A 72,089-nucleotide genomic window follows, 5' to 3' on the forward strand; every position below is an offset into this window, starting at 1 on the left:
AGCTTGTCTCTTATTTTGGTAGCGCGAAGCGAGCCCATGAGCAATGAACAACAAAAATTCACAATTTCTTTGTACTCGTCAGCGCCTCCGTAGTCACAGCGTGACAAAATGTAAATAAATGGTCTATGTAGCAAGAGTCTTCAGCAGCTGGCTTTGCCACCTCCGAAAGTGTCAGCAAAAAAAAAAATGAGATAGCACCATCAAACTACCGGTGCATTCGTAATGTGATCACTCTTGTAGCGTGATATTGTTCACAGCGCAACAAGAACGGGAAAAACGAAAGACGAAAGAGTAACACAAACAAGCGCTGTTTTTTCCCGTTCTTGTTGCGCTGTGAACAATATCATGAATACTTACCAACTCGCCCAAATTTCTGCCTTGCTGAACTCTTGTAGCGCGCACTCCAGTTCTTAAAATACCGCCATAACGACTTGTTTTCAACTTTATTGAGATTGCAGTATTTATCACAAGGTAAACGCCAGCCTCAAGCAGCCTTGTGCACTTAGATGAAAGCGAGGACTCGGCCGAGACAGGCGCAACCTAGACACATATGTTACTGATCGCTACACTAGATCTTCCAGAATAACGTTGTAGGCAAGTTGCGGTAAAAATGAATGCGAAGGCTGGACCAATGTACAAAAATCGCTTTTTTTGTGAAAAGCAACGAGAGAAAGTAAGCGCGTTAATTGTTTGCCAGAAAACAGCCCCTAACAAGGTTCACTAGTGGCCGTCCTCGATCGCAGAGGGCTTTTAGTGTCTCGACGTTGCAGCCAAGCTTTCAGGTGATAACCGGTAAAGTAGCGTGCATCTTAAGCCCGAATACCGATGCCCAGAAAGCACGACTACCAAGCGAATATGAGCCTTTTGGCCGGAAAACAGCCGCTGCGAGCAGGACTCGCGCAGCGATTCATGCCCCCTCGCCAACAGCCGCATCACTAGCGGCGCGCGCTGTCCCTATATGAAACTTTGGCCTGAGTTTCGTGACCAGAAAAAACATTGAAGGACTATGCTTGCAGTGAACGTTGATTCGCTCGTGCCTGTCATATCGGCGCTTGTTCATTAAGTTCGGATATCCCGCCTGCGCTTCCATCACCTCGAGATTTCCTAATGTACACTGTGTTAATGAGACAGCAATGTAGCACGTCCAGATGTGTAGTATTAGAAATGGTAATTTATGCATTTAGTCAAAATAACCTGTATGGTGGAATTTCAATAACCAACACGAGACAACTAATGTCATTTCCGGCGTTGATCTCGGCTTTTCTCGCTGCCAGTAGCGGCGCGCACACGACCATGAGGCCGTATGCTGTTCGAAAAAAAATTCAGACTATCTCGTCCTAGAGCATGAAATGCAATGCTGGAAAGGCGGACCATATTCTAGGGCTGTCCATAGATACTGATAGCCGCACTCAAGTCCTGGGGAGCGTCCATCATCGTGCATTTTTCTTTCCTTAGCTTTTTAGAGTCAGAGCTCTACTTCTCGGGGTACAACTTCCGATTTCGATGCGGATGAGACAATGACCTTCAATGCCTCACAAGGTCAAACCGAATTTAACTGCGTGGTGGTTTAGGCCAAGCTACGGCAGTATGACGACGTATGGCAGTATCCCGGCCGCGGCGGTCGAAATTCGATGGAGGCGAAATTCTAGAGGCCCGTGTGCTGTGCGATGTCAGTGCACGTTAAAGAACCCCAGGTGGTCGAAATTTCTGGAGCGCTCCACTACGGCGTCCCTCACAGCCTGAGTCGTTTTGGGACGTTGTGTGCAGTGTGCTGCGCGCGTTTTCCTTTCTTAAAGCGAAAGCATTGTATGTCCCGTTAGCACGAAAGCCAGAGTCCGTCGCCGACTATGGTACAAAATTCCAAAGTAACGACACTATTATCTTACATGACGTCATCAGTATACCATAAAATAGGACATCTAAAGCAAAGAAGAAAAAGTTAAATTTGTTCCGAAGGTGCCGGTAGTTAAGCAAAGGACCTTTATAAACTGCGAGGCGAGCAGGCAACGCATATGCCTAAAAACCGCGTTACTTCCTAGCAAATAAAGGTGAAAGTAGTGTATGCTTTTCCTCACTAGTCCATGCTAAAGAGTAACGGAGTCATTAGGAAGGAATCTTTAATGTACGTACCTCGCAACACAGCTCACGAGGAGACAATGTTACGACCCGCCGCGGTGGCTCAGTGGTTACGGCGCTCGGCTGCTGACCCGAAAGACGCGGGTTCGATCCTGGCCGCGGTGACCGAATTTCGATGGAGGCGAAATTCCAGAGGCCCGTGTACCGTGACATCAGTGCACGCTTAAGAACCCCAGGTGGCTGAAATTTCCGGAGCCCTTCACTACGGCGTCCCTCATAGCCTGAGTCGCTTTAGGACGTTAAACCCCAATAAACTAATAAACCAATTCAAAGCACGTAAGCAGTGTTTTTTTCATGCCAGGAACGGCGCACACGCGGCTGGTAATAGCTCGCGCGTGTGTGCGTGTGCGTGTGCGTGTGCGTGTGCGTGTGCGTGTGCGCGCGCGCGCAGTGCGAATCTGAAGCTTATTTCCGGCAGGATACTATTTCCGGGCAATGGGACGCTACTTCCTCCGGACGCTATGGGAGGAAATGGCTGTGACGTCTGGATTGCCGCGACAATGGTGATAGAAGTTTCCTACCCCTGGCTGCGTTATTCAGTTTTATACTTGATATAAATGCGTGTTGTTTAAATTTTTTTTGGACAGAAGCGCTTTGTCGCTGCAGTTGTCTCGACCGTGACTTTGTTTTGTTGTTCTTGTTATCGTCGTCGTCGCTATTGTTGTTGCTTTTCAATCATAAATTCAGACAGGAAGGGTGGTGAAGACAAGCGGATGGATCCGCTTGGACGACTGGGTCAGAGCTGCCCATCAGTGTCTCCCACTGCTCCACATTTTCTACACTGTTTTGTCTTTTATTGCGAAAGCAATACAGTCGAACCCCGCAATAACGAAACCGCCGAGGAAGGAAAACCTTTTCGTTGTCGTGAGAATTTCGCTGTCGCGAAAATGGACAAACAAGCACACCCATTACCTTCCAGAACCAAAATTTAATGAAAAAAGTCGCTTATTTTGCTCTGCCTGACACTGCTGTGCAGGAGCTTGACGACTCTGGCTTCTCAGCTTGATAAGCTATGCATAGCTTCGTCGTCGTCGTGGTCGCCGAGAAAAGTCCGGATAACATCGAAAGCATCAAGCACATCACGCGAGCTTACTTGCGTAACTTTCCTGCATCCAGGACGATGCTGCTTCAGCGTCGACGCGCGCACACTCCCCTGACAACACTTTGGCGACGATGCAGTGCCGCGCTTTAAATCGACTTAGCCATCCGGCGCTCGCCTTAAAGTTTTCGTGCCCCAGAATGCACGCGAAGTCAATCGCCTTTTGCTGCAGAAGGCTTCCAGACAAAGCCACCTTGTTCGCTCTCTTGTTCAGGAACCGCTGAAATACGGCTTTGTCCACGCCTTCGTAGACCGGCGTTGCCAAAGTCTTGTTCAGAGCGCGCGCGCCGTTCTGGAGTGCCGCCATGATGCCATTCTTTGATTTCAGAATCGTAGAAAGTCAGCTGCACGGGATGCTGAACTCCTCCGCAATGTCCGTCTTCTTTCTGCCTTTTTCAGCTTCGGCGATGATAACAGCCTTTTCCTGCAGCGTCAAAAACGTGCGCTTCTTTACAGGAGGCAGCATGTTTCCGACAGTCGAAAAACAACAAAAAACGCTGTACACAAGCAAGTCGCGGGCGAATTCGGCTCAAGGCGGACGGCGAGATCGGCGAGATAGCGTGGTCGGCGCACTAGAGAAAAGAAAAAAAAAAGGGTTCCTTGCTCTTCCCCGGTCGGCCGGCGGTGTAGTCCCGTGAAACGTCACGTGCGTGCGTAGTCGCCAACAGACGGGCTAGCAAAAAGCCGCTTTGAGCGGGCAAAAAAAGAAATTGCTTTGCTATCATCATTACCGAACCAACCAAAAGTAAACAAAAATGGCTGCGCCAGTGCTTGTTGGCAGGTGAAATGAATGGGCCCGACTTGTCGGATGAGTGTGCTGCTGCAGTTTTGCCCATTCTATGTTCCCGACTGGCTGATGTGCCGAAAAAATGTTGCAGATCACTACCTCAAACTTTCGTTAATGAGGGACTGCTTTTTAAAAACCCTTCGCTGTTGAGAGGGGACAAATGCATTGAACCCTATGGGAGTTCACCGGGGGCGCCAGAATTTTTCGTTGCCGCGAGAATTTCGTTCTTGAGGGCTTTCGTTATTGAGGTGTTCAACTGTACTACTCCCAAGAAGGACCTTTCGAGTAACGGCGGCCACTTGGCACGTTTGACCTTTAGAATGACCCCTGACGTCATATCATGCCTAGTGACGTCACAAGGTGACGTCATATCAGGAGCGAGAGACGGGCTACCAACCAACACCACCTTTTTAAGGCCTCTGCGCTGAGAGCTGACGTCACAGCAACGTCACAAGGATGAGGCCGGTGTCGCGACGCGGCTCTGCTCCTCTAGAGCGGGCGCGCATCGAGGCACCCTAGCCGTGGAAGTCGCGACGGGGCGCGAGAAACCGGTCTGCCCCAAGCATGCCTTCCTTGAATTCCTAGACGGGAATCGGGAAGCCACTGCACGTGGCTCCGGCAGGAGCGGTCAGTCGCCTTTCGTGCCCGATGGTGTGTTCACGGCTTATTTGGCTGCCGTCTATTTCTTCTGTGCGCGAGTGCTGTGATGACGCTTCGACATTAACGCAAAAATGCCAAACAAATGTTGTGTGCCTCAGTGCCGAGGTAACTATAAAACGGGACCAAAGGTTCATGTGTTTAAGTTCCCGCAAGATAAAGCGTTGCAGCAATCATGGATACGTGCCATTCCACGGAAAAACTTCGTCCCTTCTGAGCATTCCAGGGTAAGAGATGAATAATTTTTTCCATTCGTCCTCTTTTGTAGCTTTTAATTGTAGCACCGCCAAACTTGCAAAACGTTTTGGGTACCTTCTAAATGTGTATTTAATATTTGATCACGGGTTCTTATTTGTAGCAGGCTGTTACTTATATTACAAGAACCCGTGATCAAATAAATACAATGCTACGATGCTACAGGTCGACGATGCTACAGGTCGAGTGACGACAGCAGAGTTATCGCATCTGCGCCTTCGGTCAGGTGCAATTCCATCATTATTTCCAGGCTGCCCTAGTTACCTGTCAAGCACAAAGACTTTAAGAGAGGAGCCAGAGGCGAAGCGAACACGCCTGGAAGCTGCTTCAATGCGAAGAGGAATTTCTGAGTCAATTCAGACATTTCGCAATGCCGAGGAAGCGGACAAAATCACCACCTTAAGGGACCTTGCTAGCGAAGTCAGAAGCCATAAGTCACAGTTCTGGCATGTAATTGAGGCCAGTGAGCGTCTCATGTTGGTGCACATCATAGAGGACGAAGCTCCATAGATTAAATATTCAATTGTAATAAAATCAGACCTCAGTATCACATTGTTCTTTGTGAAGAAGCCGCTCACAAGACTGGGCCCTAACTTGCCTATTCCGAGTGCAGCCAGAAGCAAAAGAGAAATAATAGAACTCTTCCAAAACGTTGAGAATTGGGACAAGGGCTTAAATTCAAATTCTGGCGATGCAAACGAAGACATCGGCGTCACTATTCGTCTGCTGCTGAACAAGTTTTCCACGACACCAGCCGACGACAAAGCCAAAGCAATAGAATTCCTGAGCGAGCAGCTGAACCTGCTTTTTTTGAAGAAGGAGCGGAGACGGTACTCCGTTGAATTCATGGTTTATTGCTGCATTATTTTTACGGTATCACCGCACGCATAAAAATACATCCGCAGCTATGGATATGTCACCCTGCCCCACCCTATGACCATTCGGTCGATATGTTCGTCATTTGGTATGAACCCAAGACTGGAACATCATGGTCCGACGTTCCTGAATTATGTTACAAAGAGGATCTCGGAACTCGATGATCGCCAGCGCTTCGTTACCTTGATGGTCGATGAAGTCCATATTAAACCTTAGTTTGATTACAAAGGGGGCAATATAACTGGTGCAGCACTGAATTCATCGGAAGTCGCTACCAGTGCTTTCGTCTTCATGATACAGAGCGTCGCATGCCCTTTCAAGGAAGTGGCCCACATTGTGCCAGAGCACAAAGCCGATGGGGAGTTTCTGCACAATTTACTGAAAGATGTGATATGTGGGCTAGAAAACATTGGCTACAGAGTTTTATGTGTAGTCAGTGACAATCATTCTGTGAACAGAAAGGCAATGTCTTAGTTTACAACGCCGCCAACAAATGCAATTTTATATCCGCACCCCTCTGACCCATCGAGACCTCTCTTTTTTGTAATTGATCCAGTGCATATACTCAAATGCATCCGAAATAATTGGCTCAACCAAGAAAACGACCAACTATGCTTTTATTTTCCTGACTTCAATGAAAATTCCAACCAGCCTCCACGCATGCGCACAGCATCGTTTGCTACAATCAGAGAAGCTTACAAGCTGGAGAGTGATCAGCTTTTGAGGTACGGTTACTCGCTCTCTAGAAAAGCCTTGTACCCGTCTAGCCTTGAGCGGCAGAATGTGAAGTTCGCCTTGCAGATTTTTAATGACTCCCTGCCACCAGCGCTTCGTTCTCTTGGAGAAAAACACAGCTTACTCTTTCCTGAAGATACAGCGAGTTTCATTGAAGTTATAGCGAAGTGGTGGAAGTTTGTGAATGTTAAAACCCCATTTAAAGGAAAACGACTTAATGACCGATTTCAAGAGCCAGTTTTTCCTTCGGAGGATGACATGAAGGTGGCTTTCCTCTACAAAATTTTGGACTGGCTTGATTCTTGGAAAGAGAAGAATCTGGACAGAGGGGTGCTCACAAAGGAAACCCATGCTTCTCTGCATCAAACAACCCATGCACTGGTTGAAGTCAGCAGGTATTGCTTCGATGAACTGCAGCTTTCATACGTCCTGCTCGGCAAGTTCCAGACGGACAGCTTAGAGGACCGCTTCGGGAAATACAGGCAACTTGCTGGCTACCAATATCATGTTTCTATTAGGCAAGTTTACGAGAGCGAAACTAAATTACGGCTGCAAAATACTTTGCCCACAATCGCAAGTGCTTGCGGAACGAATAGCTGCTTCGATGAGCAATGGGAAGATCTGCGAAAGCAGATAGAAACACCGCATCCTAACTGCAACGTTGTAGTTACGAGAGAGGCCTTGTAAAAAATACAAGACATTATCCCCGTCCTGGTGTACGTGGCAGGATATGCAGTCTACGCGACTCTTAAGAAATTAAACTGCATGAAATGTCGGGCAGCATTGACAGTCGGCAAGACTATCACTGTCTCTGCAGCTCAAAAGTACTATCACTTGGTGAAAGATATAGACCGAGGTGGCCTCATTTTCCCAGCGTTGTTTGCTGTAAATGCTGTAACCCACAACTATGTTGTTGTTGAACAAGTGTCCAAGAAAGCGGAGTTCTTGAGGAGCCCGAACCAGCGCCGTCTAGTCACCGAACTCACATTACCGCTGCTTGCAGATCAAGAGTCATCAGATTTTGACACCTGCGAAGATGGACACACAGTTGAGCTTCTGTTGAAGCATGTGTTGTGGAGCAGTACTAGCATTCTGCTCAAAAACTTCTGCCGCAAGCTCAACGATGATGTAGCCGATGCAAAAGCTGCAACGCTTTCAAGGAAGTGAAAAGTTGTTTGTTTGTTTGTTGCTGGTGACTTTTAAATGTATATATTATTCCGCATCAAGAACAGTGTTACAATAATCGAAATGTAAATAAATGTTTTGTACCTGTAAATCTCTCCACTGATGTCTCAACTTGAGTAAAAACAATCTTTTGCAGCCAACTGTGCTGCCGCCTCATATCCTCGCGCAGTAAAAAAGAAACATGCATGCTCCTCGGAAAAACCGGTGAGGCCATAGAGCTAATATACCAACTGTGACCCATCCCTGTGACGTCACTGGAGGAGCACTGAGGCCTAAGTTCGTCTAGGTGGTGTTGGCTCGGCGCGCCGCGCCCCTCCCGCTAGAGGCGCTAGTGACGTTATGGCGTGACATCATACCAGGAGCGAGAGACGAGCTACCAACTCCGCTCGTCGGGTAACGGCGGCCGCTTGGCTCGGCGCGCCGCGCTCCTCCCGCTAGAGGCGCTAGTGACGTTATGGCGTGACGTCATACCAGGAGCGAGAGACGAGCTACCAACTCCGCTCGTCGGGTAACGGCGGCCGCTTGGCACGGCGCGCCGCGCTCTTCCCACTAGAGGCGCTGCATATGCAGTATAAAACCGTATAAAACAGTAGGTAAAGATGGTGGCGATTCTTAATGAGAATTGCCAACACAGTAAACAAAAAAAAAAATAAAGAAGAAAAGCTGAGCATGGTGGCATTTGCCAGCATCCCGTTTCAAAGGGGGCGCTCCTATCCATCCATCCATCCATCCATCCAAAACACCTGCTTTAGCTTCCTACCAGGTTTAACCAAAGCTAAGCCCCCGCCAATTTTTTTGCGACCGTGACTTCTTTAGTGTTCTGCTCGATGCTCCATGTCAACGAGATCGACCTCCCTGAAATTGAACGGACGCCCAGGAAGCTCAACGCTCATTCGTAAACAACTGTGAGGGTTACAGACGGCGCACGAGGTAACAGACATACCTTTTGTGCTGGAATGGATCACCCGTTTCCTTCGCACTTGGTTACAGAATCAGGGTATGTTATAGGTTTAGGTTTATGAGGATTTAACGTCCCCAAGCCACTCAGGCTATAAGGGACGCCGTAGTGGAAGGCTCCGGAAATTTTGACCACCTGGGGTTCTTTAACGTGCACTGACATCGCACAGTACGCGGGCCTCTAGAACTTCGCCTGCACCGAAATTAGACCTCCGCGGCCGGGATCCAACCGGAATCAGGGTATCACGCTGAAAATTGTTGTAAAACATCCAGAATGTTTCTGTTCCAGCGATATCTGCGTGAATGACTTTGTGTCGTTTGTTGACGTAGTACATCAGAGTGAAACACTAGAGTATTTTGCTGTTTCATCCAGGGGCTCTCGAAAATGAGGGCCTCTTGGGAGGAGAGCTGTTAAGAAACATGCGCAAATGAAACGCGAACAAGCCGCCGCGGTAGTTCAGTGCTTATGGTGCTCAGCTGCTTACCCGAAAGACGCGGGCTCGATCCCGGCCGCGGCCATCGCATTTCGATGGAGGCGAAATTCTAGATGCCCGTGTGCTGTACGATGTCAGTGCACATCATAGAGTTTCTTACTACTACCTAGAGGGAAAGCTGGCGGCGCTGCACTTCAGCCAACATGGACGCTCAAAGCATCATGGGGCGGTGAGCTACTTGTTGCGGCACAGTCGTAGTTTTTCGGGAACACAGAGTGGCAGTACTAAGACGTTTCATTCCGAAAACGTAGTTCGTGTGTGCGCAGACGACTTTCGCGCGAACGCAGTGTGCAAAAGCCATAGTAGTGAAGACGCGACGACACACGACGCCAATAAAAGGTTTTACTCTTCCGAAATGCCATTAAAAACCTCTTAAAGTATCTAAACAACAACATTTTTTTTGAAAACATATTTACTTTTAAAAGTTCGCCTGTTAATTACGAAATATTAGTTTTTTTAGTGTTCATCACTTGGCCAATAGGAAAGCTAGTCATCTCTTATTTTAGGCAAACTTTGCACTTAAATGCTTTTCTGCTCGTTTGTTGCAATCATTAGACAAGATATTGAATGTTAGGACGTTTGTAGCTATCAAACAGCTTTATTTTTTATTATTTTTTGGCCAAAAGTTACAGTTCCGCAACAAGTAGCTCACCGCCCCATGATGCTTTGAGCGCCCATGGTGGCTGAGGTGGTCACGTGGGGTCTCCATGCAAACTCCCATAGACGGCTTGCCAGCTTTCCCTCTAGGTAATAGTAAGAAACTCTATGGTGCACATGGTCCACATTTCCGGCGCTCTCCACTGCGGTGTCCCTCATAGCCTTTGTTGCGTTGGGAAGTTAAACCCCATAAAACAAAAGCAAACGTGTACATAGTTTGAAGGGGATTGGATACTACATCAGCTAATTTCTACTTCAAAACCGATATGATGGATTCCCTGAAAAGACAACAGAAACCGCCCGCACCTATTATTTTCATTCGTAGATAGCTTTTTGTTTATCTTCTTGATATTCATATCACGTTAACAGTCATTACTTTTTCCGCATCAAAAACTTGCAGGGCATACGCGATGGCGAATTTAGAAATGGTTTGGTTTGGTTTATGAGGTTTAACGTCCCAAAGCGACTGAGGCTATGAGGGAAGCCGTAGGGCAGGGCTCCGGGTAATTTCGACCAACCGGGGTTCTTTAACGTGCACCGACATCGCACAGTGCGCGGGCGCCTGGCATTTCGCCTCAATCGAAATGCGACTGCCGCGGCCGGGATCGAACCCGCGTCTTTCGGGTCAGTAGCCTAGTACCAAAACCACTGAGCCACCACGGTGGCGCTAATGCAGAAATAATTTGCCGCAGATCGTTCTTCCCCTTCCTAGTCTAATTGCTGCAATAGTACAAGTCTTAACACGCGAAATCGAAGGCATCATTGCAGTTCAGAATGAAGCATTGTGTGCCTGCAGTTCACCAAGCTTTTCACTCTACTCACTGATTACGTCGTAATGGCAGCGGTAAAAATGAGGACATGTGGAAAAATCAGTAAATTTTTTGTTTATGTTTCAGGCATCTGGGAGACGCCAAATCACGTACGCGCCATGAGGCTTTCTCGTACAAGAGTTCAAAAAATCCAGCTGTGAAATGAAGTGCGGTTTCATTGGGTTCATTTCAAGAGAAAGTGGCGCGCACAGAAATGAACACTAAAAAAAAAAAGACGAAACGCACACAACAGCTCCGAGTTGCTCCTCTTGTGCTTTGTCTGCACGCGCTGGCTCTTACAGCTGGATATCCGTTCTTGTAGAGTTCACCGGCTTCGTTAGTTCTATTGCAATGTCCTCAGCAGCGGTATGAGCTGCATGTTCCTCTTGTTCTAACCGCTCCTCAATGCCGCAGGTGCATTTTATGTGCAAGTTATGTCGGGTCGAATCCCGACACGAATTATGAGATGCGGAAGTGCTCGACGATCCGAAGAGGTCCTGGTCTATAGGAGAAAACAAGCGCGTGCATTCCTGCAATATTCGCATTCAGCATTTGCGGGAATCGGTGCAAGTTTACAACAGAAAAGCACGGGAAGAAGTACAAGATAAGAAAGGGTTACGTTATAATAATAATGTTTATTTCCATCATAACATATGATGGAGGTGGTGAGAAAAAAAGCGAGGACGCTTGACTAAGTTCTCACCACCTCAGGCAGTGGCATGCAGCAAGACACATTCCGCTCTGTACAGTCTTTGTCAAAAGTTTAGAGCCCAGGGGGTTTACTTCTTAGCCTTGCTGTGGGACTCCTGGAGCATTCTGGGAAGTCCTACCCATTGAAGGAGTCAGAACCAGAAGTCTTCCTACCCAGAGGAAATTTGGAGCGCTGGAGGTGCATCACGAACCACACAGTTAGGCTCAGAAGCAAACCCCCTGGGCTCCAAACTTTTGACAAAGGCTGTACATACTGCACACATGCAGCAAAAAAAGAAAAGAAAAGTGCAACAAAAGAATTAACAACACGTAATACAACATTAACACACTTAGTAAATAAAAAAAAATAACACAATGCAAGGCTTGATTATAAAAGTGGTGTTAGTGCTGCTTATGAATAAGAATTAGTATAATTACAAGCTTTGAATTATAAAATCACGTACAGTGGAAAACGGAATATGAAGGACATCAATGTTTGAGTCAATAAATATGTTTAAAAGTAGCGGGAGACGGTAATTAAGCATTTGGTGTCCGTAATTTGTTCGTGTAACAGGTATAGACCAGTGTGGTTTGTGACGTTGTCGGTATGGAGTCTGGAAATCCTGAAGTGAGGCTAAGTGGGTAATTGTGTTTAAGTAGGCTTTTTGTTCAGTTATGTAAGATATAAGACCTAAACCCGGCGCTCACCTGGGCACTCTTGGACAGAAGATCTTGAACCGAGAAGCCCTCCCGGGAAGGTTTTTATCTTTCCTATAAAATGAAAATTATCCTCCTCCAAAGGAGCGCTAGGAAGAGTTTCGCTCAGCCACACTTTTGTTATCAGGCTATACGCAAGTACGAATCAAGTTGCACAGCAAACAGTAAGGCCACCATAAAATTTCTAGTACCCAATGATGCCTCGCCTCACAGCTCGAAAACATTTCTTCCTTCACTGCTTTTAGCTCTGCTTTCTAAAATCTCATGTCGTTTCAGAAAAATAAGCTATGTAAGCTATGGGCACAAAACAAAGGCAGTGAAGAATGAGGCACCCTTCAAACTTATCTGCGTCCTTCCGTATAGAAACAGACCTCCCTTACCTGGCCCCGACCACCACCCAGCAATGCAACGACTGCCACTGTTCTGTCTGCATATCTCAGGCCCATTTGCATCACGCGTTAACCTATGCCGCATTCACAGCAGCCTACCAAATCTTGGTCCTTAGAGCCAAGCCAGATTTCAGCATATTCTTGTTTCACGCCGCCCCCCCCCCCCAAAAAAAAAAAAGAAAAATAATCCGCCGAATACGAACAACGCCATAGAATCAGGAGAGAGACACTCGCACGCATAGTGCTATAAAGATATATTTCCGTATACGCAGAAATAGTAATGGCAAACATGTAACGTACTCTTAAAATGTCCAATTTCTATTTTTCATGCAAGCCCGTGTCACTAGATCCAGCGACCGACAACTAATCCCCGCACGAAACAGAGTGCAGCCAATAGACACCTTTAGCATACCGCGTACTGTTACCGGAGTACTGGAAGCCCGCCCACCGCCGGTGAGCAGGCGCTGATTGGTCCCGATGCTGCAGGCGCGCGCGTAGCTGCCGGGTACGTGGCGCCATCTGGCGACGTCTAGGAGATTTTCGCATGCTCATTTGGCTGCGTGCGAGCTCCCGGTACTCCGGTACCGGTAACGGGAACACGGTACACGGTATGCTAAAGGTGTCTAAAGTCACTAATCGCGCCATGCGAGGCATGTTGGGGACGCTCAACAGGCGCGGAAACAGGCTCCCCGGTGCGAACTTTCCGCGAAGACGGGACTGCCAGGAGGCAGCCAGAGACTTGGCGCGCACAACTTCCTGTCCGAACCGGATCAGGCAGATGACAACTTGCAGCGCCCGTCGCGCCACAACTGCGGGGACGAGAAAGACAGAACAAAGATAAAAATTCGTCCGTTCAAAATTGTCGCACTTAAGGATAAGTGACAAACTTGCGTTTCCTGATAACGATCAGCGTCCTTTCTCTCCACTTCAGCGCGTGACAAAGTTACGGAGAATAGCACATGTCCAAAAAATAAATAAGGCATAAATTGAACTCCAGTTTGTTTAAGGCAGCCCGAAGTGATGGAAAGAACTTTAGCTCTAACCTGATAGCTTTGCTCTGCGAGTTCTTTATTTTGTGGTTTTTATTTATTTTTTATTTATTTATTTATTTTATATTGAACATACTGCAGGCTGTGAACGCCCAAGCAGGAGTGGTATACATTTACATAAAATTCATAAAAGCATGAAAGCTCAAGTTACAAAACACATCAACACATTGAGTAGACCAGTTGGAGTGGTTATTACTGCACATAAAATATAAGCACGAAAAAACTGACACAATCAAAACCGACACCCAAGAACTGACAGGAGGCGTATACCAAAGCGTCAGCGCAGTTATGTGGAATAAAAATTGCGACCCAAGGAAAGGCTGTATACGAAAACTATGGGAAACAGCTAGGACTTGAGTTCGAGGTGATTTAACTTGAGATGAATTGCTCATATGCCTTGTCATTCTACGTGTCGTTGTTATGCATAACGTTGAAACGTAGGTCAGCGTTCCAACAGCAGCTGCTATGTGTTTTTAAAAATGTTGATACCAGCAATCTCTCATTACGGGTTCCAGTAAGGTAACCATAACCGTATTTCCGCTGACGTAGACTAAAAGCAATTCAAAATGTACGAGACGTCTGCTTCCGACCTTGTACCTGAGGTACTACGTTGCAAAGAAGAGGCAAAAAATAGTAAGCGGAATGGTTGCGGCATATTATGACGTTTGGAATTGGAGCGGTGAAATTGATATATAGATTCCTACTTCTTCCTGTTCAGTCGTTTCGCACCGATGCATGGTGCAAAAGAGGCCATTGTTGATACGCTACCGAACTTGAGTGTAGCTATGGCTGAAACGAAAGAAGCTGCAATGAATTGCGCAAAGAAAACTTTTCGCCGCCATCGTAGACGCTGCGTCACCACTGTTCGATTGATTGTAAAACATTTTATTCGCCAGAAAGAGCTTGGTAACAGGTCGCGTTAAGAGGTCGAGAGTACATAGCCCTCGACGATTTTAGCCCGCTCCACCGCTAGAACTTGCGTACTGGGGTCAGAGCTAGCTAGCACGGTCTCACATCGCTCAAGAGAAGGAGCGGTATCTAGATCACCCGGAGATGGCTCTATTTTGCAATCCCGCAGAATATGTTCGTAGTTGGCTCGTTGGCCGCAGTGTTTACAGTTCGAGTTGTATAGATCCGGATAAATGTGCGCGAGGAGTGATGGGGTGCGAATCGACCTCGTCTGTAGACGACGCCACGTAACCCCTTGTTCTTTAGTCAGGCTTTTGTCCGGAGGGGGGAAGTTCTCCTCTCTTGTATAAAATGATTGGTGAGATCATGATATGTGATCATGGAGTCCTTCGTGAAATTCAGGGAGCCAGTCTTCGAATGTGACAACCGTCGCTCCATTCAAATCACGCGCGTCATCCGCCATGTCACGTGGCATAAGAAAGCGCTGCCTCCCGTGGAATTCTTGTCTGAAGACAAAGGCACCCGTTTTTGCCCAATTTTTGTTTTTGCCTGCCAACTAGAGTACTGCGCGTAACTGTACTAACTGGTCACAATCGCCAGGAACCGGAGAAACTACACGTGTGAGTACAGTGTTCTAGAACACTGTACGTGTGCGTGAGTGCTGAAACGTTTGCTGCAGAATTTTGTACGAGCCCAGATCGTGGCACCATATATGAACTCGTTAACGCAAGCTTTTATGCTATTAAGCCGTTATTCTGCCTTTAGACGAATTAGCCCGAGAGCAATCATGGCCTCCGAAATTAAAAATTGTTGTACCGGAGATCTCGGAGGCAGATGCATTTGTAGCTCATTTGCGACAGCGTCCGCCAGATGCGCTGAGGTCGCGGAGGTGTTCGTCAAGAAGCGTTTGCGGGACGGCAGGCTGGAAACGCTGATTGGTCGATGGGATGCGCTTCTCCGTGACGTTTTTTGACTTCGCCCTCGTTCTCAACCGGACGTGGCGTCAGCGCGCCTTTCTCGACCTCTCCCTAGAGCGCCTGGGGAATCGCTAGGTGCACACGCCGCGCCGCGCGTGCGTGGTGAGCGGGCATGCCGCATTCGTTTCGTGATCCTCGGCGCGCTCGTTTCGAGGCGTGTGCAGCTATGGCGTTCGTGCGTGGTGCGCTCGGCGGCGACAGCCAGCTGAAATTTCTGTGCAGTTTTTGCTTGCGGCTTTCGCCGTTTCCCCAGGAGCACGTGGCTAGTGTTGTGCTCGTATTTAAAGTTTTTGCCGCGGCACTACAAGGATCCGCATCAGGCGCGCTTTGAGGACCGCCGTTTGACAGCTACGCTGACGCGCTTGTCGGGGGTGCGCATTCTCAACCCTGAGGTAAGGACTGAACTACATTGTCGCAAGTTTTCTCGTGCATTGAGGACTCACCAAATCGCGGTGCTTGTAACGAAACTTTTTTTTTTTTTTTTGCAGCGTCGTTCCCTGGATATGCTTCTCGGAAGCCGATGTCATTGTTCGCCGCGGACGCTGGGCCTACCGCTCGCCGCCACGCCGCTGTAGGTTGACGTTGAAGAGCTGCTCCAAACGGCCCTTTTCAGGGCCGCTTCATTGCTTCCTGGAAGATTGCGGGCATCAATCTCGCGGCCGTGTTCCCTCTCTTTGTCGAAATCGGCGCCAGACATCAGAACCCGCGCTAGGCCTCGTTGCAGGGTTAAACGAGTGCAGTGTGGCTTTAGAGAAGTTATGACTTGCGCTTAGTCTATCTATATCATTCATTCAGTGCAGTGTGCCTTTGCTTCTTTAGCGACTTCTCACGCCTTGTCGAAATCGGATTTAAAGCTCACGCCACGCCTCGTTGAATGGGTTAACCGAGTGCAGCGCCTAGCTTTGTTTTTGTGTTCTAACCTGTAAGCAGTGCACCTTTCTTCGCTCCTTACTTTTGTTCTTTTCAGTCGTTTCCTGAATCCGTCGAAAGAGCCAGGCTTGCCGGATGGTTGTTCGCCGTGAATGGAACCACGAGGCGATCGCATCTGCATACACAGCACGACTTTGTTCCCTCGTGTTTTTTTTTACCAAGGATTGCTTCGACAGCTCGTGCAAAACGAGGACTGCGCACGCCGTGTCGTCGCTGCTTAGTGAAGAGGCACAAAACGGATGTCGTCCTTACTAAAGGCCCTTCTCGGGGCCACCTCAGTGTTTCCTGGCAGACCACGCGCTTTCCGCCCTGTGCACATGTTCCCCTCATTTCCAATCATTTGTAAGTTGCATATCAATGAATTAATAAATCAGTCAATGCACTTTATTTACCAGAAAAATCTCGCTGGTCACCCTGGGCTAAAAGCTGTGCACACAGCTTGACAAGGCCCAGGGGACCACCATTAGATGACAGTTTTGAACGTAGGAAAAACAAGTTGGTACTTTAAAAGAACATGGAAAGTACACCAAACAATATAAGAGATAAACATTACAATCGCGCATTCAGCATTATGGCACGAAATATAAGAACAGCACATAAAGCAAAAAAGAATGCAAGTTACAATAGTACAGATAGATTAGCTGTTTACATTTGCATATGCATAAAATTAGTCCTCGTCTCCTTGGGCCTCCTTCAAATCCTGCAGAAGGCTTGAATTTGCAACTGCTAATATCAAGGAAGATTTAGAAGAACTTCAGTTTGGGATACACGGTGCATAGTACTTGAGAAAACAAACAATAGCGCCTACAATGACACACACAGAAGAATAACTATGCAGCACAAGCGCTATCCTGCGCTCTACAGTATGGAACTGTGACTGAAAAATGAACCTTCACGTCAGTGAAATATGAGCCTTTAGGCTGTCTACAAATTGTTATTACAGAAAGAAAGAAATATTAGTGAATGTTGTGTGAGAGGCTTGCATATTACTCTGTTTGTTTATTTATTTATTTACCCCTCAAGGCCAGTGGCATTACACAGATGTTAGGGTGGGCTTGTCTAAAAGGAAAGTAAAATAAATAGAGCCCGGCCCGCACCGCTTAGAGCACAACGGGCTAGTGGCATTACACAGGGGGAATGGTAAATATACTAAAACTGAGAAAAATACAGTTGATTACATGAACATTAAACAGCGCCTGAATATACAATGTTAGCTAGTGCTACGCGGAACTGCTCGTAATTTTCAGTGCCGGCAACTTCTGCGGTAAGGTGGTTCCAGTCGCATGAGGTTCGCGGCAGGAATGACTGCGAGCAGCATTTTCTGTTGCATGACATACTTCCAACTTTGTGATCATGATCAATGCGGCGGGATACAGAAATTGTACGGGGGATGAGGTGATCACGAAGAGCGGGATGATGGTACAGCTTGTGGAACAGGGTGATACGAAACACTTTTCTACGCGATGTCAGTTATGGGAGGCAGATATTAGACTTCATAGCTGTGCGGTTGTAGTTAACAAGGATTAAACGCACAGAGTTATTTTGCACCAGCTCAAGATCATTAATGAAGTCATGAGCAGGGTGCCATACACGTGTTGCATGCTCGAGTTTTTATCGTATTAGTGTTTGATAAAGCAGTAGTTTCAAATTGGAAGGAACGTTAAAGAAGTTGCGACGTAAGTAGCAAAGCATGCGATTAGCATTTTCAATTATGTTCTCGGTATGAAGAGACCAGTTAAGATAATAAGTAATGTGGACGCCGATGCACTTATATGATGAGGCTGATTCCAACGAAATGTTATCGATGTAGTAGTGAGGTGGGACGGAAGTTTTTCTAGATACACGCATGACTTTGCATTTGTTCATATATAGCTGCATTCACCATTCTTCGCACTGAAGTCAGTGGCGGTCTCGTCAAGTAGTCCCCTGCTTTGTACGTTCACCTTGTTAGCGGCTGTCTTATTTCACACAATTCCACGTTCTACACGTTGATAGGTATCGTGTTCCTGCCTTGGTGGTAGTGGTTTATTTTTTTTAAAAAAAGGAAGCAAAAGAGTGTTGCCGGCTGCGGCAATTGCTATCTAATATCTTAAGCACCCGAGCTGCAGCCGGCGGAAACGACAGGGAAAGGGAGAGGATAGTAAGGAGAAGTATAGAGGGGAGCGACAGCAAGAAAGGACAGGGGAGAGCTTTGTACACTATTTACAAAATACAAAAGTAATCAAGTTCCCGCCACCGTTGTCTTGCCATGCCGCCGGCGCGGCGGCGACGGCGGTGCCATTTACCTGCGGTTGCGGTGGCCAACAACCTCGTCGGCGGGAGGGAGGGGGGGGGGGGGGGGGGGGAGCCACCCATTCATGTCTTTATCCCACCAGGGACACAGCGACGCAAGCGAGGGGACCATCCCTTTCTGGCTTGACAAGGAGCGCCGACCAGCCGCCTTGGGGACTGAGGGCAGAACAAATTAAGCCACTTCCCAGAACTGATAAATGAAGGCCGCTAACCCCACTGGTGAAATGTCCGGGCAGGTGCTTTGACCTTAGTGGACATGTCGTGGCAATTATCTCAGACGTCGACTCGTTTCGCCTGGTATCGAAATGAATATTGCTCGCGTAAGCGTTAACATTCAAAGATTGAGTAATGGTATAACGTCTATACCTTTCGCCATTTATTTTTCAATAACAAAGCGCAAAAAAATTTTTGTGCAAATAAAATGAAAAATCGTTGTTTCTATTTTTTCTTTTTTTATATACAGCAGTCTGTCCGCTCCCCCTAAAACCACTCTCTGTGACCGCCACTGACTGAAGTAATGTAAGGTTGTTAGTGTTGGTTATTTCTCTAAAAATGACGCAAACATCAGCGAATAGGTGAATATGAGAATCCATAAGAGAGCGGGGATCATTAATGTTAGATCAGGAACAGTAGCTAGGGTCCAAGAACTGAACCTTGTGGAACTCCGGAAGACACCTCTGTAAAACAGGTGTTATAACCGTAAGCAATAACTAATTGTGAGCGATTAAGTAGACATTCAATCCATTTCAATAAGTTACAGTCAATATTAAGATGTTTTAGTTTGTGAGCCAAAAGGTTGTGACATACATCGTCGAAAGCCTTTGAAAAATTCAGAAATATACAGCCAGTTAGTGATGATAGGTCTAGAATACAGTGCAATGCATGTGTAAACTATATTAACTGTGTTTCGCAAGAGTAAAGTTTTCGAAAACAATGTTGCGCTGACATAAAAAGTTGTTCAATGAAAGGAAGTTAACAAGGTTGGTGAATATTATATGTTTGAACATTTTGGGTCAAGTATTGGTAAGGGATATGGGACGATAATTAATAGGGGATGCTTTGCTGCCGGATTTGTAGACTGTAACCACCTTTCCGATCTTCCACTCAGTAGCAGCGTTGACTGGTCAATGCTGGAAAAGTTTGGTTAGTATAATGGGCGAATAAGCTGCAGTGCTTTTTAAGTAACGCAGTCATAACCCGGAGCGGAATGAACACTGAGTCCATCAATAAGCTTATTCACACCAGTAGGAGCAACAGTTATAGGTGGCATGAAAACATAGCTGAAGTGGTGAGTTGTAGGCATATGTATACATCAGATATGGGTGTAAAGTTGTCAGTGATTATGCGGTTAAGAATCGTGACGCGAACGTCGGAAGGGATGAGGTCGCCTAACGGGTCAGATAACGCAAAACTATCGTCGGTGGAAGGATTAATGACCCGCCAGAATTTTTGACATTGGTGGTTACATGTGAGTGGAAGTGCTTTTAGCGCTTTTGAGCGCCTGAACATACATGTTGGAAGCCGCTGAATACGAAGTCCGATCGCTCACTAGTTGGCGAGAACTTTGCGATGCGGTAGAGGCTTTCTTTTTGTTAGATAAACGTTTAATGTGATTATTACACTAGGGAGCTATTGAGTGGGTGGTAGCAGTGCGTTCAGGAGTGTATTGTTCTGTGAGTTGGGTGATTATAGCTGTGAACATGCTCCAGTTGGTTTGAATGCTGCGGACACCAAAGCTATGGGAAAGCATCGATAAAAAAAAAATAGTTCATTATTTATCGCCTGAAAATTTGCTCCATTGTAGTCTCGTATTATTATTTTTTTCTTTTTGTTAAGTGTTCGGAGTGGCTAGATTAATGTCATAGTGCATTAGCAAGTGGTCGCTGATGCCTGGCAGGTATGTAATAGGTGAGACTATGTCAGATCGATTTGTCAGGATTAAATCTAGCGTATTAGCCGCGTTGGCTGTTATAGTCCCTTGTGAGCACAAATGCACTAACGAGAATACTGAGCGCACATCTAAAAATTCGCGACTTCGAGACGAGAACGGGGACATTAAAGGGGAGTTGGTATCCCATGTTATCTTCGAAAAAATTAGATCGGCAAATAAAACAATACTGAAATAGATCATGGTGCTTTGTTTTTAAGTGTTTCCATAAAAAAGTATGGCAACAGATAAGGAAAGGCTTAGGTGATCGTGATCGAGGAGGTTAGACTGAATTATAGTGCAACAGCTTGAAACAGGTCTTCACATCATTCATATATACTTTTGCATCTGAGCCTTGTATTTATTGCTGTATTTTGTGTTACAACTTGTATTTAACATTTTTCAATTTTGCTAAACCTGTTCTTTTTTGCATATATTATGTATTCGCCCCTCCTGCTTGGGCCTACTGTAGGCCTGCAGTATGTTCTAAATAAAATAAAAATAAAAAGAACATTGCAGGAGCCCGGACAAAGCAAAATTACACAAATTACGTTTGAATAGAGATTATGGCAGGAAAGTGGATGAAATATAGCTAAAAGAAGAATTGTGAACCGAAGCAAAGTATGTAATGAGCCAGAAATATGCATATCAAAGAAGACACTGCACTGAGAAAATGGACAGCATGAAATAAATGAGCAGCACAAGTGCAGCGTACAGGCCTTTATCAAAGAATTTATTTTTTGTTTATTTACCACGTCCTGGTAGTGTTAGCTCCATAAAGCATTATCAAAATTATCACAATTTTCAGTTTTATTTGCTTAGGAGAACGTTAGAGCATTAAGAACTTGGCTCATAAATGCACCTCAAATATTGCCATAAATCATCGTACTCTTCGTCCTGGGCCACAAGAGCTGGGGCTTCATGAGATAATTATTACGGTGCATTAACGAAAATTTCAACATGCCGTCAGCATGCAAAGATTTTATACTGGCGCTGAAAAAACCGCATTTTTTTAATTTTCGCTGGCAGGAGGGAGTAACTTTCTTGACTGCGCTGCTTTCTTCCTAAGCAAATGAAAGACGTGTATGCCGAGCAAAAACAATTCGAAAATATGTAGCGTAAGATATAACACTAATGCACTGTGAAGCTTGATGCCTTATTGGTCCAGTAGAGTGGAGAGCTGGGCGAGTTAATTGGTTCACGATTGTAGAAAGAAAACCAGCGCAAAAGACGGGGACACAGAACTCGGAACACAGAATACAGGAACACAGAACACAGCATCGTCCTGTGTTCCTGTTGTGCGTCTCCGTCCTTTGCCCTTTTTTTTTTTCCTTAATTGGCCATGCACTTGTGGCAATTTAAGTGCACTTCCTGTGAATTTTGCACAAAAGTAGTGTATTTTTGCATTCACCTTTTTTACACGCTGAGTTGTTTTATCTTTTGGTCACTTCAGAAGGGAGGAGTTAGTATAGAAGTAATTTACTTGGAGAATACAAGGAAATATATCTTGCGATGAATTTTCTCATATTTTAATTCTGCCTGATGGGAATGCATTACGCGCCATACGGTGTTACTCACAACCAAACGTCCAAGGCTCTAAGTTGGGCAAAGCATGTATCATATATGTGGAAGTGCGAATATGGCTGTGGTGCGCTGGGCGTCTTGCATGCACAGCAGGAAGTGATTTGTGTCTAGACCATCCAGGAGGGCATGTACAAGGACGGGAAGATAGTACAAACGGTAAAAAAAAAAAAAAAAAGCTAGCTGGGGCTAGAAACGCATTTTTCGTTCTAGCAAGTACCAACGTTGGGGCAAAGCAACCAGTTTTGGGCGCCTTGTAAGAAGAAAGGATGGTTCTGGGAAGCGGAGGCAGGGCTGCGTACGGCGCACGCGAGGTCGCGGGGTCACGGAGTAGCGCTGCAGCAGCACATCGGGAAAAGGTTAAATTCTTCCACTCGCCACTCGCAGCGCACCGCAGAGCCGGCAGCCTTCTCTCTTGTCCGCCTACCCGGCAGGTTCCGGCCGGGGAGACGGACAATAGTCGCGGGCGAGAGCGAAGGAGGGGGGGGGGGGGCACCACATGAAAAGCATTAGAAGAATGTCACTGGCGCCTCCACTACGGCTCAGCTTGTACTATTCTGGCGCAGTGCTGCGTTTCGCCGTAATCGCTTGTCAGCAAAGTGAACACAGCACCGTGCCTTCCCGTGAATAGTACAAGCAGGGACGTCGCGGCCACATCGGCATTCGCAGTATAGCGCCGCCCTGTCGCTTATTTGCTCGCTTATCCTCTAACAAGTCAAAAAGTCTTCCTGTTGTGGCACGCCATCCATGGCTTACGACACCACGTCTGTCATTCCCCTTCATACTTCAAGCGTTTCTCTTGCTATGGAAGTATTAGCCGTTGCGGCCACCAATTCAAGCAGCGAGAAAAATTTCAGCGCCGCAGGATTCGTAATGAAAGAGCGCCGCTCTTGTTTCGATCAAGCCATCATCAATGAACAACTTGCATATTTAGAGTGACAAATCTATACCTTTATGCGTTGTGTCTTGTGTATAATCCCAAACTGTGATCTGGAATGCGAGGTCAAAATTTGAATGTCATTGAAATAAACTCATTTTCCTGAAATTCTCTTTTTGTGTCGTCGCCGCTTTGCAGGTCGGGCCGAGCACGAGCGTGCTCAGGGTCCTTCAGTGTCGGGCCGGGCTTCCTGTCGGTAGGTTAAGTCCCGGGCCGGGCGCGGGTTCGAAATTGCGGCCCGTGCACAGCTCTATTCAGAAACCTAATCACATTTCCTTTTGTGAAAAAAGAGCTATGTGCAGAGTTTAAATGGTGCAAGTATGAAGCTACAATGAAGTCAATTACCAAACACATCGAAACATCAGTTGTGATGCCTGAAAAAAGATGTACTGCAACATATAAATACTCAAGTCTCGATAAGCAGGAATACTGAAGGGGAATAAAAACAGTTTTCTTTTGTTCGGGCTCACGCACCTGCTACAAACATATTCTTTATACATAGCAATAAAACTTGAAATAACTGTTTAAGAAGCCTTTTGGTCAAAGTATAGCTAAGTATGACTGAAAGGAGTCCGAAAGAAATGCACGGAAGCAGGCATGCAGTGTGACAGCGCAGCGCGACAGGTGCGCTTTTTAATCTCGCGCGCGCACTTAAGAACATGGGTTTATGGTTTATTGGGGTTTTAACGTCGCAAAACGAGTCAGGCTATGAGGGACGCCGTAGTGAAAGGGGTTCGGAAATTTCGACCACCTGGGGTTCTTTAACGTGCACTGACATCGCACAGTACACGGGCCTCTAGAATTTAGCCTCCATCGAAATTCGACCACCCCGACCGGGATCGAACCCGCGTCTTTCGGGTCAGCGGCCGAGCGCCATAGCCACTGAGCCACCGCGGCGGGTCGAAAGACATGACGGGGACACGCCGAGGAGGCAACGCTGCAGTGCACGCTGCCTCCTCGCCTCTCGGCTCCTCGCGAGCAGCCCCGTCCGCTGACGAGCGGTGGCGGGGGAAAATCTAGGGAAAACATGCCTGTCCCCAACCGGACATGACGTCATTAAATATCACGTGACCTATGACGTCACGCGTATGACGTCATATTTTTTTGACCAATCAGCGTTTCCAGCCTGCCGTCCCGCAAACGCTTGTGGCGAAAGTACCCGAATCATGCAAATGAGTTAGTGAAATGCTGATTTATACGGCGTTAGGTAGCCGCATTTTAACGGGTATTTATTTCAAGACAAAACTAAGCTTACAAAAGTCTTGTTTTGATTGCACAATGTAATGATATCGCGTTGTAAGAGCTCATCTGAAATAAGTAACCCTCGAGAGCGTTAATAGTGAAGGCTTAAGCGTACAGCCGCATGGGGGCGCTAACTGCTCTCCCGTTGCAAACCCTTCGCTCGCGGTGAGAAATTATCCGTCCGTGCGGTTAGTGAAGCGCGAAAATTGCTCGAATGGCGGCATGAATCAACGTTTTTAGATCCCTTTCAGTTTGAAAGCTGCGGTGCGCGGATTGTCGCCTCTCCGTTTCCTTCCGCGCGGTGGCGCTCGCCACGCTGTTTGCCCCAACGTTTTTAGATCCCTTTCAGTTTGCAAGCTCCCCCGCGCCGCGCCCGAGAAAGCGGCCCCCGCCCGCTTCCACTCACCACGCGGCGCTGCTGTCGCTGTCGGCCCGGAGGCGCCGGAGCGCTCGCGCTTGGCAGTTGCTGTGACAGCCTGTTCTCAGCCGCGATAACATTGGGAGCGAACACGTCGAACTCAAATTTGCTGTACTTTTGGAGCTGTCACGGTGAAACTTTGGTCTCATGGTTAAAGAACTGTTTCGCCTGACTAGTAAGGGTGAGATAAAGAGCAGGCTGTTGCCAGTTCGCAAAAAACCAATCGTTTAAATTGCGCTTTATCGCATCACGTTTGCGACGTTTAGCGCTGATGATATGCGTATATTGGAGTAGAGCTATCAATATTTCTTCGGGAGAATGCACGAAACATTAATGAAAGGATAAAACTAGCGATGTTCCGCTTCTAGATCAGTCACGAAATTCCGCGCTATATTATCAACGAAGCACCGCACATGCAAGCAGCATTTTGCACGTTCTTTAGAATTCCAATTTCAGTGAACACAAGTATAAATGCAGACACACTTAGCTGGATGCAGGGAGGGAATAACTATAGAAGAGCTTTTTATTTGCAATGATAGCACAGACAGGAGCAGCGTCCTGCACTTTCATTTTTAGAATGTTAATTTCATTGAACACAGACAAGCATTAAATGCAGACACACTAAGTCGGAAGCACGGAGGGAATGACTACTTGAAGGCGAGCTTTTTTATTTGCAATGACAACATTTTCTCTGTTCTCTAGCCGACGGTTCACGTCTTTCGCAGAGAAGTGCATGCGTGTCACTATGACAAAATGCAGCACTTGGCATGTAAAAGTGGCCATATGCTCTGCACATCCAAGCCGAGCAAGGTTTTGCAATTCAAGCTCGTCTAGCACCTCCCAAAAAACGTCCCTTTCAAAAACGGGACCTTCCTTCAAAGAAATCGGGATTGCTTTGTTTACAATGTTGGTAAACTCTAGCATCTTTTTGGTGGGATGCTTTAAGCACCCTTGCTTGAAGCTTTTGTATACTGTAAGATAAGTGTCGCTGCCAACAACTGGCACAGGACAGCTGATATCTTCTATGCTGATATCTGCTGGCTGCTCCAAATCAGGCGGCGGCGACGATGGCGCACACGCGAAGGGCCACGCTGGTCGGGCAAACAGCGTGGCGAGCGCCACCGCGCGGAAGGAAACGGAGAGGCGACAATCCGCGCACCGCAGCTTTCAAACTGAAAGGGATCTAAAAACGTTGGTTTGCCCGACCAGCGTGGCCCTTCGCGTGTGCGCCATCGTCGCCGCCGCCTGATTTGGAGCAGCCAGCAGATATCAGCATAGAAGATATCAGCTGTCCTGTGCCAGTTGTTGGCAGCGACACTTATCTTACAGTATACAAAAGCTTCAAGCAAGGGTGCTTAAAGCATCCCACCAAAAAGATGCTAGAGTTTACCAACATTGTAAACAAAGCAATCCCGATTTCTTTGAAGGAAGGTCCCGTTTTTGAAAGGGACGTTTTTTGGGAGGTGCTAGACGAGCTTGAATTGCAAAACCTTGCTCGGCTTGGATGTGCAGAGCATATGGCCACTTTTACATGCCAAGTGCTGCATTTTGTCATAGTGACACGCATGCACTTCTCTGCGAAAGACGTGAACCGTCGGCTAGAGAACAGAGAAAATGTTGTCATTGCAAATAAAAAAGCTCGCCTTCAAGTAGTCATTCCCTCCGTGCTTCCGACTTAGTGTGTCTGCATTTAATGCTTGTCTGTGTTCAATGAAATTAACATTCTAAAAATGAAAGTGCAGGACGCTGCTCCTGTCTGTGCTATCATTGCAAATAAAAAGCTCTTCTATAGTTATTCCCTCCCTGCATCCAGCTAAGTGTGTCTGCATTTATACTTGTGTTCACTGAAATTGGAATTCTAAAGAACGTGCAAAATGCTGCTTGCATGTGCGGTGCTTCGTTGATAATATAGCGCGGAATTTCGTGACTGATCTAGAAGCGGAACATCGCTAGTTTTATCCTTTCATTAATGTTTCGTGCATTCTCCCGAAGAAATATTGATAGCTCTACTCCAATATACGCATATCATCAGCGCTAAACGTCGCAAACGTGATGCGATAAAGCGCAATTTAAACGATTGGTTTTTTGCGAACTGGCAACAGCCTGCTCTTTATCTCACCCTTACTAGTCAGGCGAAACAGTTCTTTAACCATGAGACCAAAGTTTCACCGTGACAGCTCCAAAAGTACAGCAAATTTGAGTTCGACGTGTTCGCTCCCAATGTTATCGCGGCTGAGAACAGGCTGTCACAGCAACTGCCAAGCGCGAGCGCTCCGGCGCCTCCGGGCCGACAGCGACAGCAGCGCCGCGTGGTGAGTGGAAGCGGGCGGGGGCCGCTTTCTCGGGCGCGGCGCGGGGGAGCTTGCAAACTGAAAGGGATCTAAAAACGTTGGGCATGAATGGCGGTGCCGGCGCTGCGATTTGCTGCTCCTTGCATTCATTCGTCGTTTGTTAAACCCTAGAAGTGGGAAAGGTGAGCGACTTTCGAGGTCACCGCGATGCTTTCGAGTTGTCTCTGACTAGACAGCTCGTCTGTACAATCATCTGACGAGGCATATATGTGGTGGCTATGCAAGGATGCATTGCGGCGAGAAGCAGTGCCGAACTGTCGAGCTCTGAGGGACGATCGCCAGCTGTGAAACGTCGCTGAACGGATGGGCTTTGCCTCGCGTGATGAGCGGATGACACGAGAGGTGTTCGCGCGGCCGAGCAACAAACTCCAGGAATGTGTCGGGCTTCTTGACGAGACATCCGTGTGTGTGTAGCATCATTCTCATTCCTTTCGCATGCATGCTGGAGATGACTTTAAAACAAGAATCCGAAATTTGTATTCGGCACTTCGCGTTGCTTTTTTCATACTGTGTTTCAGTTTTTGCACACAGCGCCAAGTTGAGAAAACAAAGCCTAGCATGCTAGTACGTTGATCGATTTCTTTGTGTTTGGTGTTGATGAATGTGAAAGGCAGCATCGGTGAAATCAGCTGAAAGGCGTCGTTTCCTTAAGTGTGAAAAAAAAAAAATGCGTGACATTGTAAAAGAATACTATAACCTGTCTTAAGCATTATTAATGAAGCACACTAAAGTGATTTCGCTATTCAAGCTGAAATTTTCATAACAGTGTTACATCATCAGTTACGCAGCAGTCACGTGGAAATTACCGTAGGAGGGTGGAAAAAAATTATTTCTCTAAGGGCACACGGAAAACAAATATATATGAGTCTTGTACATTTTATTTACAGGTGTGGTGTTCCTGCCGGTGAAGGTTCCAGCTCACAAGAATCTGTGCGGGATCCATCCATGACCCATTTATGTGCAGTCTCTCTTAAACTGGTGAGCATGTGCTTAGTGTGTTGTGGCAGGCATGAAGGGATAGCATGTTTGCCTGCAGTAAGATTGCATGCGGCTAATGATATCTGTCTGCATTTATATATAGTTTATTGAGCAAGGAAGAACAGTGTAAATAGAACCACATGTAAATTAATCATGTCTGTACTTTTCAGGTGAAAGTGGAGATAGGTGTGGGTGACACGCAGTGTTGTTCTCTGGCTTTGGATTTCTCTTAGTGACCGCAATGTCAAGGTAGCCTCATTTCAATTGGTGCAAAATGAAAAAGCATGCGTATACTAAAAAACTCATGGTAGTCATAAACAGTTGAACTTGTGCCCTTCCTTGCAGTGCATTCTGTGGTGGTTTTCTTGAGTATATAAAGTATGTGTTAATTATTTGTATCCATCAGTTTGGGAAATGTGTCATCAAGTACCTCTAGCTATATGGCAACACTTCGTTTTGATACTAATGATTGATTTTGCAGTCAGCGTATTTTACATTTGTGCGTAAAACTAGACAATAGTTGAACTTGAGGCTTCAACAATTTCTCATATTTGGAAACGCAATGTCTAGCTCGTTGGAAGATTTCAGTGCACAGCGTTGATTAATGTGCAGGTGATGGTTTGCATCTTATGCAGATGTGGTGGACTACTCTCACCGTGGGGTCTCGTGTGCTCGGGAGCCATGATGCCAGATTCATCTTCGCTCACCCCTCGGCTGGACTGGCTGCCTAGCTGGGTGGTGATACCGGGTTCCTGAACGATTACATGAGGTGTCTGCAAAGGTGTCATGGTCATGGTACGCCATGGTCAAGAGTTCTCTGCAAAGGTCAGCGGAGCTTGCACTGTGCAACACAACATATTCATCCACACTCAGCTGCAGGACCATGACACCACTGGCAGGTGGTGATAACAGAAGGAGCACCAACATCTACAGCAGGGAGGAGGACACAGCACCATTTGGATTCTACCTGACAGACAGGAAGTGCATGATCAGCAGCTGCTTTCGAGAATTGCACTCACTGCCGTGATTGTCATGTGTAGCTATGCCACAAGTAATCAGCATACATTTGCTCTGCTTCAAGTTTGATAGCATACTGCCAGGAAGCTGATGAAGTCTTCATCATTTTGGTGCTGTTCTTTGAATAGGACCATATTGGTGATATCCATGACAGTAGAAATCATTTTTGTCTGGTGCTGCAGTTTTGTGTGAGTCAGGAAGTGCCCCAAGTGTTTTCAGCCTACCGTCTGCCAACTTGCTGAGTGCATGCTTCAACACATGCTTTGGTGATTGTGAAGAAGTGCCATCCCTTCGTGTGGTGCCTCCCTACGTGTTCTGCTTGTACACAACGCACATTTTATTTGGTGCTTAAGTTCAGTGAAGGACAGGAAAGCACCAAAATGTTTTCCTTCCAGCACCTGGGTGTTGACTGGACATGCTTTCACCAATGCATTGTTTGCTTTGGTGTTTGTTGAGAGCCAGCAGTCCACAACATGCTCAACATACAGCATGGTCGCTGTGTCTCTAGTCATTTACAACATCTGTTCTTCAGGGTGCAATACATCTTGTGTGGCACTGTTTGTGTGATGAGATCACAACATGCTTTGCCTCATGGCATTTGGTTGCCTCTGTCTGCTTGCTTTTGACTGCTTCTTTCACATGCTGCACGTAGTTATACAGCAGTGAACTATTTTTCCTGAAGGAAAAGTCATGTAATTGTTTCACGGTCATTTTCTCAGATGAAAATGCAAAGCCTGGCCAGCGCTCTGACACGTGTACCCATTCCCATCTTCTAGCTCAAATTTGTACCTGTGACGAAAACCTAGAAATTGTACATTAATTCAGTTGAAGGTAAATGGAGGCATAAATTATGCAGCTGGACGTAATTTGTGTTTCAATAATAAAGCTCCAAATGGCATTTTGTAGCTGGAACGGTATGATCCGGTTCAATAATTCTACTGGAAATGGATCATAATAGTCGTAGTAGTGGTAGTAAACTTTGTTGATCTTTCTGGGTTACTCAGGCGGTCTTCCCAGGTTTGGGATTTTTTTCTCTTTCCAGGATTTGCGGTCTGTGTTGTTTTTCTGCATGCATTGGAAGATCACTGCCCACCTGTCCTCCCAGTGAAACTCTGTTAGATCCCATTTTCATTGACATGTTCCCTTGCGTTTTGCTTCATGCAAATTGGGGATGCTGTTTGGTCATTTTATGAAAAATCCTAGACAACCTGCTCACCTCCTGAACCCTTAGTGTGACTGGACCATATCAGTGTACGTGCTGCCATTTTTCTGTTTAGCAAAGGCGACTGCTGGCTACTTAAGTTTGCAAACTAGGCAACACTAATGTGCATGTACACCACTGTCAAACGGTTATGAAAGATGAGTCTGTCCCAAAAAAATTCTTATCTTTGTAGACGAGACATATTCGTCAATGTGTATTGTTGCACTAGGTAATGATTCGCAGTTAGGCTGCATAATGAATTCTAGGATGCATGAAGTTCAGTGATGGAAATAAATTATTTTGCCAATAATGGCTTCCACAAACTTTTCACTCTGCATGTAAAAGACACCTCACTTTTTTTGAGAAAATTGCAACACCTAAGAGGCAATGCAACTTGTCTCGCTCCCCAAAAATGTAGGGGCACACTTAAGCTCAGCATTCATGGGTATCACACAACAGTGTTCATGGCTCCCTGCAGCGGTTTCTCTTCACACACACAGTCACTGTTCTTCATTCATGTTCACACATTTATCAGAGTTGCCTCAGCACAGGTTCCCAATTCTTGTCTTTGAACTCTTCCACACTGCAGTTCACCTATGTAATGTTATTGTAATTAGTTTCTCACTAATTGGCACATCTCTAGTTCACTGCAGTAATTACATTGCTAGGCTTCAAATTAAGCCAACAGCACCCACACATCACTCCCCCCCCCCCCCCCTTTGTACCTCAGCAAAGTCAATGTGCCTACACGGTCTAGTTGGTAGCGTGCTTGGCTGGCGATCCAGGGGTCATGGGTTTCAAGGCAGAAAGAAATTTATTAATTTTCTGTACGTAAAATCTATTATTTTATAAAGTGAAGTAGTTTCAGACGTGTGCTGACGTTTGATTCAGATTACAAATCCTCTTTTCAGTGACTTTCACTGTGGACATCCACGCGTGAAGCTTGTCTTTTGACGCAATGCCGGCTGGATAACACTGGGTTTTCTGCTGAATGGCAGCCTCTCTCCTTGACAGTGGTGTGTGCAGGCTTTCCGTACCTTTCTTTTCTGGCTGCACATGGCACCCAATAACTTCTTAGCACTAATTGCGATGCCATCACATACCATACAGCACTAATAATATTACCTGGTGGTAGTCGGAAAAAAAAAATTATTCTTATAGTGTGAAAAAAGAATAGCAGCCTGTTTCCACCTGACTTGGTTTGGTTTGATACTTCTGCTAGAACTTTCAGAGAAATTAGCCAGCAAAGCTGTACAAGACGGTAATTTTTCAGGGAGCTTAAATTTTATGCACAGGCACTTGCAATGACTCCAATTTCATCAACATTTTGCTACCTGTTCTATCATTATATTGGTGGTGAATAGCTTCTGTTCATTTATTTAACACTCTCCTCGTGGAAACTCTGAATCAGACTTGCTTACCATTTTTCAAGCTGCCTTAATCATGCTCAAAAAAACAATTTACCCTCCATGTGCACACACCACTAGGCATTTTAAGTGTTCTGTTTTTTTTTTTCTCATGCAGTGGAGTGTAATACATACATAGAGGGGAGAAATCTCCAACCTGTCACTTATGCTCGAGCACCAGAGCGGATTTTAAACGCTCATATCAGGCTTGCCCAAACAAACCGGAACCTCCTTTCCAAGGGGTGGAATCACAGGAGCGATGGGAGGCTTCTCTGCGCAGCTCACAGGCAGAGCTTCAGCTTTGCATCATGGCCTGGGCCTTGAAGGTTGCTGCAGCCAAACAGTGCCTGGTCACCTAAAGTGGCCTGAGGGCCGTCGCCGACCTCTTCAACACCCCTTCACTAACCCTCACCTGATCCACTGAAGTGGGACTAATAAAGTTATTACCAACCAAGGGCTGTAATAGCCTTCCTGCCAACGCACTTCACCATGGTAATTTTGAACTGCTTCTTTGAACAAATAATCTCTGAGCTGTACACAAGCTTTGTTCTCAGTACAGGTAGGCCCTTTGTTATTGGAATGTGGTAATCTACTGTTGCAGAGCAACTTCGATTAGTCCTCAGTGTCCTTTCAGACATTTGCCGACATTTCAGCACCTACATCTGGTATGGTGCCCTTCACTGAACTGTAGATATCATATTTTGCGTGTACATAGAGGGTTGTCTATTTTAGTTCACAGTAAAGGAAGGTACTTTGAGAGTGAACGCATTTCATTGAGCATTACTCTCCTGCAGTGCGCAATAGTGGCATCACAGGGTCTTTATTGCATCAGTGTATGGTGTAAATGTTGCCTAACGGCATTGTGATCCACCCCTCAAAGAAAACCAACAATGGCCCTGATATGTATGTGGTCAGGAGTGTGCACAGAGGGAAAGTCATGCACTTGCACATCAGGCTAGAAACATGACTGAGGCCTCTTGTAGATTGCTCGTGGAGTGCACAGGGCTTGCCAAAACCAATCCACATCATCCAGTGTTATCATGCTGCGTTAAGAGACCTTTTGCTAGAATACCACTGCTTGTCTGTGATGCTGCCTCCCTCAAATACTGTGGGTCATGTTAGCCTTGCATTTCTTGCCCCATTTGTGTGTTATCTTGCTGCTGTGCATGCTTGTGCTTTTCTTGTTGTGTTGCTGTTTTTCCTTCTTAACTCACCGTTGTTTTTATTATCCTTCAGCTCCTTGACCTGACCCAGAGCCATGTTCAGGCTTAATATGACATGCGCACTAGATAATACGCGTGTATGTGCATGATATAATAACTTGCATGCACGTTAAAGAACCCCAGGTGGTCGAAATTTCCGGAGCCCTTCACAACGGCGTCTCTCATAGCCTGAGTCGCTTTGGGACGTTAAACCCCAATAAACCAAACCGATAACTTGCATGAAGCAAATAAAGCAAGTGTCTTGCACACTGCATTACCTGTTTGTGATGTGGCATCACCCTCCACCTTCATTATCCCCCTCTATATTCGTCCCGTTCCCCAATGTTGAGTAGCATATGTGAAGATATCTTTTTCCAGCCGACTTCACCTTTCTTGACATCACACATTGCCCTCTTACAAGGAATCTTGCTGCATTGAAAGGAGCTGCCTGGTGCTGCTGTGGATGCATTACTGTTGTCCTACAGCAAAGGAATTGTAGGGATGGGCATGACAAATTTTGTTTCACCTCTCACATTTTGGTGCGTACTTGCATCACACGAGTGGTGTACCTGCCTATATGCCCTTGGTAAGTGCTGTGTGCCCATTGTTAGACAGAATTAACGAGATTGAGGGCCTTTTCAAACATTGAAATCAAATAGCATTATTGAAAGCCTTTTTTATTTGAATGAAATTATGTACCTGCCACTCTATGCCATGCATTCGTGAGGTGCTTTTATATAAAGTCCGTGAAGTCTGCTTGCAGGCAGGCTTAGTTAATGTTCACAAAGCAAAAGATGAGTGCCATGTCCTATTGAGATTAAGTGAAACGCCAACACTGAAATACATGCTTCTGTTGACAGTGGACTTTTAGCTTTGTCTGTTTTTCTTTAAGTACTGGCGGGAAACAATATCTCCCTATTTTGCTTTCGCATTTGACGCTTTTGATAATAAGACGTACGCGCTCATAGCGTTGCACTTGACGCGATTCGCAGTCGCGTTTCGTGCGCGGCCGCTTGCAAACGTAACCAAGGGTAGTGTTAAGGTCTATGCACCTGAAGAAGTGACACGGTGAGGTAAAGCTTTCCAACGCCACTGACGCGTTGAGGTTACGATCGAGAGCCAGCCGTTTCTCCGCCAATTCCTCTCCCCGTGACGCTGATCGCATCTCACAAGTACGGAGACGCGACACGCTACGCGATGGCTTCGGGCAATAAGCGTTCGCTTCATGCAGCACAATTACCGCTAAACTCTTATTTCCGTGACGACCGGCCACAGGGTCTTTAGCGTCGCATTCAGCACCATCACTGTGCGGCGAGTACGCCGAGACCGCCGCCGCAACGCAATCCACCGTCCATCTCTACGGCGCTACTTTGCTAACTCACCTTCACGCCGCAACTCGGCGGTGTTTTTTGTACTTGGCGCCAAGTAGCAGACGACACCGATTATTTTTTTGTCATACTTTTTTCTTTATTCTTCAATGTCGTCATTACATTCTGCTGTTACGCATTTTCGGACCGCCCCGATTCACACGTCACGGGTACGCCCCGCTCATGGCGGATTGGCGAATATCGAGAATCGGGCCCCCGGGTGTCCACCGAGACATGCGTCATTTCCTTTCCTCATTTGAACGCTACCTCTTGGTGTTCGGTCAATCCATAGAGTTTCTTACTACTAGTAAGAAACTCTATGGGTCAATCGCAGCTGCCGCCGAACAGCTCTGTGATACAGGAACGCGCTGACACCACGCTGAAGAGCGAGGCAGCGAAGAGCCGGCAGGTATGCCTTTAAAAATTAACATGTCAGGCACGCAATGTAAACAGGAGCGCGTGGCCGCCGCACTGCGCGGACTGCTGTCGCCGATATGCGGTGAGATCGGCGGCAAAGGTGCATGTCCAGTAAGCATGGTCAGCTGCTCTTTCCGCTCACACCTCTGGTGCCGCTCTTTCTCGTCGGCTGTCGGCGGTACCGCTGCTGGTAGCGCTTTGCGAAGCTTGGACATTCAACGTCACGAGCGCGCCACAAGTTCAGAAAAACGCGCAAGAACTAGGGTCCCTAGAAAGACTTGCTAGTCTGGCGTCCGCCGGCTGCGGCGGGGGCTGCTGCTGGATGATCGCTGCGGTGGCGCTGCGAGCAACCGGTGTGCCGTGCCGGCCACGGCGTCTGCAGTAGAAGCGCGCGTTTCGCCCCGCGAAACGAGTTGGCTGCGCGTTATCAGATACTTTGCGCATACGATTCACACTCTTTTTTTAGAGCGCAGCTCTTTGGCGTCCGTTCCTGGGTTTCGCGTCGGCGTCGGCCTCGTAACCAGCTCCGCCCCCAATGTCACGCTTTTCAATTGGTCGAAATGCTCGTGACGTCACAGTGCGTGAATTTCAAATGGGGCCAATTGTACTTTGGCTAGTAACCATGCAACCAATCAAAGGGATCGTATAGTGATGCTGCAACTAAGTTGGACTGAGTTTAGTTATAATCTTAATTAATCAATTAGCCTAATTAATATAGAGGAGAATGAAGAGGTCAGAAGAAAAGAAAAGAAAGACGCGCGCCGCAGCGACAACAGCGTCCGCGGGAGGAGACGCTGCTGAAAAAAACAGATAAGTACGAAGCCGCGTTCCCTCCACCACGACGCACTTCCCCACTCAGTAAGACGTTGCTCGTTTCATATACGTTGTGTCGAACATCCTAGACAGTTCCAACAATTGACAGGTTAATGACAGAACACGATGGATAGAAATACAATAATATAAATATGAAATAGCCTAATTAACCTTTCTAGTTAGACCGCATAAATCAATAAAACCGAGAACGAAATTGGTCGAGTTGGGGAATCGAACCAGGGTCTCCGGAGTGCGATACGAGCACGCTAGCCACTCCGTAATGCCAGCTGAATGGTTTGGAATGAACAAAGGCGAGCTAATAGGCGTCTTCACTCCCATCTTCCCCCTTTCCCTTACGGCGAGGTGCAGGTGTCCACCCAGATATGCGAGAGAGATACATTTCCTTTCCTCAAAAAATAAATTTACCGTCCAGCAAGGCGTACAGCCGAATTGGCGATGGCGTTCTGTGGACTCCCTGGCAGCGTTGCAAGACGCTGTCGCGTTCCACTCTTACAGGCGAAGCTTAACATGTTAACCACACATCAGTAACACACGCAGACAGCCAATGGACGCGTCATTCGCTGGCAGCACTTGATTCATCATTCACAACCACATTCTTAACGTACGCTCCCTTGCCGCACATGCCAAGGACGTACACCACGATCACATTCTGCGCCATTCCTCTGTACTTTGCTTTGCTGAAACCTGGATGGATCCCGAAGAGCCTCTCGAAATCATAGATTTCCTATACTGCTGTGGTGCTCGCAGAGACCACAACAGAGCGGCGGGAGTCGCTATCTACTTGCGCACAGGTCTCTCTGCAATACCAGTCGAAATGTTTGGCACGTTACATGAAGTTGGCGAACTGTGCGCCGCAAAGTTGCCCAACGGCTTGCTGGTAGTAGCTGCCTACTTCGCCCCTACCGCACTCACGAAAGACGTCGTGCACTTCCTGCAACTCGCATTAACCGTCCATCGATCCACACCGATGTTAGTAGTGGGGGACTTTAATGTTGACATAAAGACAAACAGCAATTAAATTTCCTATACTGCTGTGGTGCTCGCAGAGACCACAACAGAGCGCCGGGAGTCGCTATCTACTTGCGCACAGGTCTCTCTGCAATACCAGTCGAAATGTTTGGCACGTCACATGAAGTTGGCGAACTGTGCGCCGCAAAGTTGCCCAACGGCTTGCTGGTAGTAGCTGCCTACTTCGCCCCTACCGCACTCACGAAAGACGTCGTGCACTTCCTGCAACTCGCATTAACCGTCCATCGATCCACACCGATGTTAGTAGTGGGGGACTTTAATGTTGACATAAAGACAAACAGCAATTTCCTAACACTAATGCGGGAGAACATCCCGTTCCTCTCGCTCGTAACGCGTCCCACGGCTGTGACAACCTCGCGAGGCACTTGTATAGATCTCGTCTTTGAGAATCAAGCATTGGTGTACCAAGTCGAACATATATCAGTCTATTTCTCCGACCACAAAGCTTCCTTCATGACTGTCAAGAACTGTTAGTGGAATCTTTGTTAAAGGAATACGTGTGAAAAATAAAAAAAAAATTCTGTGATAGCGCATACATGTGTTGCTCGATTTCTTTGCCTCAATCTATCGAAAAGGTGAAACAGCTTATTTGCTGCGCTCAAATTTCGCATTAGGAAGTAACGTAATCGTCGGTAATTTTTTTCTTTAATTTTAGATTAGTAGTGGTATTTTGATGCACACTTCAGTTAACGATGCAGCGACGCAACCGTTTTTTTTTTGTGTGTGAACGAATTTCGTGCGCGTACTCATGAGTCGAAGGCGAAACAAACCCGCTCATTTTTATATCCTATTCTCCTCTCTGAATACTGCTACCGTGCCGTATCGTCATACCGTCTTCTGAGGAACTTAATAAATAAAAATACCTTGCATCAAGACATTACCCTGGGATTCTAAACCGCACGACTGTGTGTTTGCAACAGAGCGCTGTTGACAGCGCGGTAATCTGATCTCAACTTGTACGGACTTAGAACACAGACTGAACACTGGAAACTTCTAGATGCAGCCACAATTAAAGCGTGCAAGATGAAAACCCGAGCCCTGTAAATCGCAACGTGCTTTAGGTGAACTGCGGCATGCATTCCTTGGTGCATAGGCAACCGAGTTACCTAAGTAATGAACACAAGCATGCATTCTAAGAAGTTTCTTTGAATTCTGGGCTTGGTAAAATAGCATTACTAGCGCATGCAATGTAGATCAGACGTACTGTCAGGGAAAATATACCTAAGAATCACTCACATATGACACCAAATAAAAACCTTTGTTAAACACATTTATTTCCGTCAATTTTGCACTAAGAGTCAGGCTGATCACATTTTTGTTTGCACTGCCTATACTGGCATCATCTCATCTTTAGAAGTTTCAGCTGCTCCTTCTTGGTAGCCCTTTGAACATTGACTGACTTCGTGAAGCGCAGGTGAACTAGAATGTAGAATTTGATTATGTCATTAGCCATTTCACATCCATGTTTCACGCTGGCTAGAGGCAGAAAAAGTACAAAAGGCAAAACATATGTCTAGAACGACCCAGCTGTGTGTTCCGCAGCTCCCAAAGCCGCTGTGATGAGGAAGGCAAAAAATGACGATGAATGAGTTTGACTGCCCATGCTTACATCCAGACCATTTTTAACCAAATGTAATCACTAGATATCGTGTGTTCAACCGGAAACACACCAAGAACGTGTTCTAGACAAGCATTTCGCCCTCTATACATATGTTAAAAAATCAGCGAAGTCAACAATTAATGCTCTTATCGTACAACTTATTAAGGCTAAAATAAGCGCGATGAAGCTGTCTTCAAGGACGGTGATAAATTTTCTTCAAGGGGCCAGAGGGATACAGCAAGGCACCATTATGAAAGTTTGCAGTGAAAGCTGCAGCTTGATCATTTGCTGTAGACGCTGCTTTTTCAGTCGTCAAGGCTGACAGTCTACACACTGGCTTTTTTCAGTGCTTTTCTAGCTATGTAGCCCGAGATATAATAAATTAACCTCTCGTGGCTTTTTCCTGTCACACAGGAGCTGAAGTCAGATGTATACGTGGAGCACAAGAGACCAATGCAGTTTCTTCATCCTTGATCGCTACTTTATTAGGCTGTCAAGAATAGCCAACATATTCTAGCTGTATGGCTGTTCCTTAGGCACCAAAACTAATGAAGTGACCACTTCTGGTGCAGTTTCCCGATGGTGTTTGGTTCGCAAAATTGCAAAATCCGAGTGCATTAACAGCAACCGAACACAGTGCAGCATTCGTCATTATAGCTCCTGGCGACTACCGAACCATGCTAAATAGGCTTTAAAGCCCGTCTTGGCTCCAGTTTGCCACCAAACACCAGTACTGCAAAAAAAAAAACAGCATTCCGTGCTCGCCACCAAGAAGCAGCGCGCAATACTTCCATAGCCACGGCAGGCACAGCACGGCGGCCGCTGCAGGCGCAGCGTTCCGAATGCGTGCAGCGCTCCCTGCGCATTCATCCGAGGCGCAGCCAACTGGTTCCGTGGGGAGCTCCGCGCGGACGGCAGACTAGCAAGTATTTCTAGGGACCCTACAAGAACTTCGAAGCACGTATACGCGACGGACTGCGCAACTTACGGTACGTTTTCTAGTGTGTGTGATACTGCCATTGCATGGCAGTGGCGCACCGTTGCACCACTGTGCCAGGAGTGGTACTGCGGTCAACTTCAAGAGTTGCCGGTAAATCAAAATGCTGTTTGTGTTGCTCTTGTGCAGGAAGTCAGAAAGCTTTATATGTACTGTATGTGTACTTCATAGAACTCAACAATGTTGCTTTCATTGATTTGGTTGTTGCAATGGTTAGAGTCAGAGCAAAATAAATTTAGAATGTTGTTAGCTAGGAGGGAACACAACACCGCAGAAAAACAAAAGACTATATATGCCTCCCTTGAAAGCCGAACCCATGTCTTGAACGTTTGGCTACACTTGACAGAATCGGTATGTATAAAAATAGAAGAGACGCCTACTGTTTTCTTTGCTCAGTTTCTAGAGTGTGACACATCACATATGGAGGAGTTCATTCATATATATCCTTAAGAGCCTCTCATTACCTGTATTCTGCTTTGTACACATTTTTTCTCTAGATGTTAAATTTTTTTTTCAGTTCACTAATTTTATATATTAAATAATTTATATCCGCGGAGGTTCTTGTCAGCTGATAAAAGCAACAGAACTCTTAGAAGCGTGGCTTCCTGGGTGAGCTGGTAAATTTCGTTTAACTAATGGAACTAGTGAAAACAGAGAAAAGAGGAATGCAGGCACGATGGACCTGGTTTTGCAACAAGTGCACGAGTTGTACGCTCAACACCCTCCCATCTACACTTTCTTCTATGTTATGTCCATTTTCACTGGTTTCACCCATAAAAAAAAAATATATAGTTTTTTTTTCTTTTTGTGTATATTTTAAGAAAAGCATACTTGTTTAAATGTTTCGCTCAAGCCAGTTGTCATTCAGAAGAACATTTTAGCTAATCTAGCACCCTAATGCATGCAAAGCTTCCAGATACTACGTTCGCTTCCCAATAACAGCATCAGTGCTCAGATCTTCAGTCTTTTAAACTCTCCCACCTAAGGCTAAAGTTGAAGGCTGTCCTGGTGGTGGGTCATACAAAGAAAGTTAGGTTCAATGCTGTTTAGGCTGTCAGTTTAGAGGCTGTTTTGAGAGGTATGTGACTCGAGGAATTTAGCTCGGTGCAAAATTCCTTACACAAGTGCAACCCAACAGTGAGGCGCATTGGCGATGATGTCGATTGCTGAGGTGTGGATTTAAGGTTTAAATGCGGACTATGGCAACGGCATTGTGTTGTGGTTGAAATGCAAAGACATTCATGTCGTGTGTATTGTAAATGGACATGAAGAGCGCAATATGGGACCTCCACTGCTGCGTTTTTTATAGCCCACGTGCCGCCCCGCAATGTTAAATCTTATGTACCATGCCATGATACAAACAATCATAATCAGAGCTTTGTGTGGAGTTTTAAGGGGTACTCAGATAAGTTTTTTTTTTCTTTTCTGAGTAGAAAGCAGTTGCCTGGCTCTTTGTGGATATATGCTGATGCTTGTTTGACTACCAAAGATGCATTTATTGCTTAATCAAGATATGAGGCATATTTTTGTCTGTTGCTCAATTCTGGCTCGTGGCATCAAGACTGAAAAGGACACCGTGATCGCTGTCTCGAAGTGAGCTGCATTGTAGACTAGCCTGAGAAATTCAGGATGAAAAATAATTAATCTTATCGCAGTTTGCTCGTGAGAATAGCCAGGGCTGGCAATATCCCATGAAGGGTGAGTTTTCAGTGGAAGTAGACTCTTGGTCATTATACTGAAATAATCTGCTGTATAGGCTATCTTCAGTTTTCCCACAGTTTTCTTTGCATGCACTTTCGTAGGGGCCTAACGAATATCGAATTGCATCTGGTGAACAGTGAAGACTGGGTGCCTTCTATGACTCTCGAGAAAGCAGTGAATGAGTGGAGTGCACTCCGTGTTCATTCTAACAAAGGTGCACAGCAGTGGGCAATGCCGTTTCGGCATTTATTTATCTGCACTGGATTGATATGAGTAGGCAACTACTGCCCCCTCAACACCACGGGGTTGAGGAGCAGTATTAGCACAATGGATGTAGGGTCTCTTTGTTGCAGAAAATCTGGAGTCAGCTTTGTTGGCTGCTATGGGAAAATCCGTGAAAAAATCCCCACAGAAGTAAACTAGATGGCAGGTGAGGCACCTCGGTCACATGACATTGTGACATCATCACAACCTGCCTACGGGATTGTTTGCAAACTGCCCACTGCGACAGGTGGCAGTTAAATTAACGATTGGCAGCAAGAGGTTGCTCGGGATACGCAACCTCCACCACTGTGTCAGAGGTGCTCGAGGACTCCCAGCGATGTGTGAATTGAAAAGAAGATGACCACGTGTCTGGATGTGAACCTATTGACGCTATGACGTCATACCCTTAAGGCAGAGCTCAAGTGTCCGCTCCAGTTTTTTTTGTCTACTTGTACACATCACCACTGCATTACTAAGGATTAAGTATGCTTCGTGTTCAGAAATTTCGTGGGCTGTGAGGTCATCTCAGAAGCCATGTGTGCATCATACACACTTGATGCTACCAAGGCAGGCAGTTGTGGCTTTGATCAGCACGAGCTCACGTGTCATGCCCTTAATGATGTGTTTCAATTAATATGCTAGCATTACTGGCTGTGGTGAACGATTTCAGCAATGTGTGTGTGGCTCTTCTGCATCGTATAAACAGAAAAAAATCAGAAAAAGGATAGACGAGTTGGATTCGAACCCAGGAATTTTTCGTGAGAAGCGAGTGTGAAACCTCACAGCCATGACAAGTGCTGCGTTAACTGGTGGATAGAGGTGAACATTGTGTGTGTGGCAAGGGGCAGCAGTGGCGGTGGAATTTTCCATGACATCATCCTAGGTGGCATGAACGAAGAAAAGGTGGATGACGTACACAAACTGTGCCGTCATTGACGCCATGGAAAGCTACCATGCGCTCACCTAAAACAACCTCTGGGTTTCGCCAGCTCACATCGGCCTCACGCCAAACATGAACCAGGCAAAATAAAAGAAATTTTTTTTTTAAATTAGAAAATAAACGAAGGTTCTTGCAATGGCCAGTAAAAGGTGCTTTCAGTGGTTTGAAAAATAGCCAAGTGGTCGTTAGTGTCGTCAGCTGCTTCTCTGGCAGAGCATGACCTGTCAATTAGGAGTGAGGGCGGCTCCATTTCGTTTTTGTTCCTTGTGAAACTTGATTCTATGGATTCTTCTGCCTGTGCTGATGTTTTTCTGGCACCTAAAGATGCATTGATTGCTCAAAAAAGGTACATGGCAGTATAGCTTAGGGTTTCAAATCAGCGCCCAAAAATTTGTGACGGTGCATCATAGTTTACTTCCAAAATGAGCCAGTGATGCTGACATCTCCTTTCCTAGCTTACGAAAGTTTAATTTCCTGTGAAAGTAATGCTCTCCTCGTTACAGTGCGGTTATTAGTTGATGGAGGCTAACTTTAATTTGTTCACAATGCCCCTTTGAGGGAGGTGGTAGAAAGGACAGTGTTGGTAACACTTCATGCCACTAAGCATGGGCTACATCTTAATGCTGACTCAGTTCAAAAAGGGTCTTGATGTTTGCTATTGTGCAAAAAGCATCCCTGTCAAAACGTGCATCTAAAAGAGGTTTTGTACAGTTGTGCTAGACATTAACCAAGCTAATGGTTCTAATAGTCATAGCTAGAATCTCCTTCGTTCAGTTTAACAAACCTACATCACGTCCATGTGAAACCCTTGGAACGATTACGGTCAGCTGCTCCTGTCAATGCGCTCATTTTTTTTCTTTTTCAGGCATTGGAGCTCACACGAAGATGCCAAGGACAAAAAGTTGCAGTGCTTTAGAACAACTCAGATACATCTTCACCAGCCAGTTATAGGTTGGAAGCCAGAGTGAATAAAGCAGTCTGTCTGGTGATCTTAGCATCCGGTGTGTGGTCAGAGTACCGCAGTTCAGCTGTCATCCTTTTATGCCGAGGGTAGTAATACAGCTATGTGTTGAGCTACGACAGGTAGCTAGGCTTCGGACTCATATTTCTGTTGGGCCATATGCACGAGCACGCGTACAACAGTAGGTTGCCTTTCCAGGCGTAGAATACATGATGGAGATTTCTCTTCTTGAAATTTTACAATGCAGGAGATTCCTTGGAATGGGCCCGCATTTGTGGTCCTTTTTGTCTTGTTTGTTTTGTAGCCATGTCCATTTTAATGTGTTGTGTCATGTTGGTTTAGTGGCGTATAAGCATCTAAGGCTCATTATCATAAATGGGTGCCTTGGTGGTTCATTGTAATTTTCATCATGATTTTTGCACTCTGCAACTATATATTTCCTCTTAGAACTTTCTTGGTATTTTCTGACACGTTTAATCTCTTCATGTGTCATGCTTCTGTTTGTTACTCATCTCATGTAGCATTCATAAGCACGACTAATGAGAGCAAGTGGTTTGCAGTAGCTTGTCCACTGCATTTGCGAGTGGGAAGAGACACTTTATTTTCTTTTCTTTTTCTAATTATGCAGCTCTTTGTAAATCTGAAAAGTTACCAAGATTTCGAAGCTCTTCTGTGCTCCTTGTGTTTGCTTATGAAATTTCTTTGCAAATTTAGGCAATTTTCAAGTGAATTCAGTCTTTGCTGAGAGCACAGGTTTCTAAGACTTTCAACAAGTGCTAGATTGATCCTTTATTTTCGTATGTTTGAACTAGTGTCGGTACACCTTATAAGTTTATAAAGAGCACTTTATTGCGTTTCGATGAAGGCAAAAGGCTAAAGGCACCCATGTGCTGTGTAATTCCGGCACCTCTTTCTCTATTTCTTCTTTCACTCCCACCTTCCTCCCTTTCCTTACGGCGCGGTTCAGGTGTCCGCCGAGATATGTGAGACAAATACTGTGCCATTTCCTTCCCTCAAAAACCAATTGACCAATTTACCAGTAAGATGAGATTGCTCAGTACAAATGCATATTGCTACAGCAAAAAAGTGAGGAGATAACCCCGTAGATTTATAAAGTGTGCTGACACCAGTCGAAACTTACAAAAATAGAGGATCAATCCAGCACTTGATGAAAGCCTCACAAATCTATGCTCTCTGCAAAGACTACATTCACTCGAAAATTGCCTAAATTTGCAAACCAAGTATTGCACATCCAAACACAAGGAGCATAGAAGAAATGGCAGACTTTGGTAACTCCTCAGATTTACAATGAGCTGCATAACTAAATAAAAAAAAAGGAAATAAAGTGTCTTTCTCTTCTCTATCTGTGCGATGAAGTGTGAAAATAAAAATGGTTTGGTTTGGTTTATGGGGTTTAACGTCACAAGAAGGCATGCAATCAAGTCATGGGAAGAGGTGATTTATTTTCTCTTTGTTTTTCAGGTTGAAAGCAGACCTCATTCATATTTCCAACAGAATTCAGGTCTCCTCTCCGGCAGTTTTTGAATAATTTCCAGCCAAGCCATTGTTAATCACCTATATCGTATTTGTTGAATAGTTTAACGAAATGCTCTGTTTATCTTTGCTGTGTCCATCCTGACTGCCTTGCTTTTCTTGATGCCTTGCAGCACAGCGAACAATTACTTCAATGTCTGTTATTGTGTTCGCTTCTCTCACTAATTACAATGAAGCTGTAGTTTTACTGAAACTCTCTTAATGTCCATAACGGGTGTTATTTCCATAACATCGCACAATTCGTTCTACGTCTAGTTTCTTAGTGACATTGAGTCTGGAGCTTTAATGCGCAAGCTTCAACCAAATACTTGCAGCCTCAGCACTTTGTGGTGACCAGCTCATTTGGTTCTGTGCTGTCTCACTTGCATGCTGTAATTTTGTGCATCCACAATTATTTGTAATTTAAAAGACAGTTTGGAGTAGCTGTTTCATTGCTGTTTATAGATGAGGTTGCAGTCAGCTCTTCAGAGCACAATTCTCACACTTACTCAAGTGCTGTGTATTGCTTTGCTGGGCAGAAGCCGCTCAGTGTACTCGTACTGCGACTTACCTCAAATGGCAACTTTTTTGAGCCAGCCTGAAACAAAGCTGTTTGGAGACTGCTGGGACACTTTCCAGGTAGCACTTCTGCTGTAAATGTCATTGTTTTCAGAACTCACTTACGTTAATATTTGAACATGAAGACAGTTCCTTTTGATGGAACCACTGATTTGTGCTCAAAGCAATCAGAGCAGGAGTTAAGACTTGTTATTACACCTGGGTGATAACAGCAGCAAGATGACGTAACCATGTATGATTACCTGCATCAAAGATTACGTTGAATTTGGGAATCCAGTGATTTCTCGTTCTTCAATACTTTTGTAACCCTTCATAGTATACAGTGCAGAGTAAAATGAAAGACTATTTTCCATATGCGAGCAGTGCGCAGTCTTAATCATGTATAAAGAGTGGCACTATGAAAGCTGCCTCTTTGTGATACATATATTTATATTAATTTGCAATGGGAAGGTGGTTGATATGCATTCTTTTTCAGTGGTTTCCTGGCTCTCTTGCGCCATGCATAACATTTGTTATTCTTGCCTGTGTTTCGAGTGCCTTTCCTGAATCAAAACGAATCTAAATTCTTCAGCGAACACTCTAGATGTCCCTTCCTTTTTTTTTGCATCTGTATTCTCTAATTGTACCAAGCAGCCTAGGCTTCTCACACACTCTTGTGTGTGTGTTGCAAAAGCCTAAACAAACACCATTTCGAAAAAAGATGTTGGGGAGCTCTGCTTAGAGTTGATGCACTTTTTCTTTTCATTCTGTTTGTTTTTCAGGTGAAAAGCCCCTTCTGACATCTGTGATTACAAGCAAGTCAGTTGTGCAGCAGTTACCAAGACATTGTTGCCTGCCTTCTGGCCATGCTGCAACATATTGTATCAAAGGCTGTGTGAGCATTCACTGTAACATACCCTGCATGTTTGCAGGCAGTTGCCACAAAATTGTGCTTGTTTTCTCTTGAACAAGCGCATACATACTTTTACTTTCTTGTTCACAGAGGTCCCTCTGCAGGCATATCTTGGTTCTAGTGTCCTTGCAACATTCGAACTGCACCTTAAAGTATTCCTGAGCTTCGCTGAAATGCAACTTCACACATTGTCATGGAGGTGTTTGTATATGCCAAAGACAGATTGTGTAACGAGATGACCAGTGAGGTCAGGTTAACAGGTAATATAAGGCAAATAAGCATTGTGGAATGCATTTAGAGCAAGTTTGACTGCGTCATTGCGTCGTCTCATGGCCCAGCACTCCACCATTGATACATTGCTGTTGGTGTACCCGTTTCATCCTTGTCAGGGCACTAGTCCTGCAGTGTCATCATGATCGCTCTGGATTTTATTTATATGATGTGAGTTGTGGTGCTCATGATTGAGTCAAGACTGTGTGGCTGTGTGCCAAGCTTTGGGGAAAGCACCAGTGTAGTTTCGCTTTCTTTTATCCTCCATAGTGCCTGTACAAGAGATTAATTTTGTTAATGATGGTTTGTACTTTTATTATTCAATACCTGAAAATGTTGTTTAAGCAGCTGTTTCTTGAGTGCTCTCTGAACCTAGTTTCACTGAGCTGGTTTCGAGTGCTGTATTTATTTGATTGCACGAGATGAATTTTTGATGCTCAGGCGAGACATGGTTGGCCTGGCGGGGGCACTGCATTTTTGGCTTAAGTGCAGACTAGGTTAGGTAACACCTCGTAGTCATGGCCCTGGAACTCGTGACTGTGGTGTTATAATAAATAGCATTGTTTTAAACAGCAACAGCATTCATTACTTCATGATTCTAACACTGATTGGAAGCCACAACAAAGATTCTATAAATGCAGCTACAGGCTTGTGTTATGCATGACCCTGTTTGAAGTTGTCATTGTATGATGTTTCTACTTGTGCTTGCTGTTTTTCGTAATGTAGGGAATGCTCAAAGGATAAAGTCCCAAGCACTTTTTGTTATAGTAGGAAACAATGATTATTGACAATTGTATTTAGAACCATGATAAGCACCACTTCTTGTTTTTGAAATGCCTATGCCAGATTACAACGTCATTTATTTTGATGATAATTTTATGACGACTTAGCTGGTCTCATCAAAGTTCTACTTTTCCCAGCCAGGAAGTATGCCCTCTTAGGTGTAAATCTACTCACAAAGGTAGCATACTTGACATGATGTTTTGTAGAAATGATGCTGGCAGCAGATGGTTTGGCACCTGATGGAGTTTATGCAGCATACACATCAATGTGCTTGGTGCCTCCCAAGCGCTTATCAAGCTCGCACAACATGGATGCTCACATATTCGTCGCAGGTGCCTAAATAACCAGGTTTCTGGGTTTTAAATCTGTTGCAAAAGGCAGGAGAAGGTGTTTTTATTTTAATGAGTATTGCATTGGTTTTAGATTGCTGACAGTGAAAGAGTGATGTTCAGTTCCTGCTCTTCTCATGTGTTTTTTTTATTTGCTGCGCTTGGCGTCTTATACTGTAGATAATAGTTGTTATCATTGTGTCTGATCTCTCTAAACCCGCCGCGGTGGCTCAGTGGTTACGGCACTCGGCTGCTGACCCGAAAGACGCGGGTTCGATCCCGGCCGCGGCGGCCGAATTTCGATGAAGGCGAAATTCTTGAGGCCCGTGTACTGTGCGACGTCAGTGCACGTTAAAGAACCCCAGGTGGTCGAAAATTCCGGAGCCCTTCACTACAGCGTCTCTCATAGCCTGAGTTGCTTTGGGACGTTACACCCCAATAAACTAAACTAAACTAAACTAGATCTCTCTAAACGCCCTTGTCAATCGCACTGTTTAGTATCTTCGTGTATGCCGTGACTTTGCGTTATTTTAGGTATTCATTCGGAACATGAAACTCTGCCACTGAAACTCCTGCTGTTATGTATTTTTGTGTATGAAACCTCATGTAACTATAATAATATAGTAATACCCTTGTTACTGACGTGGTTGGCATCTATGCATGTATTCAGTTGCTATGACCGTTAAAACTATTCCATATCTGCAAGGTCTCACATTTCTGCTTTGTTATACTTTTTACTTTACTTGAAGGAATTTTCATTTAATTTATGCCTCCCACCTTTATTTTTTTTCATGTACGGTGTTGACATGGCTCGAATAGCTGCGTCACAGAGTGCATGAATGACAGCAGCAGCTGAGGATTCGATTGTTTTCTGCGGATTCTTCTTTGTTGTGGTGTGATTCAGGGGAAGTGCTCCCCTGCAATCTTGCACTGTGAGCAGGTTTATGCCTGTGAGCTAGCAAGTAATAAATGTGTTCTTTTCTCTTTGTAACAAGTCGTGACATACACAGATAAAGTCATTCAATGGGCTGTAATGTTTGTCGTTTCTGCTCTGCGCAGCTCAGCTGCAAAAGCAACAGTGTTCTTGGAGTCATGTACTTGTGATTGGCTGTCCTCGTGATATGAAATATGTGCCTAGTCTAAAAGAGAACAGCTTTTATTTTAGATCGGCATGGTCGAAGCAAGGCTCGGTTCTTAGGTCATGACAAGCTCTGATCAGCCTGAGTTTGAGCAACCTCACCATTTGTCAACTAACCTAGAGACGTAGGCCAGCTGTAATCAATGCTTTGAGGCATACCCTTCATATCTAAGGAGATCCATGCATTGTTTCTTTGCGCAGGTTTGGCCACAGCTAAGAGTAGCTGCACCTCGTCTCCACAACAAAATACGGAACGATGCGGAACGTGCTTTCTGTGCCCTGATTGTGGCTATGCTACAGTGTATGTCACTCACTTCAATAGGCATTAGAGAACCCACACTGGAGAGCGTCCTTACCAGTGCAGCCATTGCAGCAAGGCGTTCACTACTTCAGACCACCTTGTGCAGCACATCCGTATCCATACGGGCGAGAAGCCATACCAGTGTAATCACTGTGGCAAGAGCTTCTCAGTCAAGAGCAACCTGACAGAGCATTTTCGCATCCACACAGGCGAGAAGCCGTACCACTGCGATCACTGTGGCAAGCGCTTCACACAGAGGGGCGCCATGAAAAAACACCTCCGCATCCACACAGGCGAGAAGCCGTTCCGATGCCATCTATGCCCCGAGGTCATTGCGCGCAAAGCGAGCCTACGTCACCATGTGCAATCTCACAAGAGGGCAAATGTGTAGTATTTTTTTTTTTAGAAAGTAAGTTTTCGCGGAGGCTGTGTCTGAACTTCTCTTGGTGCGCAGTTTATTGATCTAAAGGCATCTGCTATTGAAATATGTTACAGCGTGTTGTGCGAGAATTTATTGGAGAAGTTATTGTGAGCCATTGTGCGTTGTAAGAGCCTGTCAATTTCGTCCTGTTGTCTTGATTGCAGTGATCCTGAAGGATATTTTGAGATTATTCATGTTGACGCTATCTGATACGAGTTGCAATATTTGTATGAAAGTATGAGCGGTAACAAAATCTTAACGTAACTGACTCCAAAGTAACTTGCTATTCTGCGCCTGAAATGAGAACAACACTATTAGATGTGTTTGCAGCGTATTAATGTTTTGTTTTGGTTTCAAATTTCTGAAGCAGGATGTTTTTTGCCTCTTGTTTGTTTCTAAGAGAAAGAATAGTTAACAAACAATTTCTGAAAAATTGGGCAGACTGTGCATAGTGTGTTCTTGGAATGCTTGCCTGGTTCAAAATGGTTCCCTTTCTAAAATCAGATGGGAGGAAGGTTCATCTTTGTTTTCTGTAGCATAACAACAATTTTTGCAGGAAATGTGCCTCTGGCACATTTTTTTTGGCTGTTATATAAATTGGATAGGTGATCTTTCTCTTGAAATGACACATTGTATTTATATGTAGGTGTTTTGGTGGAAATTCATGATGGTCGCTGCCTTGTCATTATTAATTGTACAATGCGCTTTCTACATTGCATCTCACGGAATGAGGGAATGCTTCAATGCTTCCTATCGTCTGTTGCTTGTACTTTGCTGGTGAAAATGAAGCTGCAGCACTTGCTGACAGATTTTTCTTTATGCGTCTTTGAAGAGTTTTTGCTTTGCCATTTTACATACTATTTCTTCCTTGATGATAATTGATGGGCAGTTTTGTGTTATTTGCATCTGTGAGCCTTTGCTTGATGCAAAACGCATTTACAGCATCTGAGCGGTTGTGCAGCATTTGTGTGCAAATTTCAGAATAAGTCTTACAGTCGCAGCTTGTAGTGATGGCGTGTTGTGTCGGTTGTTGGCTTTCCTACATTGCACGCAGTTATATTGTGCAACCGTAGAGATTAGATACCACAAAGAGTGTTGGAAGTAATGTTTGTGTTAATTTACTGTGGAAAAATAAAGTATGGTCAGAAACCTAAGTTTAGCACTGCCACCTTTCTTTGTGATGTGGAGCACACTGCTGTGGATATTGCGGAGGCTGAAAAACAGGATTCGCACAGTGGAAGAAGAACTCGAAATGATCTGGAAGAATAGAGTTGGGACGGTGACTGCTCATCTGGGACCAACGCCTTAAAAATATGTATCTACTAAAGTTGGCTGCTGACCTCTCCAACATGCAGTGCTGAAGTGGCCTTTTCATTCAGTTGACGACTCCTACTGCATCCAACTAGAAGCCATTCGGTCAGTGAATGGCAAGAGTGACCACACAAAGGCCCCAATACTTCCTGCCAAGCTTTGTGGCAAATGCACTGAAATTTTACAAAACTTGCTTAGCAAAACGCGACGGAAGCATATTCAAGGTGCAGCACTCCTGACTGAGTTGTCACTTTTCAGACTCCATCCTCACTAACTGCTTTCGCTTCGCCTGCAGTTATACCTTATTATTGTGTATGAAACCTTATGTAAGAGTAACGATATAGAAATACCCTTGTCGCTGACATGGTTGGCATCGATGCGTTTTCAGTTGCTATGACTGCTAAAATTGTTCCATATCTGCAAGGTCTCACATTTCTAGTTTGTTATAGTTCTCACTTTAATTTATGCCTCACACCTTTTCTGTTCATTGTTTTTCATGTACGGTGTTGACATGGCTCGAATAGCTGCGTTACAGAGTGCATGAATGACAGGAGCAGCTGAAATTTCAGTTGTGCTTTGCAATTTCTTTGTTGTGCTATAAAAGGGAAGGGCAAATGGTGCTAAAAAATTGTGTGCCTGTGATGCAACCTGGTGCTATGTGTCAGTCAGTGCCTCTGAACAAGGAAGTACTGAATGTATGCTTCTCTTTTTGCAGCAAGTCGTGCTTTACACTGTGAAAGTCCTGCGAGGGCATGTAATGTTTGTCGTTTCTGCTCAGCTCAGCTGCAAAAGCAACAGTGTTTTTTGAGTCATGTAATTGTGATCGGCTGCCCTCGTGATATGAAATATGTGCCTAGTCTAAAAGAGAACAGCTTTTATTTTAGGCCTGCATGGTCTTAATGAAGGCTTGGTTTCTTCGATCATGACAAGATCTGATCAGCTTGAGTTTGAGCATCCTCACCATTTGTTAACTAACCTAGAGACGTAGGTCAGCTGTAATCAATGCATTGAGGCATACCCTTCATATCTAAGGAGATCCATGCATTGTTTCTTTGCGCAGGTTTGGCCACAGCTAAGAGCAGCTGCACCTCGTCTCCACAACAAAATACGGAACGATGCAGAAAGTGCTTTTCGTGCCCCCAGTGTGGCTATGCTACAGTGCATAACCATGCTTTCAAGAGACACCAGAGAAGCCACACTGGAGAGCGTCCTTACCAGTGCAGCCATTGCAGCAAGGCATTCACTACTTCAGACCAGCTTGTGAGGCACATCCGTATCCATACGGGCGAGAAGCCACACCAGTGTAATCACTGTGGCTAGAGCTTCTCAGACAAGAGCAACCTGACAGAGCATGTTCGCATCCACACAGGCGAGAAGCCGTACCACTGCGATCACTGTGGCAAGCGCTTCACACAGAGCGGACTCCTGAGGGAACACCTCCGCGTGCACACAGGCGAGAAGCCATTCCGATGCCATCTATGCCCAGAGGTCTTTGTGCGCAAAAGGAGCCTACGTCACCATGTGCGATCTCACAAGAGGGCAAATGTGTAGCATTTTTTTTTTAGCAAGTAAGTTTTCGTGGAGGCTGTATCTCAAGGCATTTGCTATTAAAATATGTTACAGGGTGTTCTGCCAGCATTTATTGGAGAAGTTATTGTGAGCCATTGTGCGATGTAAGAGTCTGCCAATTTTGTCCTGATGTTTTGATTGAAATGATCCAGAAGAATATATAGTCATTAGTCATGCTGACACTATCTGATACGAGTTGCAATATTTCTAGGCAAGTATGAGCGGTAACAAAATCTTAACGTAACTGACTCCGAAGTAATTTGCTATTCTGCACCTGAAATGAGAACAACACTATTAGATGTGTTTGCAGCATATTAATGTTTTGTTTTGGTTTCAAATTTCTGAAGCAGCATGCTTTTTTGCCTCCCTTTTGCTTGTAAGAGAAAGAATAGTTAACAAACCATTTCTGAAAAATTGGGCAGACTGTGCACAGTATGTTCTTGGAATGCTTGCTTCGTTCAAACTGGTTCCCTTCCTACAATCAGATGGGAAAAAGGTTTATCTTTGTTTTCTGTAGCATAACAACAATTTTTACAGGAAATGTGCCTCTGGCACATTTCTTTTGGCTGTTATATAAATTGGATAGGTGATCCTTCTCTTGAAATGACACATTGTATTTATATGTAGGTGTTTTGGTGGAAATTCATGATGGTCGCTGCCTTGTCATTATAATTGTACACTGCGCTCTCTACATTGCATCTCATGGAATGAGGGAATGCTTCAATGCTTCCTATCATCTGCTGCTTGTACTTTGCTGGTGAAAATGAAGCTGCAGCACTTGCTGAGAGATTTTTCTTTATGTGTCTTTGAAGAGTTTTTGCTTTGCCATTTTACATATTATTTCTTCCTTGATGATAATTGATGGGCAGTTCTGTGTTGTTTGCATCTTTGCAGCCTTTGTTTCATGCAAAATTTGATATTTACAGCACCTGAGTGGTTGTGCAGCTTTTTTGGCGGAAATTTCAGAATAAGTCTTACAGTCGCAGCTTTTAGTGATGGCGGGTTCTCTTGGTTGTTGGCTTTCCTACATTGCATGCAGTAATATTGTGCAACCATAGAGATTAGATACCATAAAGAGTGTTGGAAGTAATGCTTGTGTTAATTTACTGTGGAAAAATAAAGTATGGTTGGAAACCTAAGTTTAGCACTGCCACCTTTCTTTGTGATTTGGAGCACACTGCTGTGGAGATTGCGGAGGCTGAAAAACAGGATTCGCACAGTGGAAGAAGAACCCGAAATGATCTGGAAGAATAGAGTTGGGACGGTGACTGCTCATCTGGGACCAAGGCCTTACAAATATATATCTATTAAAGTTGGCTGCTGACCTCTCCAACACACACAGTGCTGAAGTGGCCTTTTCATTCAATCGACGACTCCAACTGCGTCCAACTAGAAGCCATTGGGTCAGTGAATGGCGGGAGTGACCACACAAAGGCCCCAATACTTCCTGCCAGGCTTTGTGGCAAATGCACTGAAATTTTACAAAACTTGCTTAGCAAAACGCGACGGAAGCATATTCAAGGCGCGGCACTCCTGACTGAGTTGTCACTTTTCAGACTCCATCCTCACTAACCACTTTTGCTTCCCCTGCAGTTATACCATATTCTTGTGTATGAAACCTTAGTAACAATAATGATATAGAAATACCCTTGTCGCTGACATGATTGGCATCGATGTATGGATTGAATTGCTATGACTGCTAAAACTATTCCATATCTACAAGGTCTCGCATTTCTACTTTGTTGTAGTTCTCACTTTAATTTATGCCTCACACCTTTTCTGTTCGTTGTTTTTCATGTACGGTGTTGACATGGCTGGAATAGCTGCGTTACAGAGTGCATGAATGACAGCAGCAGCTGAAATTTCAATTGTGCTTTGCAGATTTTTCTTTGTTGGGCTAAAAAAGGGAAGGGGAAATGGTGCTAAAAAATTGTGTGCCTTTGATACAACCTGGTGCTATGGGTCAGTCAGGGCCTGTGAACAAGAAAGTAATAAATGTATGCTCCTCTTTTTGCAGCAAGTTGTGCTTTACACTGATTAAGTCCTGCGAGGGCATGTAATGTTTGTAATTTATGCCCTGCGCTGCTCAGCTACAGAAGCAACAGTGTTTTTCGAGTCATGTGCTATGATTTGATGTCCTTGTGATATGAAATATGGGCCTAGTTTAAAAGAGAATAGCTTTTAATTTAGGTCTGCATCGCAAGGCTCGGTTCTTTGATCATGACAAAATGTGACCAGCTTGAGTTTGAGCATCCTCTGCATTCATTAACTAACCTAGAGACATAGGCCAGCTGTAATCAATGCATTGAGGCATACCCTTCATATCTAAGGAGATCCATGCATTGTTTCTTTGCGCAGGTTTGGCCACAGCTAAGAGTAGCTGCACCTCGTCTCCACAACAAAATACGGAACGATGCGGTACGTGCTTTCTGTGCCCTGATTGTGGCTATGCTACAGTGTATGTCACTCACTTCAAGAGGCATCAGAGAACCCACACTGGAGAGCGTCCTTACCAGTGCAGTCATTGCAGCAAGGCGTTCACTACTTCAGACAACCTTCTGCGGCACATCCGTATCCATATGGGTGAGAAGCCATACCAGTGTAATCACTGTGGCAAGCGCTTCTCAGGGAGGGGCGACCTGACAGAGCATGTTCGCATCCACACAGGTGAGAAGCCGTACCACTGCGATCACTGTGGCAAGCACTTCACACAGAGCGGACACCTGAGGGAACACCTCCACCTCCATACAGGCGAGAAGCCGTTCCGATGCCATCTATGTCCCGAGGTCTTCACGCAGAAGGCGGCCCTGCGTTACCATCTGCGATCTCACAAGAAGGCAACTCTGTAGTAGGTTTTTTTTTTTGCACAACTAGATTTTCGCACAGGCTGTGTCTAAAGTTCTCTTGGTGCGCAGTTTATGCATCTAAAGGTATTTGCTATTGAAATATGTCGCAGGGTGTTCTGTGACCATTTATTGTCAGTGATTGCATTGTAAGAATCTGTTAATCTCGTTGCAATGTCTTGACTGAAATTATCCAGAAGGATATTTTGACATTAATCATGTTGACACTATCTGATGCGAGTTGTAATATTTGTAATATGAGCGGTAGCAAAATTTTAAGGTGACTGGCTGTAAAGTATTCTGCTATTCTGGACCTGAAATGAGACTAATATTATGAGATGTGTTCGCAGAATATTAATGTTTAGTTTTGGTGTGCAAATTTCTGAAGCCGCATCCTTTTTGCCTCGTTTTTGCTTGTAGGAGAAACAATAGTTAACAAACTATTTCCGAGAAGTTTGGCAGACTGTGGACAGTATGTTTTTGGAATGCTTACCTGGTTCAAAATGCTTCCCTTTCTAAAAGAAGACGGGAGAAAGGTTCATATTTATTTTCTGTTGGATCCCGCAAGTTTTCCAGGAAATGTGGCTCTGGTACTTTTTTTTGCTGCTATATAAATTGGATAAATGATCTCTGTTTTGAAATGATACATTGTGTTTATTTGTAGACGTCCTGGTGGAAGTTTATGTTGGTCACTATCTTGTCACTTTTTAATTGCCCCTCACGGGAGTGAGGGCATGCTTCAGTCTTTCCTATCGTCAGCTGCTTGTACTTTTTTAATGAAAATGAAACTGCAGCATATGCTGACAGATTTTTTGTTTGCTTCTTTTAGGACTTTTTTGCTCTGCCATTTCACCTTGTATTTTTTCCTTCGCTGATGTTTGATTGGCAATTTTGTATTATTCAGGCAAATTTCTACATTTACAGCACCTAAGTGGTTGTGCAGATTTTTTGCAGAAATTTCAGAATAAATCTTGCAGTCGCAGTTTTAGCGATGACATGTTCTCTTGGTTGTTGGCTTTACTCACAATGCACACAGTGATGTTGTGCAATCATAAAGATTTCATAGCATCAAGAGTGTTTGAAGTTACATTTGTGTTAATTTATTTTGGAACAATAAAGTACAGTCAGGATCCCCATTGTAGCACAGTCACCTTTCTGTCTCATGTGGAGTACACTGTTGTGGATATTTGACAGGCAGAAGAATGGGACTCACACAGTAGAAGAACAACGCAAATTGATCTGGAGTGATGTAGCTGGGACAATGACTGCTCAGCTGCGAGCAACGACTTGAGAGTGTGTGTCTATTAAAGTTGGCCACAGACCTGTCCAACGTGCACAGTGCAGAAGTGGCCTTTTCATTCAATGGACGACTCCTACTGCGTCCAACTGGAAGCCATTGGGTCAGTGAATTTCAGGAGTGAGCACACAAAGGCCCAAATACTTCCTGCCAGGCTGTGTGGCAAATGCATTGATATTTTGCAATACTTGCACAGCAAAACTCGACGGAAACATATTCAAGGCGTGGCACTCCTGACTGAATTGTCACTTTTCAGACTCCATCCTCACTAACCACTTTCGCTTCCTATTCTGCTCCATGAGTGTCATCTTCGTGCTTCTAAGATATCTGCCAGAGTATGTTTGTTGGTAAGCAGAAGCCATTGGTGCACACTTACTCTCTACTGCCTGCCTTGAATGACTGATTTGTGCGAGCTTTTACGAAAAGGCACCATAAGTAAAAATAAAGCAGACCACACGAGAGATGCATGCAGGAATGTGTCTCTCACGTCTTTTTTGCCTGGTGTGCCTTTTCGTAAAAATATGTAAGTACAACTAACCCAACAGCACATGTTAAGCAACCTATATCTGTGTCTTATGGCCATCTGTCTGCTTTACTATTTTCCCCTTTTCGTATTGTAAAAAATGTCAAACCAACTTTCTGAACAGTTTTTGTAAGGTGGTTTTCATGAGGTAGTTGTGCAATGAAATTGCTTAGCACCGTGTACTATGTTACATGTTCAGATGTATTGTACATTAAGAATGCTGAGGTCATGTTGAGACAGCAACAAACAAGGGGACGCAAAAACTTTAGTACATATGGCAACTGCAATTGCTAAGCAGAGGAGTATGAATACGGACCATTTCTTTTATTTCTCTATTGATACAATTTTTTATTTTCTTCCATCAAGAAGTGTGAATAAAGGTGAGGAATATGCTTTCCTAGGTACTTAATTTCCTTGTCTGTGGGTGCATTGGGTGACCTATGACATGTGCGAGGCACGATATCCAATTTCCTTGCCATTTAATGTCACGGAAGGACTGCTGATGCATTTTTCTCAAAGACTATGCATGTAATACGCTTTACGCTTGTTTTTATAAATAGTGTCTTTGTTGCGCTGTTCACCCACCATGAGTAGGATGATACAACCCTGCGTTGTCATGCTAGCAGGGCTGGAAGAGGGTCCTTTGATAGAGAAGAGCCGCTTGGTTCGAAGGAAGTAGATTTTCCCCATCAAAGGACCCCCTTTCAGCCAATGGCATCGGCCGATTCTCATGACCCCTAGACCGAAGCAGCTTTTCCCCACCAAAGGACCCCTTCGAGCCAATGGCATCCGCCAATTCTCATGACCCCTAGAATGAAGCAGGCTTTTCCCCATCAAAGGACCCCTACCAGCCAATAGCATCAGTTGATTCTCATGACCTCAAGAACAAAGCAGCTTTTCCCCATCAAAGGACCCATTCCGGCCGATGGCATTGGCCAATTCTTATGACCCCAAGAATGAAGCGGTTTTCCCCGTCAAAGGGCCCCCTTCCAGCCAGTGGAGTCAACCGATTCTCATGACCCTGCTAGCGTAACAAGGCAGGAAGCGCCCTGACAATCCTGGAAGGGACTATCCCCGACTATGGAGGAAGGGAACTATCCCCTTTCGTCTGCCACTCTCCTCATTGACACGCTAGCAGGGTCATGAGAATCGACCCACGCCATTGCCTGGAAGAGGTCCTTTGACAAAGCTGCTTCATTCTCGAGTTTTATCCAAGTGTAATGGTGCATCTCCTGTGCACTTTGTTCAAAATATATAGATCATGGATCATCTCAACTCAAGGAACATGTATATTTGTACTTTTCAGCCTAAAACCTCACCAAGCGAAAAAAACTATCGGAGCAATGTTTCCTGGAACTCTTGAATGCATCAGTAAAAGGAAAAAGAAGCCTCATGTTTCATCGGAAAAGCGCAAGCACCGAATACCAGAAAATGAACTGTCAAAGCTCGCACCATGCAGTCTCTTATTTTCTAGAGCCCATTTCATTGCCACTTTTTTCTTTATAAGTGCGCAAATGTAAGACAGCACACAACAACAGAATACCCTAAACCAAAAGAAAAACTTACTCTAGTCGGATACAACATGAGACTGCCGTAAGCTCCGCCCCCTTATCAAAACTTTTCATTCACAGATGTGATTGATTAGCAGAGTAATACAGGCTGCCATGTAGCTGCACAAACTACGCGAGATTAGAAGCAGTGAAATTCAGGTATAAGGCCCAGTGCTATCGCAATGTCATCAGGGAATGTTGATTTAGCGGCCTACAAGCTTTCCTTGCTCTGAGCCTCTCTGCTTAGAACTTATTTTAATTGTCATGATAAATGCTGCTGCATTTTTTTTGTAAATGTACTTGGCATATATTACTTCTTGCACACAGACACACCAACGTGCTGACTCATTTTATCAGTGCATATAAACAATGAAATCTTGCAAGTATAGGGCACATGTATATGCCTGCAGTATGTAAAGGCAGTGTGACATTTTGGGGCTCAGCTCGTGACTGTCATGATTTTGTTGCATCTATTAGCTCAAACAATACATGCACGCACACATTCCAGTGTAAGCTCATTTATGGTCTATGGTTTATAGGGGTTTAACATCCCAAAGCGACTCGGGCTATGAGAGACGCCGTAGCGAAGGGCTCCGGAAATTACAACCACCTGGGGTTCTTTAGCATGCCCTGACATCGCACAGTACACGGGCCTCTAGAATTCTGCCTCTATCAAAATTCAATCGCAGTAGCCGGGATCGAACCCGCGTCTTTTGGGTCAGCAGCCGAGTGCCCTAACCACTGAGCCACCGCGGTGGATACATACCATACGAGTATAAGCATCATACCAGTATAAGTATATGCATCTATCCTCTCATCCAACAGTGCTTTGAGGGCTTCCCTTATATGTTTATTACTCAGTAATACCACCAGAACTTAGAGATTCCGGAACTAGCCCCACTGGATAAGGTTCTTGCGTTAAAACGTTGCTAGGTTCAGTAGTGACAGCTGATCCGGATCATGAGAGGGAAATAACTAGAGGAATAAGGATGGGGTGGAGCGCGTATGGCAGGTTCTCTCAGATCATGAATGGCAGTTTACCAATATCTCTCAAGAGAAAAGTATACAACGGGTGTGTCTTACCGGTACTCACCTACGGGGCAGAAACGTGGAGGCTAACAAAGAGGGTTCAGCTTAAGTTAAGGACAATGCAGCGAGCTATGGAAAGAAAAATGATAGGTGTAATGTTTAGAGATCAGAAGCGGGCAGAGTGGGTGAGAGAAGAAAAGCGGGTTAATTTTGCAATTGCAATTTTGTCTGGGGAACCACTACAGGTACCAATAAGCATAAAATTCTTACACTACAAAAAAGGATCATGCGATACATCGGAAATCACCCATACCTCTCGCACACTGGTCACTTGTTCGCAACCTATAAAATAATCCCTGCGACTTCTTTGTACGACTTCCGAATTTTGCGCACATTTTATTTTTCGAACGGCCCATTTCATGACTTTGTAATTGCAACCGCCTCACTACAGCGCCACGAACATATTCTTTCTACCAGAAGCATTGATAACTGGTACATTCCGCGCTTTCGAACTAATTATAAACATCAGTCACTAAAACAATCTCCCTTCGGTTCTAAACACGTACATATTTCCTACTAAGCCTACGATAAACCAGTTAAGGCAGCAATTTCTTAACACATTATGACAAAGTTTTAAACACTACCTTGAATGTTTTTCACTTCAAAAATGTTGGTTTTGTTATGTCTAATGTATGCGTAAGCTGGTTTTCTTTTTTTATTATTTCTTCTTATACATGCAGTATGTTTTCCTTTATGTGCCACATTATAAAATGTCTGACTTCGTATTGTAATTAGTATAATAATGAACTTTGAAAATGTTGTCTCTCCTGCATCTAGAATGTACACTGAACATCTAATGTAATACGCTCATTGATGACTGACTGCACTATTGCAATACTAACTGCTTGTCTACCTACTTGATTTGTATTGCGTGTCCTCATGTATGAACATGTCAGCTTCGATTTTATATTTGTTTTCTCCCTTGGTGTTTGTATTGCCACGCTGGCCTGCCTTGTTGTGGTCTCTTGGGCCCTGTCAAGCTGCCTCGAGCAGCTTTTTGCCCAAGAGTTCCTACCATGCATATGGTGAAATTAACGAATTGAATGACATCCTAGTCGAAATCAAGAAGAAGTGGGCTTGGGCAGCTCATGCAATGCGAAGGCAAGATAACCACTTGTCCCTAAGGGTAACGGAGTGGATTCCAAGAGAAGGCAAGCGTAGCAGAAGGCAAGCAGAAACTTAGGTGGGCGGATGAGATTAAGAAATTTGTGGGAATACGGTGGCTGCAACTGGCCAGGGACAGGGTTAATTGAAGAGACATGGGAGAGGCCTTTGCCCTGCAGTGGGCGTAGTCAGGCTGATGATGATGATAATGACGATGATGAAGTAAAGGTGAGAGAGGGCTGCATAATTTTTCAAAATCAGAGTGAGGGTGAGGGACGGCCATGGATACAAAAGTGAGGGTGAGGGAGGAAAAATAAAAGTTAGGGCTCTTGCAATCCTCTGCACAAAATATGCAGCAAACACAAGCATGCAACTAGAAAAAAGCAAGTATGTTGAATTAAAGGAAGAGGTTGCTTTTCCATGGAATTTTTGTCATTGTTAACAATGCAACGACAGGGAACAGAAAGAGATCCATGCCTTGCAGTTCAATATGTGAATAAGACCAGGAACCGTTTGTTTAGAACAACCTTGACTTTAACTTCACTGCGGTTGTTGTGCAGATTTTAAGTGGACATTAATCATAGAAGAATCCACTAGCCTCCCAAAGCCAACATTGTCCATGACCAAAGCCTGTGAAATCTGCTACATTTTTGTTCTCTTCCCGGCATGCATGGGAAATAACAACTGAGACTTTATGTACAGCCTTTGTCAAAAATATACAGCCCAAGGGGTTTGCTTTCAAGATGTGTAGCGGGGCTCTTAAGCGCATATGGTAGTCCTAAGCTTGGGATGGTTGAGGACGCAAGTTCCTCCAGCCTTTTTGTGATTAGGGTCCCCGACTATGAAAGAGGAGCCACACTGCAGGGCTCAGAAGCAGACTCCTTGGGCTGTATACTTTTGACAAAGACTGCACATACTGCTTTCAGCAGAAGCTACAGATACTTACTGAGAAGAATGTATTCATAATGAACCACTCATGCACTCGACCTCCTCAAATTAGTACAGATCCTAAATTATTAGTTATCACCAATTTGTAACCCATTCCAGTACCTCTACATAAAACCGGAACTAGCGTTATGAAATCAATGGCATTGTCATGCCGCCATACAGTCCCCGCACTACCCTGATCCTCGAATTTCTCTCGTGGTGCACATGGCTGCGGAGTTCTCCAATGGAGGTCAAACTAGCCTCGATATGACCGGCCACCAACCTTAATTTGTGTCCCAAGCAATGCTTGGCGCTATCATTACAATAACCCCATTACAATAACCCCATTACAATAACCCCAGACACACCATCTTGTAATAGAAAAAATGGTTGCATACAAGGTGATTGAACACAGTCCAGGGAGGGTGATGCCAATATGATGAATTGAAGAAATAAAAATGAAAACTCTCGACTGGAAGAACAATAAAAATGGACTGACCGTTGGAGGACATGCCAGTAGCAGTAGCATAACACATGAAAACTAGCAAACGAAAAATACTTCAGGCAGGCAATGTAAAAATCAACACATATGAAATGAAATTGAAAGAAATGAAATGAAAAGATTTATTTGAGCAGAGCAGTTACAGCATCTGCTGCAGGGGCAGAGGCTAAAGGCTATGGTGCCTGACGAGGCCTCTGACCCCCTGCAGTCGACGGAAGTGCAATACAATTTGCGCATAACAAGAAGGTAAGTCACAAAATTAAAACAAGTGGGGATAAATTATGCAACTATAATCACAACATTAAGACAGTATACGAAATGATATAAACATGTACTATAACATGCAAGGATATTATAGAGAGATTTTGTTCAGTATGCAATCATTGGAGACAACTTATGACAAAAATAAAGTGAAAAATCATGGTACAAGAGATGGATATATCCTGTATATGCATGTCAAAAGTACTCGTCACTCCGCGTACAAAACAACTGCAAATCTACTTGTGCAAAAAAAAAAATCTACTACAGAGTTGCCCTCTTGTGAGATCGCAGATGGTAACGCAGGGCCGCCTTCTGCGCAAAGGCCAGGGGACATAGATGGCATTGGTACGGCTTCTCGCCTGTGTGGAGGTGGAGGTGTTCCCTCAGGTGTCCGCTCTTTGTGAAGCGCTTGCCACAGTGATCGCAGTGGTATGGCTTCTCGCCTGTGTGGACGCGAACATGGTTCTCCAGGATGGTCTTCTGTGTGAAGCTCTTGCCACAAATAATACACTGGTATGGCTTCTCGCCCCTATGGATACGGATGTGCCTCACAAGGTTGTCTGAAGTAGTGAACGCCTTGCTGCAATGGCTGCATTGGAAAGGACGCTCTCCAGTGTGGGTTCTCTGGTGTCTCTTGAAAACATGGTTATGCACTGTAGCATAGCCACACTCGGGGCACGAAAAGCGCTTTTCGCATCCTTGCGAATTTTGTTGCGGAGAAGAGGTGCAGCTACTCTTAGCTGTGACCAAACCTGCGTAAAGAAACAATGCATGGATTTCTTTAGACATAAAGGGTATGCCTCAATGCATTGATAACAGCTAGTGTATGTCTCAAGGATAGTTATTTAATGGCAAGGATGCTCAAACTCAAGCTGGTCAGACCTTGTCATGGTCGAAGAACCAAGCCTCGTGATGCAGACCTAAATTAAAAGCTATTCTCTTTTAAACTAGGCCCATATTTCATATCACGAGGACAGCAAATCATAGCACATGACTCGAAAAACACTGTTGCTTCTGTAGCTGAGCAGAGCAGAGCATAAATTACGAATATTACATGCCCTCGCAGGACTTTATCAGTGTAAAGCACGACTTGCTGCAAAAAGAGAAGCATACATTCAGTACTTCCTTGTTCAGAGGCACTGACTGACCCATAGCACCAGGTTGCATCACAGGCACACAATTTTTTAGCACCATTTCCCCTTCCCTTTTTTAGCACAACAAAGAAATTGCAAAGCACAACTGAGACTTCAGCTGCTGCTGTCATTCATGCACTCTGTAACGCTGCTACTCGAGCCATGTCAACACCATACATGAAAAACAACAAACAGAAAAGGTGTGAGGCATAAATTAAAGTGAGAATTATAACAAAGCAGAAATGTGAGACCTTGCAGATATGGAATAGTTTTAGCAGTCATAGCAACTGAAAATGCATCGATGCCAACCATGTCAGCGACAAGGGTATTTCTATATCATTACTGTTACTAAGATTTCCTAGCAATAATAAGGTATAACTGCAGGGGAAGCAAAAGTGATTGGTGTGGATGGAGTCTGAACAGTGACCACTCAGTCAGGATTGCCGCGCCTTGAATATGCTTCCATCGCATTTTGCTAAGCAAGTTTTGCAAAATTTCAGTGCATTTGTCGCACAGCCCGGCATGAAGTATTTGGGTTTCTGTGTGGTCACTCCTGCAATTCATTGACCCCAATGGCTTCCAGTTGGATGCTGCAAGAGTCGTCCATTGAATGAAAAGGCCACTTGAGCACTGTGTGTGTTGGAGAGGTCAGCAGCCAACTTTAATATATATATATATATATATATATATATATATATATATATATATATTATATATATATAATATATATAATATATATATATTATATATATATAATATATATAATATATATATATATATATATATATATATATAAGGCATTGGTCCCAGATGAGCAGTCAGCATCCCAACTCTATTCTTCCAGATCATTCCGGGTTCTTCTTCCCCAGTGCGAATCCTGTTTTTCAGCCTCCGCAATATCCACAGCATAGTGCTCCACATCACAAAGAAAGGTGGCAGTGCTAAACCTACGTTTCCAACCATACTTTATTTTTCCACAGTAAATTAACACAAACATTATGCATCATGCATAAGCGCACCGTCCATTTCTTTAACAGAAAAAGAGCTGGCATACCTGGATCACACGTGGAATTAATATCTTTTCCTTTTCCCCCCTTTTTTTGGTTTTTTTGGTATTTTGGTTTCGCCTTCGTGATTGTGATTGTGACCATGAAGTTTCCTGTTTTTGCACCCTTTATGTACCTTTTGCACCCTCAGCACTCTTCAGATGTATCGCCCTCTAAGGTTTATCTTGACCATATCATGTATGTTTCTTCTTTTTGATTTACTTCACGAGGTGGGTATATATGTTATGTGTTCTTCCATTAAAGTTTTAGTTGCGAAAAAGCGCTCGTGTTGTGTCTTCACTCCTTCTTTGTCCTCGTTTTTGGCGCTAAACTTCATCATGGACAAACATTACTTCCAACACTCTTTATGGTATCTAATCTCTATGGTTGCACAATATTACTGCATGCAATGTAGGAAAGCCAACAACTAAGAGAACACGCCATCACTACAAGCTGCGACTGTAAGACTTATTCTGAAATTTCCGCAAAAAAGCTGCACAACCCCTCAGGTGCTGTAAATGTGGGATTTTGCACGAAGCAAAGGCTGCAAAGATGCAAACAACACAAAACTGCCCATCAATTATCACCAAGGAAGAAATAAAATGCAAAATGGCAAAGCAAGAACTCTTCAAAGAAGCATAAAGAAAAATCTGTCAGCAAGTGCTGCAGCTTCATTTTCACCAGCAAAGTACAAGCAGCAGATGACAGGAAACATTGAAGCATTCCCTCACTCCTATGAGATGCAATGTAGAGTGTGCAGCGGACAATTAATCATGACAAGGCAGCGACCATCATGAACTGCCACCAAAACACCTACAAATAAATACAATGTGTCATTTCAAGACAGGGATCACCTATCCAATTTGTATAACAGCCAAAAGAAATGTGCCAGAGCCACATTTCCTGCAGAAATTGTTGTATGCTACAGAAAACAAAAATGAACCCTTCTCCCATCTGATTTTAGAAAGGGAGCCATTTTGAATCAAGCAAGCACTCCAAGAACATACTGTGCACAGTCTGCCCAATTTTTCAGAAATGGTTTGTTAACTATTCTTTCTCTTACAAGCAAACAAGAGGCAAAAAACATGCTGCTACAGAAATTTGTAACCAGAACAAAACATTAATACGCTGCAAACTCATCTAATAGTGTTGTTCTCATTTCAGGTGCAGAATAGCAAATTACTTTGGAGTCAATTACGTTAAGATTTTGTTACCGCTCATACTTTCCTACAAATATTGCAACTCGTATCAGATAGTGTCAGCATGACTAATGTCTAAATATCCTTCTGGATCGTTTCAATCAAAACATCAGGACGAAATTGGCAGACTCTTACAATGCACAATGGCTCACAATAACTTCTCCAATAAATTCTCGCAGAACACGCTGTAACATATTTCAATAGCAGATGCCTTTAGATGAATAAACTGTGCACCAACAGAACTTCAGACACAGCCTCCGCGAAAACTTACCTGCTAAAAAAAAAAAAAATGCTACACATTTGCCCTCTTGTGAGATTGCACATGGTGACGTAGGCTCGCTTTGCGCGCAAAGACCTCGGGGCATAGATGGCATCGGAACGGCTTCTCGCCTGTGTGGATGCGTAGGTGTCTTCTCAGGGGTCCACTCTGTGTGAAGCGCTTGCCACAGTGATCACAGTGGTACGGCTTATTGCCTGTGTGGATGCGAAAATGCTCTGTCAGGTTGCTCTTGTCTGAGAAGCTCTTGCCACAGTGAATACACTGGTGTGGCTTCTCGCCCGTATGGATACGGATGTGCCTCACAAGGTGGTCTGAAGTAGTGAATGCCTTGCTGCAATGGCTGCACTGGTAAGGACGCTCTCCAGTGTGAGTTCGCTGATGTCTCTTGAAAAGATGGTTATGCACTGTAGCATAGTCACACTGGGGGCACGAAAAGCGCTTTTCGCATCCTTGCGAATTTTGTTGCAGAGACGAGGTGCAGCTACTCTTAGCCGTGGCCAAACCTGCGCAAAGAAACAATACATGGAATTTTTTTAGACATAAAGGGTATGCCTCAATGCACTTATAACAGCTGGCCTATGTCGCTACGTTAGTTAATGAATGGTGAGGTTGCTCAAACTCAAGCTGACCAGATCTTGTCATGATCGAAGAACCATTCCTTGCTTAAGACCATGCAAGCCTAAACTAAAAGCTGTTCTCTTTTAGTCTAGACCCATATATCATATCATGGGGACAGCTAATCACGAGCACATGACTCAAAAAACACTGTTGCTTTTGTAGCTGAGCTGAGCGGAGCATAAACTACAAGCATTACATCCCATTGCATGACTTTATCTATGTATGTCATGACTTGTTACAAAGAGAGAAGCAAACGTTTATCACTTGCTAGCTCACAGGCATTGACCTGCTCACAGTGCAGGGTTGCAGGGCAGCACTTCCCCTGAATCACACCACAACAAACAAGAATCCGCAGAACACGATTGAACTCTCAGCTGCTGCTGTCGTTCATGCACTCTGTGACGCAGCTTTTCCAGCCATGTCAACACCGCACATGAAAAAAAACAAACAAAAAAAGGTGTGAGGCATAAATTAAAGTGAGAACTATAACAAAGCAGAAATGTGAGACTTTGTAAATATGGAATAGTTTTAACGGTCATAGCAATTGAAAACATGCATAGATGCCAACCACATCAGTAACAACGGTATTACTATATTATAGTTACATAAGGTTTCATACGCAATAATATATAAAAGCAGGAGTTTAAGTGGCAGAGTTTCATCTTCCGAACGAATACCTAAAATAACGCAAAGTCACGGCATACACGAAGATACTAAACAGTGCAAGCCACAGAGATTGACAAGGGCCTTTAGAGAGATCAGACAAATGATACCAACTATTATCTACAGTATAAGACCCCAAGCACAGCAAATAAAAAAAAACAGACATAAGAAGAGCAGGAACTGAACATCACTATTTCACTGTCAGCAATCTAAAACCAATGCAATACTCGTTAAAATAAACACACCTTCTCCCGCCTTTTGCAACAGATTTAAAACCCAGAAACCTGCTTATTTAGCCACCTGGGACGTATATGTGAGCATCCATGTTGTGCAAGCTTGATATGCACTTGGGAGGCACCGAGCAGACTGATGTGTATGCTGTGTAAACTCCACCAGGTACCAAACCAAATGCTGCCAGCATCATTTGCACAAAACATCATCTCAGGCATGTTACCTTTCTGAGTAGATTTACACCTAAGAGGGCATACTTCCTGGCTGGGAAAAGTAGAACTTTGATGAAACCAGCTAAGTCGTCATAAAATTATCATCAAAATAAATGACGTCATAATCTGGCATCGCCATTTCAAAAACAAGAAGTTGTGTTTATCATGGTTCTAAATACAATTGTGAATAATCCTTGTTGCGTAATATAACAAAATGCGCTTGGGACTTTTTTCCTTGCGCATTCCGTACATTACGAAAAACAGCAAGCACGTGCAGAAACATCATACAATGACACTTCAAACTACGATCACGCATAACACAAGCTTTTAGATGCATTTATAGAATCTCCATTGTGGCCTCCAATCTGTGTTAGAATCATGAAATAATGAATGCTGTCGCTGTTTGAACAAATGTTAATTATTATATAACACCACAGTCACTAGTTCCAGGGCCATGACTACCAGGTGTTATCTAATCTAGTCTGCACTTTAGCTAAAAATGCAGTGCCCCCACCAGGCCAATCATGTCTTGCCTGAGCATTAAAAATTCATCTTGTGCATCCAGATAAGTAGAGCACGCGGAATCAGGACATTGAATCTAGATTATCAGAGCACTCAAGAAACAACTGCTTAAGCAACTTTTGCAGGTATATCATAAAAAAAGTACAAACTATCGTTAACAATATTAACCTCTTGTACAGGTGCAACGCAGGATAAAAAAAGCGAAACTGCACTGCTGCTTAGCCCAACAGCCTGGCAGACAGCCACACAGTCTTGACTCAATCATGAGCACCACAACTCACCGCGGATGCACTACTTCAGCAACCTCTGCAGTGTTTCCTGCTATGTATGAAACGGAGTATAGTGTATACAACCGACACCCATTGGCCTTTAGGTCAAAGGCCCAGAGGTTGGAGTCCTTTAGGTTGAAGTCGTTTACCATAAAGGTCTTCACCCTAAGTGTCTTTGGGCATTTGGGTAAATGCCTCTAGGTGAACACCTTTAGAGTAAACGCCTCTGACAGAAATGGCTTCGCCCAATAGGCCTTTGAACTAAAGGCCTCTACCGCAAAGGTTCTCAACATAAAGGTCGCTACCCTAAAGACCTTGGAGATATTCGAACAACTTACTAATTAGCAAACAAATATTTTTAACTAGTGTCCCACGATGAGACACATATGCTTTCACATTCAAAGCCCTCCTTAATATTTATTTATTTATTTACAAGATACTGCCGGCCTCAGTTTGAGGCCTTAGGCAGGAGTTGGCATATCAATAATACATCAAGGAAATGAACATAACAAAAAAAAATCACCTAAATAAAATCCAGAGCGATCATGATGACACTGTTGGACAATCAGTCTTAGGAATATACAAACCCCTCAATGACAATGTGTGAAGTTGCACTTCAGCGAAGCTCAGGAATACTTTAAGGTGCAGTTCGAATGTTGCAAGGACACAAGAACCAAGATATGCCTGCAGAGGGACTTCTTTGAACAAAAAAATAAAAGTATGTATGCACTTGTTGTACAGATAGCAAGCACAATTTTGTGGCAACTGCCCGCAAACATGCACGGCATGTTACAGTGAATGCTCGCACAGCCTTTGATACAATATGTTGCAGCATGGCCAGAAGGCAGGCAACAATGTGTTGGTAACTGTCGCACAACTGACTTGCACATCATCAGAAATGTCAGAAGGGCCGTTTCACCTGAAAAACGACCAGAATGATAAGAAAAAATGCATCAACTCTAGGCAGAGCTCCCCAACATCTTTTGTCGAAATGGTGTTTGTTTAGGCTTTTGCAACACACACACAAGAGTGTGTGAGAAGCCTAGGCTGCTTGGTACAATTAGAGAATACAGCTGCAAAAAAAAAGGGAATTTAGATTCGCTTTGATTCAGGAAAGGCACTCTAAACACAGGCAAGAATAACAAATGTTATGCATGGCGCAAGAAAGCCAGAAAACCACTGAAAAAGAATGCATATCAACCACCTTCCCAATACAAATTAATATAAATATATGTATCACAAAGAGAGGCACCTTTCATAGTGCCTATCTTTAAGCACGATTAAGACTGCACACTGCTCGCATATGGAACACAGCCTTTCATTTTACTCTGCTCTGTAGACTATGAAGAATTACAAAAGTACCGAAGAATGAGAGATCACTGGCTTCCCAAAATCCAGTGTCATCTGTGAAGCAGCTAATCAAAAATGGTTACGCCATCTTGCTGCTATTATCACCCAGGTGTAATGACAAGTCTTAACTCCTGCTCTCATTGCTTTGAGAAGAAATCAATGATTCCAAGCAAAGCAACTGTCTCCGTGTTCAAATATTAACGTAACTGAGTTCTGAAAACAATGACATTTACTGTAGAAGTGCTACCTGGAAAGTGCCCCAGAAGTTTCCAAACAGCTTTGTTTCAAGCTGGTTCAATAAAGTGGGCCATTTGAGGCAAGTCGCAGTACGAGTACACTGAGTGGCTTCTCCCCAGCAAAGCAATACACTGCACATGAGTAAGTATAAGAACTGTGCTCTGAAGATATTAATGCAACCTCATCTATGTACACACCAATAAAACAGCTACTTCAAACTGTCATATAAATCGAAGATAACTGCAGATGCACAAACTTACAGCATGCAAGTGAGACAGCACAGAACCAAATTAGCTGGTCACCACAAAGTGCTGAGGCTGCAAGTATTTGGTGGAGGCTTGCGCAATAAAGCTGCAAACTCAATGTCACTGAGAAGCTAGTCAGAGGACAAATTGTGCGATGAAATGAAAATAACTCCCATTATGGTCATTAAGAGAGATTCAGTAAAACTACAGCTTCACTGTAATTAAAGATAAAGGCGAACACAACAACAGACATTGAAGTAATCATTCGCTGTACTGAAGGCATCAAGGAAAGCAAGGCAACCAGGATAGGCACAGCCAAGATAAACACTGCATTCTGTTAAACTATTCAACAAATACGGTATAGGTGAGTAACAATAGCTTGGCTGGAAATTATTCAAAAACTGCCGGAGAGGAGACTTTAACTCTGCCGGAAATATGAGATCGGCTTTCAACCTGAAAAACAGACAAACAGAAAATAAATCACCTCTTCCCATGACTTCACTGCATCCCGCTCTTGTGCATTCTTTTTTTCATATTTCACGACGCAAATAGAGAAGGGAGACACTTTATTTTCTTCTCTTTGTTCCTAATTATGCAGCTCAACGCAGATCTGCAGAGTTATCAAGGTTTGCCATTTCTTCTATGCTCCTTGTGTTTGGTTATGCAATATTTGTTTAGCAAATTTAGGCAATTTTCATCTGAATGTTGTCTTTGCAGAGAGCATAGATTCGTGAGGCCTTCGACAAGTACTGGATTGATCCTCTATTTTTGTATGTTTGAACTAGTGTCCGAACACTTTATAAGACTATGGGGTTATCTCCTCACTTTTTTGCTGTGGCATAATGCATTTGGACAGAGCAATCTCATCTTACTGGTAAATGGGTCAATTGGTTTTTGGAGAAAGTAAACAGCGCAGTATTTGTCTGGCATATATCGGCGGACACCTGAACCACGCCGTAAGGAAAGGGAGGAAGGTGGGAGCGAAAGAAGAAAGAGGAGCCGTAGTGGAGGAATAATTTCGACCACCTGTGGATCTTTAGCGTGCTTACGCAAAATGCAAAAGGTGCCTTGTGCAATGTCAATGCACGTTAAAGATCCCCAGGTGGTAGAAATTACTCTGGCACCTCTATCTCTCTTTCCTCTTTCACTAACACCTTCCTCCCTTCCCTTACAACACGGTTCAGGTGTCCACCGAGATATGCCAGGCAGATACTGCGCCATTTCCTTTCCCCAAAAAACAATTTACCAATTTACCAGTAAGACGAGATTGTTCAGTACAAATGCATAATGCCACAGCAAAAAAGTAAGGAGATAACCCCATAGCCGTATCAATTGTTCTGACACTAAATCAAACATACAAAAATAGAGGATCAATCTAGAATTTCTTGAAAGACTCGGAAACCTGTGCTCTCTTCAAAGACTACATTCACTTGAAAATTGCTTAAATTTGCAAAAAAATTTCATAACCAAACACACGAAGCACAGAAGAGATGGCTAACAATAATAACTCTTCAGATTTACAATGAGCTGCATAATTAGAACAAAAAGAAAACAAAATAAAGTGTCTTCTCCCACTCGCAAAATCAGTGGACAAGCTCCTGCAAACCACTTGCTCTCATTAGTCGTGCTTATGAATGCTACACGAGATGAGAAACAATCAGAAACATGACACATGAAGAGAGTAAACGTGTCAGAAAATACCAGGAAAGCTCTATGAGGAAATATATAATTGCACAGTGCAGAAATCACGATGATGATTGCAAGGAACCACCAAGGCAGCCATTTATGACAATGAGCCTTAGATGCTTATCCACCACTAAACCAACATGACCCACCACATTTATTAAAATGGATGTGGCTACAAAACAAACAAGATCAAAAAGGACAAAAAA

At 44.5% G+C, this 72,089-nt stretch overlaps 1 protein-coding gene and 1 pseudogene across 1 annotated transcript; both read left to right on the top strand.

Moving 5' to 3' along the window:
• The first annotated feature begins 5,107 nt into the window (after window positions 1-5,107).
• On the top strand, window positions 5,108-7,712 carry LOC149336857 (uncharacterized; annotated as a pseudogene).
• A 26,834-nt stretch (window positions 7,713-34,546) lies between these two features.
• On the top strand, window positions 34,547-52,330 carry LOC149336858 (uncharacterized). The gene is made up of 3 exons (XM_089554258.1): window positions 34,547-34,636; window positions 48,824-49,123; window positions 51,848-52,330. Exons 1-3 carry the CDS (start codon window positions 34,547-34,549, stop codon window positions 52,076-52,078), a joined length of 621 nt encoding a protein of 206 aa, XP_089410384.1. The 3' UTR covers window positions 52,079-52,330.
• The last annotated feature ends 19,759 nt before the right edge of the window (window positions 52,331-72,089 follow it).

Source organism: Amblyomma mixtum, chromosome 7 (assembly GCF_055824585.1).
Source record: "Amblyomma mixtum isolate Tamu chromosome 7, ASM5582458v1, whole genome shotgun sequence".
NCBI lineage: Eukaryota > Metazoa > Arthropoda > Arachnida > Ixodida > Ixodidae > Amblyomma > Amblyomma mixtum.

Bases quoted from the DNA above. Each gene is read 5' to 3' on its own strand.
- LOC149336858 (XM_089554258.1), top strand. From the start codon at position 34,547: ATGGGTCAATCGCAGCTGCCGCCGAACAGCTCTGTGATACAGGAACGC. The intron at 34,637-48,823 runs GTATGCCTTTAA...AATAGGCATTAG, and splicing joins AGGCAGCGAAGAGCCGGCAG to AGAACCCACACTGGAGAGCG. The intron at 49,124-51,847 runs GTCATTGCGCGC...CACTGTGGCTAG, and splicing joins GATGCCATCTATGCCCCGAG to AGCTTCTCAGACAAGAGCAA.